This window comes from Brassica napus, chromosome A7 (genome assembly GCF_020379485.1).
Source record: "Brassica napus cultivar Da-Ae chromosome A7, Da-Ae, whole genome shotgun sequence".
In the NCBI taxonomy this organism is placed as follows: Eukaryota; Viridiplantae; Streptophyta; class Magnoliopsida; order Brassicales; family Brassicaceae; genus Brassica; species Brassica napus.
This window is the reverse complement of record NC_063440.1, coordinates 5,329,784-5,401,872: the sequence shown is the minus strand read 5'-3', so window position 1 is coordinate 5,401,872 and position 72,089 is coordinate 5,329,784. Positions and strand designations below refer to the sequence as shown.

The following is a 72,089-nucleotide window of genomic DNA, read 5'->3' as shown; positions in this document are numbered from 1 at the left end:
TGGAGAGAAGATCACTTGTGATTGGAACTCCTTGTTTCATTTTCTTATCATCTATTTTATGAGTTTCTATTTATCTATTGATATGAATTGCTTTGCTATATTTGAGTAGTTCAACTGTTAGATCCAGGGTTCAGATAGGTTTGTGGGATTAGCCCCAAACTATAGATCTGCCTTGTTGTGATATTCATGATAGATTTGTATTCATTGCTTGTTTCAGCCTAGCTAACTAGAACTTGATCATAGGATTGCATATTCAAGCACCCTTGTTATCCCATCCTGACATCTATCTATCATATTAGGATTGCTAGAGAGGGCTAACCGCCAATTTAGAATCTTAGTAGAGAATTTTCATACTCGCGCATAGGCCTGGCTAGAACCCGTCGATCGATGTCCTCAACTGACAATCGATCGATGTTGGCAAAAGTGTATCGGTCGACGTCTTAATAGACTATCGATCGACACTCTCTTGTGTCTGCATCTAACCGGTGAGACACAAGATCTAGTCTGTTAACCAGTGGTACATGCGACAGCTGATCACTGAGTTAAGCGAATGAGCTCTAATATATCATGCATGCAACAGTTAGGCATCTATAGGAATTATAATCTCCAACACCTGAATAGTGGCCCTGCATCTAATATCATTTCCAACCTAAGTTACATTTATCATTTACTCGCTAGTTACTATTGCTATTTTATTTAAAACATTACAACCTTTAGAATTAATAAACACTAGATTTAATTGTTCCCTAGCTCCTTGTGGATTCGATTCCTAAGTACTACATCTGAACCTCTTTTGATGAGAGTAACACTCCTTAGGGTAATTTGAGTGGTATCAAATTTGGCGTCGTTGCCGGGGAGCTTTGATCGCTATTAGATTTAGTTTTATTTATTCTTATTCTTTTCTTTACCCCCTTTTCTAATAATCTTTCTTTTTCTTGTCTTTTCAGGTGCATGCCCAGCGGTACCAGAAGCAACAAGGAGAAAGACTTGCTGTTCTCAGACGATCCTGCTCATTTGGAACGCACCATCCGTAGAGGTCAACGTTCCACATCGCTCGACGCAACCACTTCGTCGTCGATCGATACGCACAACCAACCGTCGACCGACACCAGACCGTCATCGTCGATCGATCCCAATCGTTCGACAACGATCGATACTACACCGCGTACGTCGATCGATACCGTGTCGTCAAAAATGGTAAACATTATTATTCTAACTCAGGATGAGAACGGAAACCTGTATGACCAGGCCGGTCATCTGCGTAATGCAACAGGTCAGAAAATAGATGCTCAGGGAACTGTAATCCCTGATGCTGATGCTACAGGAGCTGCTCAACCTGTAGATGAGGACGCTCGATCGAAACCACTGGCCGACTACAATCGCCCAGATGAGTACTATTCCAACAGATCAGCGATTCGACTTCCGGAGATCCAGAAGCAGAATTTCGAGCTGAAGCCTCAATACTACACTCTCGTGTCGCAGATACCCTACTCTGGGTTACCGCACGAGCATCCTATGGACCATTTGGAACGGTTCGAGGATCTAATCGCTGCCATTCGGATGGAAGGAGTCCCCGAAGATTACCTGCTGTGCAAGCTCTTCAGATACACGCTGAATGGAGAAGCGATGCACTGGCTTAGGCAGCAACCCACATGATCTTTAACATCCTGGAGCGACATCAAGAATGCTTTCTTACGAAACTTCTTCGATGAGGCGCGCGCTGAAGAACTTCGGAACAAAATTTCCACATTCTCGCAGAAGGCTGGAGAGTCCTTCAAAGATGCGTGGATTAGATTTAGGTTTTTCCAGCGAGACTGTCCACACCACGGATTTAATGAAGTGCAGCTGCTAAGCACTTTCTTCCGAGGTCTCGCCTTACAGTATCAAATGGCTCTTGATACGGCGAGTGAAGGAAACTTCACTACTCGGAATCCGTTGGAAGCTGTGAGACTTATCGAAAACCTTGCTAACAGCAGCAGCACCAAAAACACTGACTCTGAACGGAAGAAGTCTGTAGCCTCTATCGGGAAGGAACAGATGGACGAAGTAAGAGCTAAGTTAGATGTGGTGCACGAGCTTCTTAGGAAGCAAGTCTGTTCAGCTGAAGGAGAAGTAGCAGATACAGAAGGAGAAGAAGATGTGAACTACATCGGAGGAACCGGATTCCAGAAATTTGGAAACCAGGGCGGAAACAGAAACTTCTTTGGAAATGGCCAAAGAAGTAACCAAAGTTCACAATTTCAAAAACCCTTCAACAACAGCAAGAGCTACTCGAACTCTTACTATCAAAATCCACCACCCCAGACTCAGGAAAGCAAGATCGAAGAAATGCTTGATCGAGTACTGTTGGGACAACAACAAATCGCCGTGGATTTCAACGGTAAGATAGACTCTGCCTACAACAATCTGAACACCAAAATCGAGACCTTAGGGACTCAGGTGAGAAAACTTGAAACCCAAGTAATTCAGACGGGCGAGACTATAAAGAGGCAAGAAGCTTTCGCTAGAGAGGCAGGAGCCGACAAGGGGAAACACCACGTAAATGCCATCATAGATGATGTCTGGCAAGTGGTGAGAAATTAAAACCTTGAGGAAGGAGATTTCAAAATCGAAAGCTCCATGAGTCTCGGCGGATCCCAATGGTGTCGACCGATGTCGATGAACTCGCATCGATCGACAGACCATGATGAAGATCGATGGACGGATTACTCCAATCATCGATCGACGTCGTCTGCCAATTCGACTGAATGCAATGCGGTTCGAATTCTAACTCATGAAGAATTCGCAGCTAAGCATCCTCACCCACCCTCCCCTTTCTATGAAAAAATCGATCGATCGGTTAACTCAACCATCGATCGACAAAGTGAGTCCGACGTCGATCGTCACAACACACCTCCCATCGATCGACAGGCACCTCTGACATACCGAGTGCGGTTACCCTCAATCGATAATGATTACATCAATGCACTCAGACCACCACCTAAACCATTAGCAAACCCACCCGAACCAAAACCCAACCCTTTAACTAGTTCAACAGAATCTGTTCAAGAAGAACAAGAATCTGAAGGGAGAAGGTTAAGGAAAAGAAAGGAGAAGATTCCTAAAAACCTTAAGAGGGAAGCTAACGATAAGGAGATGGATGGTTTCACTAAACGAGTCCTCAGAATCCCAATCGAAAAACCTTTTGATGAAGCTTACTTCACACACCGGTTGTGGATGTTCTTCAGAGAAACAAAGGTAACTGAGGAGGACATTAGGAGAATGTTTCATCAAGTCAGAGGAAAGATGAAACACAGGATCACATTGACGAAGAAGAGTGATCCTGGGAAGTTTGCAATACCATGCATAGTCAAGGGTGTTGAATTTCCCCATTCAATGTGTGACACAGGAGCATCGGTTAGTATCCTCCCTAGGATCATGGCAGACCAGCTTGGTTTGACCATCGAACCCTCAACAGAATCCTTCACCTTCGTGGATCTTTCAGAGAAACGATCCGGAGGCATCATAAGAGATCTGGAGGTACTGATTGGTAATGCCCTTGTCCCTGTAGATTTTCATGTCTTAGACATCGAGCTTAACTGGAACTCTTCACTTCTGCTTGGAAGATCCTTCCTAGCTACAGTAGGAGCTGTATGTGACATGAACAAAAACAAATTGTGTCTAACGCTCATAGACCCAAACATCCACTACGATCCCATCCGACCTAAGAGAAAGGTAATTAATTCTGTGGATTATGGGAAAGAACTTGGCTTCATTGGCGCATGCCATTGTGGAGCAGAGTATGAATCGGAGTACGAAACAGAGTACTCGGAATCGATCGACACCCCAACCTTTCCATCGATCGATTCCAATGTGTCAATGGTGACCGATGACCACAACAACACGTCACTCGACGTAATGCACCCACTTGACCATTTCGCTTCACCTAATCATTGTTACCAACATTTTGCCTTCCAACCTCCAACCAGGAGAGGACATGATGATTATTCCATAGGCAGTTGGGCAGACAGTGGTTTCCATGAAAGTTTTGCAGTTGACACTGTAATTACTTCACCTCATGAGGAACATACCGAGGAATACGATGAGGATTACTGGAAAGAACGTGCAATAGAAATGTCTTTGCAGGATGAAAGACTTGAAATACACAAGTTCACCAACACGTTTCCAACATCGTTCGACGCTGTGCACTCCACATCGGTCGATACCCACCCTCGTCCAGCAAAACAACCGCTCACATCGATCGACACACCGAAAGGAACATCGATCGATATTCGCGCCGCAGCGAAAATTCAGGAGCAGGAGAATATTCCCTCCCTAACTAGGTTTACAGATACCTATATAAATCGTTTTGCACCTCCGAAACCACCTACACACATCAGAGCAAACACACAAGCAAATAAGATGAACACTCTTCCTTCTACATCAACAGAAAAATCCATGAAGAGCAATCATCTCAAGAACACAAGTTCTGCAGAAATTACTCTGCCATCGATCGATGTAACTGTATCTACATCGATCGATACTACTCTAAACCCTAATCTCTCTATTTCTAAAATGAATAATTATGCAAACATTGATTACGGTTTTCTAACACCTGATGAATTTGGTATTTTCAGGGATCCAGATGGCAACGCACGTGCAATGGATGGAAGGATTTTACAAGTGTCCAGAGAGGACATAGCAGACATCCTTCAAGTAGCCAATGGACCTGACAACCTGTTCTCACAGCAACGTGGCACTCCAGACGTCATTCTAACAGATCCTAACAACCACGCAGGAGTCGCCACAACAGAGATCAACCCAGATCTATCACGCCAACCAAAAGGGCAAGCATCGATCGACGGTACAACGGAGACATCGATCGACAGGGTAACACCAACGTCGATCGATATGGATGATCCGACGTCGATCGACAGACGCTATGAATGTGGGAGCCGCGCTTTCGACATGTATGGAGCCAGAAAGTTCACTTGGGAACAAAGGGACGAATATGGAGTCTACAGAGATGAGCGTGGACACGCACGAAGCGCAGCTGGTGAGATGATACCTGTCACAAAGGACAACATCAGGAAAATACTGGAAAGAGCATCTCTTTTTGAAGAGAGCCACATCTGTCTTCCAGAACATGCCACTTCCTTCACACTCACAAGACTGGCACCAGAACTCTACACCAAAGAAGAAATCGATGAAATGGTGTTTGGTATTTGTGGAGCTCAGGAGAAACTGGGAGAGGAGCTCAAAACACTGGTAGATGAAACACATCAGCCTTTGGATAGAGGCTACAATGAGCTTTTCAGATGTATGGCAGAAATGAGGACAGAAATTGAAAGTTTACGTCAGCAACTTGAGAAGGAAGCTACGACCTCAGCATCGATCGACGCACCACGTGCAACATCGATCGACGTCAGTCTTCCTACAGCTCAGATCCTTGCAGAACCGCGATGTTCAACACAACACAGGGATGAATGGGAAGTCTCATACATCGACACGAGGATAAACGACGTTTACTGCCCTCTCAACAACAACGTGGACTGGCTAAGCACTAAAATCGAGCTACTACAGCAAGATCTGGACACCATTCGCAAGAAGGACCAACATCCAGCCACATCGATCGACATGTGCACCTTCACATCGCTCGACGCCAAAGTCTCAGCAATGAATGAGAGGCTGAGGACTTACGAGGATATGCATGACCGTTTTATATCACCAGTCATGATAGATTTAAACAAATTGTCTAGTCAATTACTTGATGCCCAAAAGGATATTGAGAACATTACTAATCAAAGTTTTTTGCAGGAAAAATCAGCATCGATCGACAGGCTAAGAGGACCCTGGATCGATGGCAAGAAACCTGTGGAGTTACTTCCTTACACAGCAGCAGAGGTTGACAAGATCACATCCAAGATCTACACTGCTCTAGACACCATGGAGGAACGACTTGACAAACGCTGCGATGACATCTACTTTCCATTCGACAACAAAATCAGTGGACTAGACAACCACGCAGAATGGCTACAGAAAGAAGTCAAAGCCATTCAGAGGCAACTCGCAGCTCAACATCAGATATCAGCATCGATCGACAGGACAAAAGCAAAATCGATCGACGGCAACTCACCGAGATCGACCAACAAACACATAATCGCATCGATCGACGCCGAGTCTATACCAATCGGCGAGCAGCTGATACACAAGACAGTAGAGTCAATGCAAAAGGAACTGACAGATCTTTCAGCATACGCCTATGACAACATAGGCTGGCACCAGGTCAGCATTGACAACATTCAAGAAAGGCTACAGAACATCTCCAATGTACTTGGGAAGATGGATGACAAATGGACAAGAAATGATGAGGCCACAAGAAGTTTCATTGCATCTTGGTCCAGAATGCGCAGAGATGACGTGGATGCTTGCTTTCCAACAAGCAGCTGCTTCTCCACCCAATAGCCAATCACTACCACAGTCAAGCTAAATGACTATAACCAAGCGCTGAGTGGGAGGCAACCCACTATTAGGTATTTTACTTCGGTTTTATTAGCTAGCATTTATTTTTTTCGTTTTATCTCTTTCAGATTTAGGAGAACCAAGTAGGAGGACTTGAATATCGACCGACGACGAGACGTCGACATCGTTCGACATAGGCAACCACACGACGATCGATGTAACACTTACCCATCGATCGATATTTAATCTGGTCAGATGTATCTTACCTACTTGTTACATTTCGTACATCATACACATTTCATCATAACTCCGGCTGAGTTACACTGGGACAGTGTAATTTAAGTCTGGGGGGAGATTTACTGATATAATTTATTTTATTCTTACGTAAAAAGGAATTTCAAATAAATTATGCTTAGCTATCGAAAATAGAGACTATAATCTTATATTGATTTTAACATGAATATCTAACCAATCTTTAGCACCATTTTTTATTTACTGATTGCAGATAGCACTAAAGTTGCTAAAGCAGATCAACCTATCAACTACACATTTTCCTTGAACCGTATGAAGTAACCAAAGCTGATTTCCAACACTAAACCTGATATAACCGCTTGTCTTGGGGCTTGGTATACATGGGATCGGATTCTTCAGACAGGTCTGGAAGGTAACGCCTGGTTTATATTATTTATCACATTTTCTCTCTCTAGATTTTGACCCTAGATTAGTTCTATTTAAAAAAAAATATATATATATATATATATATATATATAAAAATAAGTAAGATCTATTGTTTAATTAGGATGAGTCTGAACAGGACTTGGTGGCTAAAACCATTAAGGCTTGATTTATAAAGACTCAAATAAAAGAGTTCGAAACGGGACTTGGAGGCGGTAGTCTTCAAGGCTCGCTTTCGCAAAGAACTCTTGGATATAGGTCAAAAAGAAGTGAACAGAACTTGGTGGCAACCACCATTAAGTTTTGATTCATGGAAGTCTGCCCAATCTTGGTCACTGATCCTGCAATGGAAGCAGACTTTGACTCGAGAGAGAAATTTAGAGAGAGAAAAACTAGGAACTAACTTTTACCTGCAGCTCCAGATACCTGTCTGAAATCCTTGCATCCTGTGATCGATACTCCCAAGGTAAAGCATTCACTTTATATTTATGCTAAGAAATGAAATCAGTAGAGGGGATGTCAGACGTGAATTGATGAGTTGTGTTATGTTAGAAATGGTTGCTAAGCTAGGATATTGCATAGTGTGCTTTTGTGATTAGGACTTTTTAAATGTGGTTGCAAAATTGTTGAGGAAAGATTTCTATGTTTTTAAAATCTTAAGTTCCCAAATATTTTCAAACCTCTTTCAGAGAGACTGCATGTATGTTTTGCTTGAGGACAAGCAAAAGGGTAAGTCTGAGGGAGTTGATATACCTTGGATTTGAACCATTTTTATCCATGGTATATTATTATTTTACTATATATATATCTATGTTTTCTACTCTTCTAGGTATGTTTTCAGGTTCAGGTGCATTTTGGAGTAAAGCTATGACTTTGGAGCATTTTGGAGAATAAATGACATTTCACCCGAGCTGACCACTTAGAGGTCGACGAGAGGAAGAATAATCGATCGATGCGCATCAGTGCTGACGATCGATATCAGGAAATGCCTCGACAGATGATGATTAATATCGATCGATGTACACAAGTACCATCGATCGATGTCGAGACAACAGACGCGAAATTTTGGATTCAGCAGACTTAAAGACCAAGGCCAAGCCAAATTACCAAAATACCCTGACGAGTTTTTAACCTAGTAGAATATATACTGCCTAAGTGTTTGACGGCAGGGAGAGCTTTTCTTTTCTAGACCTAGTTTTGTTACAAGTTTCATTTGGAGAGAAGATCACTTGTGATTGGAACTCCTTGTTTCATTTTCTTATCATCTATTCTATGAGTTTCTATTTATCTATTGATATGAATTGCTTTTGCTATGTCTGAGTAGTTCAACTGTTAGATCCAGGGTTCGGATAGGTTTGTGGGATTAGCCCCAAACTATAGATCTGCCTTGTTGTGATATTCATGATAGATTTGTATTCATTGCTTGTTTTAGCCTAGCTAACTAGAACTTGATCATAGGATTGCATATTCAAGCACCCTTGTTATCCCATCCTGACATCTATCTATCATATTAGGATTGCTAGAGAGGGCTAACCGCCAATTTAGAATCTTAGTAGGGCATTTCATATTCGCGCATAGGCCTGGCTAGAACCCGTCGATCGATGTCCTCAACTGACAATCGATCGATGTTGGCAAAAGTGTATCGGTCGACGTCTTAATAGACTATAGATCGACACTCTCTTGTGTCTGTATCTAACTGGTGAGTCACAAGATCTATTCTGTTAACCAGTGGTACATGCGACAGCTGATCACTGAGTTAAGCGAATGAGCTCTAATATATCATGCATGCAACAGTTAGGCATCTATAGGAATTATAATCTCCAACACCTGAATAGTGGCCATGCATCTAATATCATTTCCAACCTAAGTTACATTTATCATTTACTCGCTAGTTACTATTGCTATTTTATTTAAAACATTACAACCTTTAGAATTAATAAACACTAGATTTAATTGTTCCCTTGCTCCTTGTGGATTTGATCCCTAAGTACTACATCTGAACCTCTTTTGATGAGAGTAACACTCCTTAGGGTAATTTGAGTGGTATCAAAGTGGTCCAAGAGTTTGAGGATATCTTTGCACCACTAAAGGAATTACCTCCACCTCGGAGTAATCCCTTTATCATTACTTTGGAGCCTGAAGCAAAACCTATAGCTAAGGCACCATATCGGATGGCACCTGCGGAGTTGGCCGAGCTAAAGAAACAATTGGAAGATCTATTGGAAAAGGGATTCATCCGGTCAAGCGAAGACCTTGGGGAGCTCCTGTGCTATTTGTGAAGAAGAAGGACGGAAGTATGAGGCTGTGTATCGATTATCGTGGTATCAACAACATCACGATAAAAGATAAGTATCCTCTTCCGAGGATAGACGAGTTATTAAACCAACTAAAGGGAGCTAGTTGGTTTTCGAAGATTGATTTGGCATCAGGGTATCATCAAATTCCTATTGCCAAGTCAGACATTATGAAGACGGCGTTTTGGACGAGGTATGGGCAGTACCAGTTTGTAGTTATGCCCTTTGGTCTCACAAACGCACCTGCGGCTTTCATGCGCTTGATGAATGAAGTGTTTCACGACTACCTTGATAAGTTCGTGATCATTTTCATTGACGACATTCTGGTGTATTCGAGAAGTAAGGAGGAGCACAACGAGCATCTGAGACTTGTTATGGAGATGTTACGGAATCAGAAGCTATTTGCCAAGTTCAGCAAGTGCTCGTTTTGGAAGAAAGAGATAGGATTTCTGGGTCACATAGTATCAGGAGAGGGCGTGGCTGCTGATCCAAAAAAGGTCCAAGCCATACGAGAATGGCCTCGACCTACCACTGTGACAGAAGTGAGGAGTTTTCTTGGACTTGCGGGCTATTATCGGAAGTTTGTTAAGGACTTTTCCTCCATTGCAAAGCCTTTAACTAAACTTACCGGTAAAGGAGTTCCTTTCTTATGGGTGGAAGAAACCGAGAAGGCATTCAAGAAGTTGAAGGAAGCTCTCACGACCGCGCCTGTGTTAGCTTTGCCCGAGCAAGGTAAACCTTACACGGTTTACACAGATGCTTCACGAGTTGGGTTAGGTTGTGTTCTTATGCAAGATGGGCGAGTCATCGCGTATGCCTCGCAACAACTACGGAAGCATGAGGATAATTACAGTACACATGACTTGTAGTTAGCGGCTGTGGTGTTCGCTTTGCGAATTTGGAGATCCTACTTGTATGGAAAAGAAGTGGAGGTATACACGGACCATCAAAGTCTTAAATACCTCTTCACTCAGCCAGATCTCAACCTGCGCCAGCGTTGGTGGATGGAGTTTGTGGCAGACTACGACATACGGATTCGCTACCATCCTGGTAAAGAGAATGTTGTTGTGGACGCCTTAAGTCGAAGAAAGTTGGACTCAGATTTAGAAAAAGAAGTGGAGCTGTTGAACCAGGAGTTGAAACAAGTGAAGTTGGTCGTTTTGGAAGGGCAGACAAGCGAGCCATTGGGACTTCAAGCGGTGAATCAGGCCAGCTTGATTCAGAGAATTCGAGAAGAACAACTAAAGGATGAAAAGTTATTGAAAATCGCTGAGGAACTCAGAGGACAAGGCTGGCCAAATAGTGCGGGATACTAGATGGCGGAGGACGGAACCTTGCTAATTAATGGGAGAATCACGGTTCCTAAAGGACAAGGGCTGAGAGATGAGATACTAAGGATTGCACATCATTCTTTACTTAGTATCCATCCTGGAAGTTCGAAGATGTACCGAGACGTGAGAAGATACTATCATTGGCCAGGCATGAAGAGATCAGTAGCGCAATGGGTTGCTCAGTGTGCAACTTGTCAACAACTCAAGGTCGAGCATCAAGTACCAGGAGGATTGTTACAAAGTCTTCCGATACCTCAATGGAAATGGGACTCGATTTCCATGGATTTCATTACCGGATTACCCACTGCTCCAGGTAGATCGAACAACTCGATATGGGTGATTGTGGATAGGTTAACCAAGGTTACACACTTGTTTCCTATGCGGGACACTGATAAAGTTGAAGTGTTGGCCGAGCTATACATCGACCAAATCGTGAAGTTACATGGTGTACCCTCAGACATCGTCTCAGATCGCGATCCAAGGTTCACAGCATCATTCTGGGAAGCATTGCAAGAAGCCTTGGGAACTAAACTGTACAGAAGCACGGTGTTCCACCCAGAAACAGATGGCCAAACAGAGAGAACCATTCGGACCATCGAGGACATTCTTCGGATGTGTATTCTCGATTGGGCAGGAACTTGGGAGAAGCATTTACCGTTGGTTGAGTTCTCGTATAACAACAGTCATCATTCGAGCATAGGAATGTCACCTTATGAAGCTTTATACGGAAGGCCATGCAAGACGCCTATGTGTTGGACGGAAGTGGGCGAAAGAAGAATGTTTGGGTCACCTATTGTTCAGGAGAACATGATTAAGCTGGAGACGATTCAGGCCAACATGAAGAAGGCTCAAGACCGTCAGAAGAAGTACGCAGACCAGTCAAGAAGAGAGGTAACTTTCGAGATAGGAGATTGGGTCTATTTGAAAGTTACTGCACAGAAAGGGAAGGACAAATTTGGCAAGGTCGGGAAACTTGCGATCAGGTTCATTGGTCCATACAAGATCATCGGAAAAGTTGGTGAGGTAGCTTACCGATTGGATCAGCCAACAGATATGCATCTACATCCAGTATTCCATGTTTCCATGCTTCGGAAACATATACGGGATCCAAGTGCTGTTGAGCCCGAGAGAATCCGGAAGGACCAATCAGATTAGGAGAACGGCGTATTCGGAAGCTCAAAAATCGTGAGATTGCTCAAGTACAAGTATTCTGGGGAAGACAAAACAGGATTCATGTTACTTGGGAGGATGAAGCGAGATTTAAAACCGATCACCCGGAGTTTTTCCGAGAGGACGTTGTAATGGAAGAAGGAGGCCCCTCAGAGCCTTAGAATTTGAGGACGAATTCTGTGAACGGGGGGAGAATGTAGAAACCCTTAACAAAAAAAAAAAAAAAACAAAAAAAGAATGGTCGAGTATCCTTTGGGTGGTCGAGTCGCGGACGATCAGATTGTTCTTGTCTAAACCATGAGTCAAGTATGCCACTAGACAATGGTCAGACAATGTAGTAGATTGATTCAAATGATGTTTGAAGCAAGACACTTTAGGAAGCACAACAGGAAGACCGAAAATTGGGCGAAAACCCTAAATTTCGGTATTACGAAATTTTTCGAAGAAGCCGAAAGCTCGGTAAATATTTTTCCTCAAGATCAGAGTCCTATTATGGTTTATTAAAAATACTCAGGCCATCAGAACGGGAGTCGAAAAATATTTGGGATTGATCGCGGGACGAAAATTCCCCGGAAAGGCCGAAATCGGCCAAATCGATCGAGAAGCTCGAGGTGGCTTGATGTGTATGTGTTTAGGACGTGGTGTCAGGCTCTTGACAGTGTGTGTGTCAAGGGAAGCAGGAGGTGTTGCAATACATGCCACCTGTACATGCAAGTAGTCATGTGGAGTACGAGGTGGAACGGCCAAGCACGAGGTGTTGCGATGCATGCGACCGAAGCATGCGGCCAGCCATGTGTGAGATGGGGTGTCGATCTGCATGCACTTCAGTCATGCAACAGGCCATCTGGACGTGGGTGTGTCATCCTGCATGAGACTGAGGCATGCAGGCAGCCATGTGGAGCACGAGGTGGAACGGCCAAGCACGAGGTATCGCGATGCATGCGACCGGGCCATGCGGCCAGACATGTGGAGGACGTGGTGTCAGCTTGCATGTGAGCAGGCCATGCATCCAGACAGGTAGATGGTGTGGTGTCACCTTGCATGTGAGCAGGCCATACTGAAGGACAAGTGGAGCACGAGGTGCCGCCGCGCATGCTTCCGGAGCCATGCGAAGCGACACACGGGCTGCCACACGGCTTGCTCCTGATTGGTTGCTGATTCCTATAAATAGACCACGACCCCCTCTCATTTCACCCATCCAGAACACATCAAACCTACTTCAAAACATAAAGAGAAAGCAAAGAAAGAAAATTCGAGTTTCGATAGTTTTCGAGCGATTTAGGCAGTTTTCGAGAACAGTTACTCTGCCGATTTTGAGTCAGCACTTGGAGAAGGTTCTGTTCAAGTGAAGAGAGATCAGTTCTAGTGGAGACCAGTTCAAGTGGAGATCAGTCCAGGCGTGGGTCTACTTGTGAAGGTCGGGGAAGGGTTCGGAACGCAGAAGTCGGGTTTGGGGTCAAGGCCACGGTCAACTAAAAACTGTGAGTTATAATCAATTGATTGCTGAGTTGTTTTTATGCAGGGTCCCGTTACTTAGAAGTTGGATCATGGCAGGAGGCCAGGTCTAACTGAGTAACGGTTTGAGTAGTTAATAATTGAGGTTATGTTGATTAAGTTGATAGCATGCTTAGTTATTGCTTGAGAACCGTAGTAGCATGCTAATGGTTAAGTTGATTGGTTAGTCAGCGAATGCTTAGATGATATCGCTAAGTTGTGGATAGTTAGGTATTCTGGAATTAGTCTTTATGCTAGATTCTAGAATATGATTGATTGTGTTAATTTGCGATTAATACTAGGAACTTTGTGTTATTTTACCGGGTTTAGTATTAATCATATATTGGCCATAGAGCATTTGTGTAACCCACAATGCTAGGCATGTTTGAAGTTGAATGTGTTTATCGTGTGGTAATTAATACTAGGAACCTTGTGTTATTTTTACCGGGTTTAGTATTAATCATATATTGGCCGATAGCATTTGTGTAACCCACAATGCTAGGCATATTGGGGTGAGTTAGTGTTCCTTCAGACCTCGTACCCGGCGGGTTCAAGGAAAACCCTTATTCGCTGGATCGGGAAGACTCAGATAGACGGGGTCATGGCCTATGGCTGAGTGATTACACGACGGTGTAATGTGGCAGTGACCCGAAGGACTGTGGGCTGTCGCGCGGTGACCCAAAGGACAGGGGGCCGCGGTCGGTTGAAAGTTCCTTCTTCTGGCCTTTGTGGTAGGAAGATAGGATATTGCCGATAGTGAAGGAGGAACATAACGTCACCAGGGCCCGAGTTTAATATATATATATATATTATATCGTGTTTTGGGTTGTTAAACCCTGGTTTAAATCGAGTTTGAGTTTGGTGATGAGCTAGTAATTAGCATAATGCTAGTTATCTTGCTATCTTTTACCGCTGCGTATTTCAGATATTGCTTATTGTTATTGAATTGTGTTGTTAGGTGAACCTCTCGCTTTAGATTGTTTGGGGTGGGATAGCGAGGGGTTGTATTTGTTAGTTGGGGATTGTAACTCGCTGAGTAATGCTGGATTACTCACTCCTCACTCGTTGTTGTTTTCAGGTGACCAGTAGTGAGCTTGTAGAAGGCGCGGGAGGCTAGGCTGGCTGGTGTAGATTTGCATCTTTTTGCTTAAGACGCTTTTAGACTATAAGTATGTACTTTCGCTTTCTTTGCATGCCACCACTTGTATAATATTTTGTGTATTGTAAACCAGATATTATATAAAATAAATAAAGTGAATGTTTGTGCAAATGCCTTGTTGTTCTGATATTAGCTTGTCCGAGCTAACACAACGTCAGATTAGAGTACGGGTTGAGAAGCCTTAGGCTTTGGTCTGACGGGACGTGTTAGTGGGTGGCCTGGCCTAGTTACGAATTGCACTTTTTGTAACTTTGGCTGGATTGCCCGTTAACCCGTCTTGTAGCGCTCCTGAACCTTGGTAGACGGTCGGGCCGTCGGTCATGTTCTTGTTTGATTGTTGGCCGGTGGTTCGACCTATGCCTAGAACGGTTCGGGGGTGTTACAGATACACCTTCGCCAACGTCGATCGATAGTCAGTTGAGGAAATCGATCGACGGGTTCTAGCCAGGCCTATGCGCGAGTATGATATACCCTATTAAGATACTAAATTGGCGGTTAGCCCTCTCTAGCAGTCCTAATATGATAGATAGATGTCAGGATGGGATAACAAGGGTGCTTGAGTATGCAATCCTATGATCAAGTTCTAGTTAGCAAGGCTAAAACAAGCAACGAATACAAATCTATCATGAATATCACAACAAGGCAGATCTATAGTTTGGGGCAAATCCCACAAACCTATCTGAATCCTGGATCTAATAATTGAACTACTCAGACATAGCAAATCAATTCATAATGTTGGGGTCAAAATCGGTAACGACGAAATCAATGTCTGAAAGTCCGTAAAAATCGTCATGAACATTTTTACGAAAAATAATCCTCGTAAAGATATCTTTACGAAGAGCCTTGCGGTAAAATCTTGTTCAAATCTCAATCGAACCACTAAATACGATTGTCCGAAGGCAACAGACATGTATCCAAATCGGCCGCGGACAAGCTCGAGTATGGCAATCGGACCGCAGACAAGCCAAGCTCGATCGATACGCGGCGACCAAGCATGCACACAGCTCGGTCGCTACGTAGCGACCAAGCGTCCGTCCCACTCGGTCACTACGTAGCGACCGAGCTCTTCCGAAATGTCGATACGACACCAGTCCATGCATTCTCGTCTATCCTTCAACGCTATTTCCCGAAGACCGTAGCGAACTCAGTTCATGTTTTCCGCCATTCTAAATCATCGATCAAACTTTGCGGTAAAAACCGCGGAAAGTCTGTTCTTTATGAAAAGAAGTCGCAATAGACGTTTCGAGTCGGAATACGTCCCAAAGGGACCTAAGACACGACTCAAGGCCCATCTTACGATTTCTTAACCAAAAACCTGTAAACCGTAGGACGGTTTATGCTTGGTTCACAAGAGAAGATAAATGTCAAGTTTCCGCGGATAAATACGGAATTTTGAAGATAATTACGAAGATCGGAAAAAATGGAATATCTCCATTTTATGCTATGACGGCTTAAGGGCAGAAGAGTAATAGCGTAAACCGACATTGGAGCGAGTATATAAGGAGTCCTAGGCGAGAGGTATGGAGAGAGAGACAATTTTTAGACTCGGAATTCTTTGCACTTAGAAACTTTAGGCTTTATTCTCGACAAGTTCGGTTTCTATGTCTGGCACTCAATTACTAGACGAACTCGCCCAGGCAGTTCGATCTCTTGTCCAGCTCAATCAATTGAACTACGTTCGGCTTGATCCTCGAAAGTGGTGCGTAGGCAGCCTTTAACAAGGTTCAATCCGAAATCAATCAAAAACCTTTTCTGTATATTTTTCGTCTTTTGTTATCGAGCTGCGACTCAATTAGGTTTGAGCTATTAGGCCGCTAGAACTAAGTAACTCGATGACAGCCTTTGCAGCCAAAGCTTTTATGACCTCGTGTAATGATCGCAACGCTCTTACGCGGACTCGAAATAAGATCTACTGTTTTTTCTAAACTCGTTTGTTATCTTTTCATGATTTTCGCATATATTTGGTCACTTGTCGTTGGCTCTCGCAGAGATCCGGGACCTCTGGGATATTAGGGTTTTCCTAGTTTCCCAATTTAAACGGAAATCGACAGTGCGAATTTCGGTTCTCACAGTTTGGCGCTAGAAGGAGGGGGGGTTACGGATTACTCTTACTCATGGCCACAAAACGCTTGATCGAAACAATGTCTGGATATATGAAAGACAAACTCGCAGCACTGACTGCTCCTATGGTTAACGCTTACGCAAACGCCGTACTGTTCAGCAAAATCGAAAACTTAGTCGCGACCTTCCGCGACATGAAGAGCACTAAAACAAGCTCGTGATTTCTCTTTGTAAACATAAAGGGAAACGATAAATCTTATCAAACCCCGTAAGTTTGGCTCATTACCGAACAAAAGAAATCTCGATGCGTAAGGGTTTTTACCAAAACACGTTTTCCGAAAACATTTCGGAAAGATAAAACTTGTTCTCCCAAAAACCGTTGAAAAACCCCTAGGTTAAACGCGGAAAAAAGAAACACAACAAAACGATTACACAGCTCGGTCGCTACGTAGCGACCGAGCACGCACACTGCTCGGTCGCTACGTAGCGACCGAGAACGCACACGCTGCTCGGTCGCTACGTAGCGACCGAGCACACACACGGCTCGGTCGCTACGTAGCGACCGAGCACGCACACGCTGCTCGGTCGCTACGTAGCGACCGAGCACACACACTGCTCGGTCGCTACGTAGCGAGCGAGCACGCACACTGCTCGGTCGCTACGTAGAGACCGAGCAGAGCACACACACTGCTCGGTCGCTACGTAGCGACCGAGCACACACACTGCTCGGTCGCTCGTAGCGACCGAGCACGCACACCACTCGGTCGCTACGTAGCGACCGAGCTCAAGCCAACTCTCCACTCGCTACATTGCGACCTGTAAGGCCTCAGAAAGATCCTCCTTTGGGTTCTCTTTTGAATCCTCATCGAAACACTTTTCGTTTCGTCTCAATCGGAATTTCCGTTGAGATTTTACGACGAAAACAAGTAGGACTCTTCTTGGCTTGTTTCCACTCGCTACGTAGCGACCTGTCAGACCGTCAGTCGCTACGTAGCAACCTGTAAGGCCTCAGAAAGGTCCTCCTTTGGGTTCTCTTTTGAATCCTCATCAAAACGCTTTTCATTTCATCTCAATCGGAGTTTCCGTTGAGATTTTACGACGAAAACAAGTAGGACTCTTCTTGGCTTGCTTCCACTCGCTACGTAGCTACCTGTCAGACCGTCAGTCGCTACTTAGCGACCTGTAAGGCCTCAGAAAGGTCCTCCTTTGGGTTCTCTTTTTAATCCTCATCGAAACGCTTTTCGTTTCGTCTCAATCGGAGTTTTCGTTGAGATTTTACGACGAAAACAAGTAGGACTCTTCTTGGCTTGCTTCCACACGCTACGTAGCGACCTGTAAGGCCTCAGAAAGGTCATCCTTTGGGTTCTCTTTTGAATCCTCATCGAAACGCTTTTCGTTTCGTCTCAATCGGAGTTTCCGTTGAGATTTTACGACAAAAACAAGTAGGACTCTTCTTGGCTTGCTTCCACTCGCTACGTAGCGACCTGTCAGACCCCAGCTCGCTACATTGCGACCTTTCAGGCTTCAAAAAGCTCCTCTTTTGTGTTCTCTTTTGAATCCCGATCGAAACGCTTTTCGTTTCGTCTCAATCTGAGTTTCCGTTGAGATTTTACGACGAAAACAAGTAGGACTCTTCTTGGTTTGCTTCCACTCGCTACGTAGCGACCTGTCAGACCCCCAGCTCGCTACATTGCGACCTTTCAGGCTTCAAAAAGTTACTCCTTTGTGTTCTCTTTTGAATCCTGATCGAAACGCTTTTCGTTTCGTCTCAATCGGAGTTTCCGTCGAGATTTTACGACAAAAACAAATAAGACTCGTCTAAACTCCTTCGTTTGCTCCTACTCGCCCTTACCTCCAGCTTTGTAATTCTCCTTCAAGTCTCGATCGAAACATCTCTTGTTTCTATCGGAGTTACCACTGAAACTTTACGAAAAAAAAAAAAAACCGCAAAGACTTGTTTTCTCGCATGGATTCAGATTAATCGTATAAAACGGCAACGGTTAACTTAACATCTTAGCCGCCTTAACTAAACGATTACGTTGAACCTTTTTACAAAACTCGACGTCTTATCTAAGGAGAAGATAACAGTCAAGTTCAGAAGATAAATGTCAAGTTTCAAAGGATAAACACCAATATCAGAAATGGCGAACATACACGAGAAGAGGAAAGGGAAATGAGCAAGCAAAACTGAGAAGACAAAACTGCATCTTCGAGAGAAATAAGGTATTTCCGACTTGAAATTTTTGAAATCAGATTTGGAATTCTCGTAGGAAATTACTTTGAGGCTGCCATAGAACTTTAGGGAACGTAAAACCTAGGCAGATAGTGTAGCGAACTAAGTTTTAAGCGATTTTTCCTGTCTCGATATATTGTTCCATAATTGTTCATCCAGATCTTGCAAACCGATCTAAACTCTCCGAAAGTCGAGAAACGATCGCCACGCATATCAAGCTCGCTTCCTAAAGAGTGAAAAAAGTTAGAGACATGAACGTCATCTTAAAACCGATTCATTTCTGGCAATTTTCTCGGAACCGACATATCCCAAGTCGTCAACGTGGAAACAACCAAATCACAGTTCAAGCGTCGTCTATAAATCGTCCTGAATTATCGATCATTCCAAACATCAGAAGAAGAAACGTACACAACCCTTCAAAGTATCGGTTCAACCGTTTTCTATCGTAAAAAAAGGGGGGGGGAGTAGGTACGTATACTATACTTGTATACTACCAAATTTCAAAAACTTCTGCAAATCGTCAAGAATAGGCAAACGACAATCTTAATATTCGTCTAAACGCTAGCAACATATCCAGATGATCATGAACATAATCTCAAAAACTATACATCATTTCTTGTCGCAATCATGCGTACAGAAAACTTGTACCAATATCAAACTGAAACTCGACGATTAGCCAAAGTATTGAAGCCTTTTCCGGCTTCAGAAAGCCAGTTTCGTTTTAAAATTTTTTACGAGAAATCTTCAATCACCAAAACATTTCTTTCAGTTTCCGTTGTACCAAGCAAGTCACGGAAAAGCATCGAAAACATTTGCGACGAAGAAAACTCGAGAATAAATGTAGCATCGTACACATTAAAAGGAGCACTTCCCTCCCGATGTTTAGCTAGATCCACCTCTGGTTGACCAATTCGTTCAAGAAACGAATGTGTCATGAGAATCCTCTCAAAAAACCTATGAAAAACGTTATACGACTAGATCGTATTGAAATAAACTTCGGTAACACTCCATGAGTAACTCCAAGCAACTTTCGCCTAAGATCAAAATCACAGCATAAACGTTTCTCGTAAAAACCGCAGAAACAACTCTACTTTGACATATGTATACATATCACTGATTTACAACCTTCGTAAAACTGGTTATATGATAGGGAAGTTTACTAAAATGACATAAATTAGTTGTGTTATTACTAGAATGACTCATATATTTTGAAAATTATTAGAATATTTTTCTGGTCGAAATTACCCTTGTCTTTAGTTATAACAAAAAAAAATTATTACCAAAGTGCCCTTAACATTTAATCGACGGCAGATTTATTTTCAAAAAAATAAATCTGTCGAATAATAAGTCTGTTTATAAAATCTGTTTAGAAAAAAAAATCTACCGTTAAGGTGGTGTCAGACTTTCTTAGAAACGTCAGATTTGTTTTCACGGTAGAGTTAATTGTCCGATTTGAATAGAAAACATATTTTTAAGAATATGTCTGTCCAATGATAGCAGATTTGTTATAAGTGGTAGATTTTTGTGGTCAACTTATTTTTTTATGTACCGACTTATTTTCTTATGTTCAATTTATTTTCTTATGGCAGAGTTATATATCCGACTTAAAATTGTTGGTAGACTTTTTGTTTATGTGGTGGCAGATTTTTTAATTTATGTTGTGACAGATTTATCAACCGAAATCTGGGTTTATGTAAACCAGATTCAAAATAATGTTTGATTAAACCTGGTTTATATTAATTTCAAATCTGGTTTATTTCTGTGGAGACTCCGCAACACTTCATGAGCAACTATCCAAAAGAAACCAGGGGGAAAGTGAACTGAGAGCTCAATACAATCATCATCAGACCTATGTTGAGACATCCTAAACCTCATAAAAGGTTCCCATTTTGATTTTACTTAAATATTCCAAGAACTGCCAATGATGTAGCTGATAAACTAGCTAAAAAGGGTAGAATGAAAAACTCTGTCTATGTAATAAAGTGGAACTCTTGTATGTTTTAACTTATGGAATGAATCAAGTAAAATATTGACAGAAAAAGATCAACAAGTAAAATATATTTTTTATATAGAGAATTCCTTGCGTTTCTATTGTGTCTTGGTTCCTATCGTATTTAGTTCTTACAATTTCATATTTGGTTAATAACCACATATAGACATTGCGTCACTTCCCACTTTATTTAGTGATATCATATGCCCATAAAATTTTAATATCATTCTGAGAAAAAAAAAACAAAACAATGGAGGTGTTTCAAGCAAGAAACTGAACTGTGCATGAAAGATCTTTATAACCTACAAAAATTTGTCTGAAATCACAAAACAAAGGTTTTTCAGAAGTAAAATGTTCAGTAAATGGCCAAATCTTCAAGCCTGCTTCCTCTCCTTGGGACCAGACTTGGCGACTCTGAGGCCTTTTCTGATCACGCTGAGCCTAGCAAGTGTTGTCATCTTCAAATCAGGTTTAATACCTGGTTGGCAACAGTTTTGGCCATCATAGGGAACTCCTTGAGGACAGACTTGTTAACATAGAGCTTAAGCTTGCTTTGTTTCTTTGTCTTGGTGGTTTCAAGTACCACACCTTTCTCCTTGTCAGCTACCTGAATGGTTGTCACCGTCTTCCTGTTCCCCAAACCCGAAATCAAAGCAAAAAGATCCAACCGTTAATCACATGTAAACCAACAAAATTCAAAGCAAAAAATCCAAACTTTAGACTGTGCACTACCTAAACGCAGTAACTTGTGTCCGTAAACAACATTCTATCCAACGGATTAACAAGAATTTAGAGGAAAAAAAAAGAATTGTGTCATTACCAGAGTGCTTGTAAGAGTTGAGTTTGCAGAGGTTGTTGCTCTCTTTGCTAAATTAAACCTTGGCAATGAGTAAATGGCAATTATTAAACACAATCCTTCACAAATCTCACGTTTTTTAAATTTAACAGATTTGAAAGTCGAAGGTTAGATGAAATTGGAAATCAGGGTTCCAAAATTTCAACGTGCAATTAATTAATCTATGATAATAACAACTCTAATAGCATAGATTAAAGACTCACAGATTAGAGTAACTTGCAACTGAAGCCGGATGTGACTGTGGCGAAATCGATTTCGAGTTTGTCGAGTAAGAAAGAGATGAAGGTGAATTATCGTGGAGGATGCCGGAGACAAATTCGAATTACGGTAGAGGTGACGGAGACAAAGCCGGTTGTGAGGGAAAAGGGACCATCGGAGATGGAGGTGACGGAGACGACGAAGAGAGCGTTTGGTGAAAGAAACCCGACAAAGTGTTTGCGTTTTTTTTTGTTCCTTTCATAATATTAAAATGTATTTATTTTTTCTAATTAGGGTTTATTTTACTGATGGCAAAACCGTAAGTTTGCATGTTTCAAAAGTTAGTGTAGTAATTTCAAAATTATATGAGTTAGTCTAGTCATTTTATGATTAATTAGAGTCATTTTAAGTAATTTCTCTATATGATATGATAAATTATCGTATAGCCCACAGTCGGAAAGCATATGATAAATTCTTCGTAACGAAACAAAGTCCTAACAATCAAACGGTTAACAGAAAATCTAAACTTTTCGACAATCGACCAAGTTCGATCCATTCCACAATTCACTTTAAGCCCGCTATGTTTTACCCATAATATGCGGCGTGTAAGGAAAAATTTGTAAGAAAGCTTCTAGAGCTATACGAAACATCCTCAAAAATGCACGAAATTGATCTCGGAAGGCCAACACTTCACAAAGCACTATGAAACAAAATGGCTTCTTCCCATAGACAAATTTACGCGACACCTCAGTCATAATTCCTCAATCGCAAATAAAACTATTAGCATCCAAACATGAACAACAATTTTGGCCGCGAACATTCATAGTCAAACCAGAATGTTTCTCAAACGCATGGCTAAGACTAAACCCTTGCAACATCGCGAAATATCTTCAAGCCCGCGAACATTTCAAGCACGAAACGTGGCATACGAAAGAATAACAAATCTTCAGCATCGCGAGACGTCGCAGACGCCTGAAGATTAGTTCTTCGACGAAATTTCCTTCCTCGATAAAAACACCTTCATGGAAGACCAGACAGTCATACGCACTAACATCTTCTCAAAAAATATTCTTCGCGAAGACACAAAATGGTAATTTTTACCATTAAGTTTGTTGCTGATCACAACAAACTCTTAACGTCATAACAGACTTAGCCATCTCGTAGAGATGACTCTCGTACATCCGACAAAAGAATAATAGCGCTATAAAAGAAACCCAAAATTTTTGGTCAGCACTTCCAGGAGGCTTGTCCTTGGAGAGATGCTCGGTGCCAACCATACAAGTCGTATAAGCCGAGAACCTATCGCAGACTTTAAATCGGTATGGAATCAGGATGAAAATGAAACGGGATACGTAAGTCGAATTAGTCATCGCACCCTCTAAAACCAGGAGTAAACCTAGGTCTTGCCCTAAACCCAGCGCACTGGTCTCTAACATCTCTAGGCATAGTATCAAACACCCTGATACGAGATCCCAAAATTTGTCTCTTTGCCAATATTCGAGAATCTTCAGAAATCCCGCAAGTTTACACACTGCGGAAAACTCTCGAAACAGATTACGGATATAGCAGTTCACACAGAGTTAGATTACGAGATGACAACTCGTAGTCTTCCTTCTACACCCATACAAAATGCCATCGGCAGCAACACTCCTAATAACCAATACATATAAACTAGACCGTAATGGTCTCGCTGGAAAACTAGTCATAAGAATCTTAACTCCAAGACGAACTACGAAAGGCTTGATCCCTTCAACAAGGGTACGTAGGCAGCCGTCATAAGGCGCAGCCCCAATCTTATCGCGTTCTACTTTTAGAAGAGCGAGAAGACCACTTTTCACTGACCTTTTCAACCATTAATTCTGCCTAACTCACCTTACTTTCCTAACTTGCCAAGCCATTCGCTAGAACCTCACGCTAGAAGCTCATGGTTCTAACGAGCTGGGGGGCTAACTGTTGGGGTCAAAATCGGTAACGACGAAATCAATGTCTGAAAGTCCGTAAAAATCGTCATGAACATTTTTACGAAAAATAATCCTCGTAAAGATATCAATACGAAGAGCCTTGCGGTAAAATCTTGTTCAAATCTCAATCGAACCACTAAATACGATTCTCCGAAGGCAACGAACATGTATCCAAATCGGCAGCGGACAAGCTCGAGTATGGCAATCGGACCGCAGACAAGCCAAGCTCGATCGATACGCGGCGACCAAGCATGCACACAGCTCGGTGGCTACGTAGCGACCGAGCGTCCGTCCCACTCGGTCGCTACGTAGCGACCGAGCTCTTCCGAAATGTCGATACGACACCAGTCCATGCATTCTCGTCTATCCTTCAAAGCTATTTCCCGAAGACCGTAGCGAACTCAGTTCATGTTTTCCGCCATTCTAAATCATCGATCAAACTTTGCGGTAAAAACCGCGAAAAGTCTGTTCTTTATCAAAAGAAGTCGCAATAGACGTTTCGAGTCGGAATACGGCCCGAAGGGACCTAAGACACAACTCGAGGCCCATCTTACGATTTCTTAACCAAATGCCTGTAAACAGTAGGACGGTTTATGCTTGGTTCGCAAGGGAAGATAAATGTCAAGTTTCCGCGGATAAATACGGAATTTTGAAGATAATTACGAAGATCGGGAAAAATGGAATATCTCCATTTTATGCCATGACGGCTTAAGAGCAGAAGAGTAAAAGCGTAAACCGACATTGGAGCGAGTATATAAAGAGTCCTAGGCGAGAGGCATGGAGAGAGAGACAATTTTTAGACTCGGAATTCTTTGCACTTAGAAACTTTAGGCTTTATTCTCGACAAGTTCGGTTTCTATGTCTGGCACTCAATTACTAGACGAACTCGCCCAGGCAGTTCGATCTCTTGTCCAGCTCTATAAATTGAACTACGTTCGGCTTGATCCTCGACAGGGGTATGTAGGCAGCCTTTAACAAGGTTCAATCCGAAATCAATCAAAAACCTTTTCTGTATCTTTTTCATCTTTTGTTATCGAGCTGCGACTCAACTAGGTTTGAGCTATTAGGCCACTAGAACTAAGTAACTCGCTGACAGCCTTTGCAGCCAAAGCTTTTATGACCTCTTGTAATGATCGCAACGCTCTTACGCGGACTCGAAATAAGATCTACTGTTTTCTCTAAACTCGTTTGTTATCTTTTCATGATTTTCGCATATATTTAGTCACTTGTCGTTGGCTCTCACAGAGATCCGGGACCTCTGGAAAATTAGGGTTTTCCTAGTTTCCCAATTTAAACAGAAATCGACATTGCGAATTTCGGTTCTCACACATAACAATAAAGAAATAGAAACTCATAGTATAGATGAAAAGAAATGAAAACAAGGAGTTCCAATCACAAGTGATCTTCTCTCCAAAACTCTCTTCTCTCTCTCTCAAAATGAAACTTGTAACAAAAACTAGGTCTTAAAAGCTCTCCTCTGCCGTCAAAACACTTAGGCAATATATAATCTACTAGGTTAAAAACTCGTCAGTGCATTTTGGTAATTTGGCTTGGCCTTGGGTTTTAAGTCTGCTGAATCCAAATGTCGTGTGTCTGATGTCTCGACATCGATCGATGGTACTTGTGTACATCGATCGATATTAATCTTCATCTGTCGAGGCATCTCTTGGTATCGACCGACAGCACTGATGCGCATCGATCGATTGATCATCCTCTCGTCGACCTCTACGTGGTCAGCTCGGGTGAAATGTCCTTTAAGCTCCAAAATGCTCCAAAGTCATAGCTTTACTCCGAAATGCACCTGAACCTGAAAACATACCTAGAAGAGTAGAAAACATAGATATATATATAGTAAAATACTAATATACCATGGATAAAAATGGGTCAAATCCAAGGTATATCAACTCCCCCAGACTTGCCCTTTTGCTTGTTCTCAAGCAAAAAATACAGGCAGTCTCTCTGAAAGAGGTTTGAAAATATTTAGGGATTTAAGATTTTAAAAACATAGAAATCTTTTCTCAACAATTTTGCAACCACATTTAAAAGGTCCTAATCACAAAAGCACACTATGCAATATCTTAACTTAGCAACCATTTCCAACATAACACAACTCATCAATTCACGTCTGACATCCCCTCTACTGATTTCATTTCTTAGCATAAATATAAAGTGAATGCTTTACCTTGGGAGTATCGATCACATGATGCAAAGATTTCAGACAGGTATCTGGAGCTGCAGGTAAAAGTTAGTTCCTAGTTTTTCTCTCTCTAAATTTCTCTCTTGAGTCAAAGTCTGCTTCCATTGCAGGATCAGTGACCAAGATTGGACAAGCGTCCATGAATCAAAACTTAATGGTGGTTACCACCAAGTTCTGTTCACTTCTTTTTGACCTATATCCAAGAGTTATTTGCGAAAGCGAGCCTTGAAGATTGCCGCCTCCAAGTCCCGTTTCGAACTCTTTTTTTTGAGTCTTTATGAATCAAGCCTTAATGGTTTTAGCCACCAAGTCCTGTTCAGACTCATCCTAATTAAACAATAGATCTTATTTACTTATTTTTTTATTTTTATTATATTGTTTTTTTTTTACTCACTAACTAATCTAGGGTCGAAATCTAGAGAGAGAAAATGTGATAAATAATCTAAACCAGGCGTTGCCTTCCAGACCTGTCTGAAGAATCCGATCCCATGTATACCAAGCCCCAAGACAAGCGGTTATGTCAGGTTTAGTGTTGGAAATCAGCTTTGGTTACTTCATACGGTTCAAGGCAAGTGTGTAGTTGACAGGTTGATCTGCTTTAGCATCTTTAGTGCTATCTGCAATCAGTGAATCTAAAATGGTGCTAAAGATTGGTTAGATATTCATGTTTAAATCAATATAGGATTATAGTCCCTATTTTCAATAGCTAAGCATAAAATAAATTGTATCAGTAAATCTCCCCCCAGACTTAAATTACACAGTCCCAGTGTAACTCAGCCGGAGTTATGATGAAAAGTTTATGATGTACGAAATGTAACAAGTAAGGAAGATACATCTGACCAGATTAGATATCGATCGATGTGTAAGTGTTATATCGATCGTCGTGTGGTTGCCTATGTCGAAAGATGCGAACGTCTCGTCGTCGGTCGATATTCAGGTCCTCCTACTTGGGTCTCCTAAATCTGAAAGAAATAAAACGAAAGAAATTAAATGCTAGCTAATAAAACCAAAGTAAAATACCTAATAGTGGGTTGCCTCCCACTCAGCGCTTGGTTATAGTCATTTAGCTTGACTGTGGTAGTGATTGGCTATTGGGTGGAGAAGCAGCTGCTTGTTTGAAAGCAGGCATCCACGTCTTCTCTGCGCATTCTGGACCAAGATGCAATGAAACTTCTTGTGGCCTCATCATTTCTTGTCCATTTGTCATCCATCTTCTAAAGTACATTGGAGATGTTCTGTAGCCTTTCTTGAATGTTGTCAATGCTGACCTGGTGCCAGCCTATGCTGTCATAGGCGTATGCTGAAAGATCTGTCAGTTCCTTTTGCATTGACTCTACTGACTTGTGTATCAGCTGGTCGCCGATTGGTATAGACTCGGCGTCGATCGATGCGATTATGTGTTCGTTGGTCGATCTCGGCGAGTTGCCGTCGATCGATTTTGCTTTTGTCCTGTCGATCGATGCTGATATCTGATGTTGAGCTGCGAGTTGCCTCTGAATGGCTTTGACTTCTTTCTGTAGCCATTCTGCATGGTTGTCTAGTCCACTGATTTTGTTGTCGAATGGAAAGTAGATGTCATCGTAGCGTTTGTCAAGTCGTTCCTCCATGGTGTCTAGAGCAGTGTAGATCTTGGATGTGATCTTGTCAACTTCTGCTGCTGTGTAAGGAAGTAACTCCACAGGTTTCTTGCCATCGATCCAGGGTCCTCTTAGCCTGTCGATCGATGCTGATTTTGCCTGCAAAAAACTTTGATTAGTAATGTTCTCAATATCCTTGATATACCTTGGATTTGACTCATTTTTATCCATGGTATATTAGTATTTTACTATATATATATCTATGTTTTCTACTCTTCTAGGTATGTTTTCAGGTTCAGGTGCATTTCGGAGTAAAGTTATGACTTTGGAGCATTTTGGAGCTTAAAAGACATTTCACCCGAGCTGACCACTTAGAGGTCGACGAGAGGAAGAATAATCGATCGATGCGCATCAGTGCTGACGATTTATATCAGAAAATTCCTCGACAGATGAAGATTAATATCGATCGATGTACACAAGTACCATCGATCGATGTCGAGACACCAGACGCGACATTTTGGATTCAGCAGACTTAAAAACCAAGGCCAAGCCAAATTACCAAAATGCCCTGACTAGTTTTTAACCTAGTAAAATATATACTGCAAGTGTTTTTGACGGCAGAGAGGGCTTTTCTTTTCTAGACCTAGTTTTGTTACAAGTTTCATTTGGAGAGAAGATCACTTGTGATTGGAACTCCTTGTTTCATTTTCTTATCATCTATTCTATGAGTTTCTATTTATCTATTGATATGAATTGCTTTGCTATGTCTGAGTAGTTCAACTGTTAGATCCAGGGTTCAGATAGGTTTGTGGGATTAGCCCCAAACTATAGATCTGCCTTGTTGTGATATTCATGATAGATTTGTATTCATTGCTTGTCCTAAACTGACAATCGATCGATGTTGGCAAAGGTGTATCGGTCGACGTCTTAATAGACTATCGATCGACACTCTCTTGTGTCTGCATCTAACCAGTGAGACACAAGATCTAGTCTGTTAACCAGTGGTACATGCGACAGCTGATCACTGAGTTAAGCGAATGAGCTCTAATATATCATGCATGCAACAGTTGGGCATCTATAGGAATTATAATCTCTGATATACCTTGGATTTGACCCATTTTATCCATGGTATATTATTATTTTACTATATATATATCTATGTTTTCTACTCTTCTAGGTATGTTTTCAGGTTCAGGTGCATTTCGGAGTAAAGCTATGACTTTGGAGCATTTTGGAGCATAAAGGACATTTCGCCCGAGCTGACCACTTAGAGGTCGACGAGAGGAAGAATAATCGATCGATACGCATCAGTGCTGACGATCGATATCAGGAAATGCCTCAACAGATGAAGATTAATATCGATCAATGTACACAAGTACCGTCGATCGATGTCGAGACACCAGACGCGACATTTTCGATTCAGCAGACTTAAAAACCAAGGCCAAGCCAAATTACCAAAATACCCTGACGAGTTTTTAACCTAGTAGAATATATACTGCCTAAGTGTTTGACGGCAGGGAGAGCTTTTCTTTTCTAGACCTAGTTTTGTTACAAGTTTCATTTGGGAGAGAAGATCACTTGTGATTGGAACTCCTTGTTTCATTTTCTTATCATCTATTCTATGAGTTTCTGTTTATCCATTGATATGAATTGCTTTGCTATGTCTGAGTAGTTCAACTGTTAGATCCAGGGTTCAGATAGGTTTGTGGGATTAGCCCCAAACTATAGATCTGCCTTGTTGTGATATTCATGATAGATTTGTATTCATTGCTTGTTTTAGCCTAGCTAACTAAAACATGATCATAGGATTGCATATTCAAGCACCCTTGTTATCCCATCCTGACATCTATCTATCATATTAGGATTGCTAGAGAGGGCTAACCGCCAATTTAGGATCTTAGTAGAGCATTTTCATACTCGCGCATAGGCCTGGCTAGAACCCGTCGATCGATATCCTCAACTGACAATCGATCGATGTTGGCAAAGGTGTATCGGGGGACGTCTTAATAGACTATCGATCGACACTCTCTTGTGTCAGCATCTAACCGGTGAGACACAAGATCTAGTCCGTTAACCAGTGGTACATGCGACAGCTGATCACTGAGTTAAGCGAATGAGCTCTAAATATCATGCATGCAACAGTTAGGCATATATAGTAATTATAATCTCCAACACCTGAATAGTGGCCATGCATCTAATATCATTTCAAACCTAAGTTACATTTATCATTTAGTCGCTAGTTACTATTGCTATTTTATTAAAAACATTACAACCTTTAGAATTAATAAACACTAGATTTAATTGTTCCCTAGCTCCTTGTGGATTCGATCCCTAAGTACTACAACAGAACCTCTTTTGATGAGAGTAACACTCCTTAGGGTAATTTGAGTGGTATCAAATTTGGCGCCGTTGCCGGGGAGCTTTGATCACCATTAAATTTAGTTTTATTAGTTCTTATTCTCTTCTTTACCCCCTTTTCTAATAATCTTTCTTTTTCTTGTCTTTTCAGGTGCATGCCCAGCGGTACCAGAAGCAACAAGGAGAAAGACTTGCTGTTCTCAGACGATCCTGCTCATTTGGAACGCACCATCCGTAGAGGTCAACGTTCCACATCGCTCGACGCAAGCACTTCGACGCCGATCGATACGCACAACCAACCGTCGATCGACACCAGACCGTCATCGTCGATCGATCCCAGTCATTCGACAACGATCGATACTACACCGCGTACGTCGATCGATAACGTGTCGTCAAAAATGGTAAACATTATTATTCTAACTCAGGATGAGAACGGAAACCTGTATGACCAGGACGGTCATCTGCGTAATGCAACAGGTCAGAAAATAGATGCTCAGGGAACTGTAATCCCTGATGCTGATGCTACAGGAGCTGCTCAACCTGTAGATGAGGACGCTCGATCGAAACCACTGGCCGACTACAATCGCCCAGATGAGTACTATTCCAACAGATCAGCGATTCGACTTCCAGAGATCCAGAAGCAGAATTTCGAGCTGAACCCTCAATACTACACTCTCGTGTCGAATACCCTACTCTGGTTTACCGCACGAGCATCCTATGGACCATTTGGAACGGTTCGAGGATCTAATCGCTGCCATTCGGATGGAAGGAGTCCCGAAGATTACCTGCTGTGCAAGCTCTTCAGATACACGCTGAATGGAGAAGCGATGCACTGGCTTAGGCAGCAACCCACAGGATCTTTAACATCCTGGAGCGACATCAAGAATGCTTTCTTACGAAACTTCTTCGATGAGGCGCGCGCTGAAGAACTTCGGAACAAAATTTCCACATTCTCGCAGAAGGCTGGAGAGTCCTTCAAAGATGCGTGGATTAGATTTAGGTTTTTCCAGCGAGACTGTCCACACCACGGATTTAATGAAGTGCAGCTGCTAAGCACTTTCTTCCGAGGTCTCGCCTTACAGTATCAAATGGCTCTTGATACGGCGAGTGAAGGAAACTTCACTACTCGGAATCCGTTGGAAGCTGTGAGACTTATCGAAAACCTTGCTAACAGCAGCAGCACCAAAAACACTGACTCTGAACGGAAGAAGTCTGTAGCCTCTATCGGGAAGGAACAGATGGACGAAGTAAGAGCTAAGTTAGATGTGGTGCACGAACTTCTTAGGAAGCAAGTCTGTTCAGCTGAAGGAGAAGTAGCAGATACTGAAGGAGAAGAAGATGTGAACTACATCGGAGGTACCGGATTCCAAAAATTTGGAAACCAGGGCGGAAACAGTAACTTCTTTGGAAATGGCCAAAGAAGTAACCAAAGTTCACAATTTCAAAAACCCTTCAACAACAGCAAGAGCTACTCGAACTCTTACTATCAAAATCCACCACCCCAAACTCAGGAAAGCAAGATCGAAGAAATGCTTGATTGAGTACTGTTGGGACAACAACAAATCACCGTGGATTTCAACGGTAAGATAGACTCTGCCTACAACAATCTGAACACCAAAATCGAGACCTTAGGGACTCAGGTGAGAAAACTTGAAACCCAAGTAATTCAGACGGGCGAGACTATTAAGAGGCAAGGAGCTTTTGCTAGAGAAGCAGGAGCCGACAAAGGGAAACACCACGTAAATGCCATCATAGATGATGAATTCTGGCAAGTGGTGAGAAATGAAAACCTTGAGGACGGAGATTTCGAAATCAAAAGAGATTTCTCCAGACATCGATCGACGTCGACTGCCGATTCGACTGAATGCAATGCGGTTCGAATTCTAACTCATGAAGAATTCGCAGCTAAGCATCCTCACCCACCCTCCCCTTTCTATGAAAAAATCAATCGATCGGTTAACTCAACCATCGATCGACAGAGTGAGTCCGACGTCAATCGTCACAACACACCTCCCATCGATCGATAGGCACCTCTGACATACCGAGTGCAGTTACCCTCAATCGATAATGATTACATCAATGCACTCAGACCACCACCTAAACCATTAGCAAACCCACCCGAACCAACACCCAACCCTTTAAATAGTTCAACAGAACCTGTTCAAAAAGAACAAGAATCTGAAGGGAGAAGGTTAAGGAAAAGGAAGGAGAAGATTCCTAAAAACCTTAAGAGAGAAGCTAACGATAAGGAGATGGATGGTTTCACTAAACGAGTCCTCAGAATCCCAATCGGAAAACCTTTTGATGAAGCTTACTTCACACACCGGTTGTGGATGTTCTTCAGAGAAACAAAGGTAACTGAGGAGGACATTAGGAGAATGTTTCATCAAGTCAGAGGAAAGATGAAACACATGATCACATTGACGAAGAAGAGTGATCCTGGGAAGTTTGCAATACCATGCATAGTCAAGGGTGTTGAATTTCCCCATTCAATGTGTGACACAGGAGCATCGGTTAGTATCCTCCCTAGGATCATGGCGGACCAGCTTGGTTTGACCATCGAACCCTCAACAGAATCCTTCACCTTCGTGGATCTTTCAGAGAAACGATCCGGAGGCATCATAAGAGATCTGGAGGTACTGATTGGTAATGCCCTTGTCCCTGTAGATTTTCATGTCTTAGACATCGAGCTTAACTGGAACTCTTCACTTCTGCTTGGAAGATCCTTCCTAGCTACAGTAGGAGCTGTATGTGACATGAACAAAAACAAATTGTGTCTAACGCTCATAGACCCAAACATCCACTACGATCCCATCCGACCTAAGAGAAAGGTAATTAATTCTGTGGATTATGGGAAAGAACTTGGCTTCATTGGCGCATGCCATTGTGGAGCAGAGTATGAATCGGAGTACGAAACAGAGTACTCGGAATCGATCGACACCCCAACCTTTCCATCGATCGATTCCAATGTGTCAATGGTGACCGATGACCACAACAACACGTCACTCGACGTAATGCACCCACTTGACCATTTCGCTTCACCTAATCATTGTTACCAACATTTTGCCTTCCAACCTCCAACCAGGAGAGGACATGATGATTATTCCATAGGCAGTTGGGCAGACAGTGGTTTCCATGAAAGTTTTGCAGTTGACACTGTAATTACTTCACCTCATGAGGAACATACCGAGGAATACGATGAGGATTACTGGAAAGAACGTGCAATAGAAATGTCTTTGCAGGATGAAAGACTTGAAACACACAATTTCACCAACACGTTTCCAACATCGTTCGACGCTGTGCACTCCACATCAGTCGATACCCACCCTCGTCCAGCAAAACAACCGCTCACATCGATCGACACACCGAAAGGAACATTGATCGATATTCGCACCGCAGCGAAAATTCAGGAGCAGGAGAATATTCCCTCCCTAACTAGGCTTACAGATACCTATATAAATCGTTTTACACCTCTGAAACCACCTACACACATCAGAGCAAACACACAAGCAAATAAGATGAACACTCTTCCTTCTACATCAACAGAAAAATCCATGAAGAGCAATCATCTCAAGACCACAAGTTCTGCAGAAATTACTCTGCCATCGATCGATGTAACTGTATCTACATCGATCGATACTACTCTAAATCCTAATCTTTCTATTTCTAAATTGAATAATTATGCAAACATTGATTACGGTTTTCTAACACCTGATGAATTTGGTATTTTATGGCAACGCACGTGCAATGGATGGAAGGATTTTACAAGTGTCCAGAGAGGACATAGCAGACATCCTTCAAGTAGCCAATGGACCTGACAACCTATTCTCACAGCAACGTGGCACTCCAGACGTCATTCAAACAGATCCTAACAACCACGCAGGAGTCGCCACAACAGAGATCAACCCAGATCTATCACGCCAACCAAATGGGCAAGCATCGATCGACGGTACAATGGAGACATCGATCAACAAGGTAACACCAACGTCGATCGATATGGATGAACCGACGTCGATCGACAGACGGTATGAATGTGGGAACCGTGCTTTCGACATGTATGGAGCCAGAAAGTTCACTTGGGAACAAAGGGACGAATATGGAGTCTACATTGATGAGCGTGGACACGCACGAGGCGTAGCTGGTGAGAGGATACCTGTCACAAAGGACAACATCAGGAAGATACTGGAAAGAGCATCTCTTTTTGAAGAGAGCCACATCTGTCTTCCAGAACATGCCACTTCCTTCACACTCACAAGACTGGCACCAGAACTCTACACCAAAGATGAAATCGATGAGATGGTGTTTGGTATTTGTGGAGCTCAGGAGAAACTGGGAGAGGAGCTCAAAACATTGGTGGATGACACACATCAGCCTTTGGATAGAGGCTACAATGAGCTTTTCAGATGTATGGCAGAAATGAGGACAGAAATTGATAGTTTACGTCAGCAACTTGAGAAGGAAGCTACGACCTCAGCATCGATTGACGCACCATGTGCAACATTGATCGACGTCAGTCTTCCTACAGCTCAGACCCTTGCAAAACCGCGTTGCTCAGCACAACACAGGGATGAATGGGAAGTCTCATACATCGACACAAGGATAAACGACGTTTACTGCCCTCTCAACAACAACGTGGACTGGCTAAGCACTAAAATCGAGCTACTACAGCAAGATCTGGACACCATTCGCAAGAAGGACCAACATCCAGCCACATCGATCGACATGTGCACCTTCACATCGCTCGACGCCAAAGTCTCAGCAATGAATGAGAGGCTGAGGACTTACGAGGATATGCATGACCGTTTTATATCACCAGTCATGATAGATTTAAACAAATTGTCTAGTCAATTACTTGATGCCCAAAAGGATATTGAGAACATTACTAATCAAAGTTTTTTGCAGGAAAAATCAGCATCGATCGACAGGCTAAGAGGACCCTGGATCGATGGCAAGAAACCTGTGGAGTTACTTCCTTACACAGCAGCAGAAGTTGACAAGATCACATCCAAGATCTACACTGCTCTAGACAACATGGAGGAACGACTTGACAAACGCTGCGATGACATCTACTTTCCATTCGACAACAAAATCAGTGGACTAGACAACCACGCAGAATGGCTACAGAAAGAAGTCAAAGCCATTCAGAGGCAACTCGCAGCTCAACATCAGATATCAGCATCGATCGACAGGACAAAGGCAAAATCGATCGACGGCAACTCACCGAGATCGACCAACGAACACATAATCGCATCGATCGACGCCGAGTCTACAACAATCGGCGAGCAGCTGATACACAAGACAGTGGAGTCAATGCAAAAGGAACTGACAGATCTTTCAGCATACGCCTATGACAACATAGGCTGGCACCAGGTCAGCATTGACAACATTCAAGAAAGGCTACAGAACATCTCCAATGTACTTGGGAAGATGGATGACAAATGGACAAGAAATGATGAGGCCACAAGAAGTTTCATTGCATCTTGGTCCAGAATGCGCAGAGATGACGTGGATGCTTGCTTTCCAACAAGCAGCTGCTTCTCCACCCAATAGCCAATCACTACCACAGTCAAGCTAAATGACTATAACCAAGCGCTGAGTGGGAGGCAACCCACTATTAGGTATTTTACTTTGGTTTTATTAGCTAGCATTTAATTTCTTTCGTTTTATTTCTTTCAGATTTAGGAGACCCAAGTAGGAGGACCTGAATATCGACCGACGACGAGACGTCGACATCGTTCGACATAGGCAACCACACGACGATCGATGTAACACTTACCCATCGATCGATATCTAACCGGTCAGATGTATCTTACCTACTTGTTACATTTCGTACATCATACACTTTTCATCATAACTCCGGCTGAGTTACACTGGGACAGTGTAATTTAAGTCTGGGGGGAGATTTACTGATATAATTTATTTTATTCTTACGTAAAAAGGAATTTCAAATAAATTATGCTTAGCTATCGAAAATAGGGACTATAATCTTATATTGATTTAAACATGAATATCTAACCAATCTTTAGCACCATTTTAGATTTACTGATTGCAGATAGCACTAAAGATGCTAAAGCAGATCAACCTATCAACTACACACTTGCCTTGAACCGTATGAAGTAACCAAAGCTGATTTCCAACACTAAACCTGACATAACCGCTTGTCTTGGGGCTTGGTATACATGGGATCGGATTCTTCAGATAGGTCTGGAAGGTAACGCCTGGTTTAGATTATTTATCACATTTTCTCTCTCTAGATTTCGACTCTAGATTAGTTATATTTGAAAAAATATAATAATAATAATAATAATAATAATAATAATAAATAAAAAAAATATAAGAAAGATCTATTGTTTAATTAGGATGAGTCTGAACAGGACTTGGTGGCTAAAACCATTAAGGCTTGATTCATAAAGACTCAAATAAAAGAGTTCGAAACGGGACTTGGAGGCGGCAATCTTCAAGGCTCGCTTTCGCAAAGAACTCTTGGATATAGGTCAAAAAGAAGTGAACAGAACTTGGTGGCAACCACCATTAAGTTTTGATTCATGGAAGCCTGTCCAATCTTGGTCACTGATCCTGCAATGGAAGCAGACTTTGACTCAAGAGAGAAATTTAGAGAGAGAGAAACTAGGAACTAACTTTTACCTGCAGCTCCAGATACCTGTCTGAAATCCTTGCATCCTGTGATCGATACTCCCAAGGTAAAGCATTCACTTTATATTTATGCTAAGAAATGAAATCAGTAGAGGGGATGTCAGACGTGAATTGATGAGTTGTGTTATGTTAGAAATGGTTGCTAAGCTAGGATATTGCATAGTGTGCTTTTGTGATTAGGACTTTTTAAATGTGGTTGCAAAATTGTTGAGGAAAGATTTCTATGTTTTTAAAATCTTAAGTTCCCAAATATTTTCAAACCTCTTTCAGAGAGACTGCCTGTATGTTTTGCTTGAGGACAAGCAAAAGGGTAAGTCTGGGGGAGTTGATATACCTTGGATTTGACCCATTTTTATCCATGGTATATTATTATTTTACTATATATATATCTATGTTTTCTACTCTTCTAGGTATGTTTTCAGGTTCAGGTGCATTTCGGAGTAAAGCTATGACTTTGGAGCATTTTGGAGCATAAAGGACATTTCACCCGAGCTGACCACTTAGAGGTCGACGAGAGGAAGAATAATCGATCGATGCGCATCAGTGCTGACGATCGATATCAGGAAATGCCTCGACAGATGAAGATTAATATCGATCGATGTACACAAGTACCGTCGATCGATGTCGAGACACCAGACGCGACATTTTGGATTCAGCAGACTTAAAAACCAAGGCCAAGCCAAATTACCAAAATGCCCTGACGAGTTTTTAACCTAGTAGAATATATACTGCCTAAGTGTTTGACGGCAGAGAGAGCTTTTCTTTTCTAGACCTAGTTTTGTTACAAGTTTCATTTGGAGAGAAGATCACTTGTGATTGGAACTCCTTGTTTCATTTTCTTATCATCTATTCTATGAGTTTCTATTTATCTATTGATATGAATTGCTTTGCTATGTCTGAGTAGTTCAACTGTTAGATCCAGGGTTCAGATAGGTTTGTGGGATTAGCCCCAAACTATAGATCTGCCTTGTTGTGATATTCATGATAGATTTGTATTCATTGCTTGTTTTAGCCTAGCTAACTAGAACTTGATCATAGGATTGCATATTCAAGCACCCTTGTTATCCCATCCTGACATCTATCTATCATATTAGGATTGCTAGAGAGGGCTAACCGCCAATTTAGAATCTTAGTAGAGCATTTTCATACTCGCGCATAGGCCTGGCTAGAACCCGTCGATCGATGTCCTCAACTGACAATCGATCGATGTTGGCAAAAGTGTATCGGTCGACGTCTTAATAGACTATCGATCGACACTCTCTTGTGTCTGCATCTAACCGGTGAGACACAAGATCTAGTCAGTTAACCAGTGGTACATGCGACAGCTGATCACTGAGTTAAGCGAATGAGCTCTAATATATCATGCATGCAACAGTTAGGCATCTATAGGAATCAAAATCTCCAACACTTGAATAGTGGCCCTGCATCTAATATCATTTCCAACCTAAGTTACATTTATCATTTACTCGCTAGTTACTATTGCTATTTTATTTAAAACATTACAACCTTTAGAATTTATAAGCACTAGATTTAATTGTTCCCTAGCTCCTTGTGGATTTGATCCCTAAGTACTACATCTGAACCTCTTTTGATGAGAGTAACACTCCATAGGGTAATTTGAGTTGTATCAATCTCCAACACCTGAATAGTGGCCCTGCATCTAATATCATTTCCAACCTAAGTTACATTTATCATTTACTCGCTAGTTACAATTGCTATTTCATTTAAAACATTACAACCTTTAGAATTAATAAACACTAGATTTAATTGTTCCCTAGCTCCTTGTGGATTCGATCCCTAAGTACTACATCTAAACCTCTTTTGATGAGAGTAACACTCCTTAGGGTAATTTGAGTGGTATCAAATTTGGCGCCGTTACCGGGGAGCTTTGATCGCCATTAGATTTAGTTTTATTAATTCTTTTTCTTTTCTTTACCCTCTTTTTCTAATAATTTTTCTTTTTCTTTTTTTTTTCAGGTGCATGTCCAGCGGTACCAGAAGCAATAAGGAGAAAGACTTGCTGTTCTCAGACGATCCTGCTCATTTGGAACGCACCATCCGTAGAGGTCAACGTTCCACATCGCTCGACGCAAGCACTTCGTCGTCGATCGATACGCACAATCAACCGTCGACCGACACCAGACCGTCATCGTTGATCGATCCCAATCGTTCGACAACGATCGATACTACACCGCGTACGTCGATTGATACCGTGTCGTCAAAAATGGTAAACATTATTATTCTAACTCAGGATGAGAACGAAAACCTGTATGACCAGGCCGGTCATCTGCGTAATGCAACAGGTCAGAAAATAGATGCTCAGGGAACTGTAATCCCCGATGCTGATGCTACAGGAGCTGCTCAACCTGTAGATGAGGACGGTCGATCGAAACCACTGGCAGACTACAATCGCCCAGATGAGTACTATTCCAACAGATCAGCGATTCGACTTCCGGAGATCCAGAAGCAGAATTTCAAGCTGAAGCCTCAATACTACACTCTCGTGTCGCAGATACCCTACTCTGGGTTACCGCAGGAGCATCCTATGGACCATTTGGAACGGTTCGAGGATCTAATCGCTGCCATTCGGATGGAAGGAGTCTCCGAAGATTACCCGCTGTGCAAGTTCTTCAGATACACGCTGAATGGAGAAGCGATGCACTGGCTTAGGCAGCAACCCACATGATCTTTAACAACCTGGAGCGACATCAAGAATGCTTTCTTACGAAACTTCTTCGATGAAGCGCGCGCTGAAGAACTTCGGAACAAAATTTCCACATTCTCGCAGAAGGCTGGAGAGTCCTTCAAAGATGCGTGGATTAGATTTAGGTTTTTCCAGCGAGACTGTCCACACCACGGATTTAATGAAGTGCAGCTGCTAAGCACTTTCTTCCGAGGTCTCGCCTTACAGTATCAAATGGCTCTTGATACGGCGAGTGAAGGAAACTTCACTACTCGGAATCCGTTGGAAGCTGTGAGACTTATCGAAAACCTTGCTAACAGCAGCAGCACCAAAAACACTGACTCTGAACGGAAGAAGTCTGTAGCCTCTATCGGGAAGGAACAGATGGACGAAGTAAGAGCTAAGTTAGATGTGGTGCACGAGCTTCTTAGGAAGCAAGTCTGTTCAGCTGAAGGAGAAGTAGCAGATACAGAAGGAGAAGAAGATGTGAACTATATTGGAGGTACCGGATTCCAGAAATTTGGAAACCAGGGCGGAAACAGAAACTTCTTTGGAAATGGCCAAAGAAGTAATCAAAATTCACAATTTCAAAAACCCTTCAACAACAGCAAGAGCTACTCGAACTCTTACTACCAAAATCCACCACCCCAGACTCAGGAAAGCAAGATCGAAGAGATGCTTGATCGAGTACTGTTGGGACAACAACAAATCACCGTGGATTTCAACGGTAAGATAGACTCTGCCTACAACAATCTGAACACCAAAATCGAGACCTTAGGGACTCAGGTGAGAAAACTTGAAACCCAAGTAATTCAGACGGGCGAGACTATAAAGAGGCAAGAAGCTTTGCTAGAGAGGCAGGAGCCGACAAAGGAAAACACCACGTAAATGCCATCATAGATGATGATTTCTGGCAAGTGGTGAGAAATGAAAAGCTTGAGGAAGGAGATTTCGAAAATCGAAAGCTCCATGAGTCTCGGCGGATCCCAATGGTGTCGACCGATGTCGATGAACACGCATCGATCGACAGACCATGATGAAGATCGATGGACGGATTGCTCCAGACATCGATCGACGATGTCTGCCAATTCGACTGAATGCAATGCGGTTCGAATTCTAACTCATGAAGAATTCGCAGCTAAGCATCCTCACCCACCCTCCCCTTTCTATGATAAAATCGATCGATCGGTTGAGCCAACCATCGATCGACAGAGTGAGTCCGACGTCGATCGTCACAACACACCTCCCATCGATCGACAGGCACCTCTGACATACCGAGTGCGGTTACCCTCAATCGATAATGATTACATCAATGCACTCAGACCACCACCTAAACCATTAGCAAACCCACCCGAACCAAAACCCAACCCTTTAAATAGTTCACCAGAATCTGTTCAAGAAGAACAAGAATCTGAAGGGAGAAGGTTAAGGAAAAGAAAGGAGAAGATTCCTAAAAACCTTAAGAGGGAAGCTAACGATAAGGAGATCGATGGTTTCACTAAACGAGTCCTCAGAATCCCAATCGAAAAACCTTTTGATGAAGCTTACTTCACACACCGGTTGTGGATGTTCTTCAGAGAAACAAAGGTAACTGAGGAGGACATTAGGAGAATGTTTCATCAAGTCAGAGGAAAGATGAAACACAGGATCACATTGACGAAGAAGAGTGATCCTGGGAAGTTCACAATACCATGCGCAGTCAAGGGTGTTGAATTTTCCCATTCAATGTGTGACACAGGAGCATCAGTTAATATCCTCCCTAGGATCATGGCAGACCAGCTTGGTTTGACAATCGAACCCTCAACAGAATCCTTCACCTTCGTGGATCTTTCAGAGAAACGATCAGGAGGCATCATAAGAGATCTGGAGGTACAGATTGGTAATGCCCTTGTCCCTGTAGATTTTCATGTCTTAGACATCGAGCTTAACTGGAACTCTTCACTTCTGCTTGGAAGAACTTTCCTAGCTACAGTAGGAGCTGTATGTGACATGAACAAAAACAAATTGTGTCTAACGCTCATAGACCCAAACATCCACTACGACCCCATCCGACCTAAGAGAAAGGTCATTAATTCTGTGGATTATGGGAAAGAACTTGGCTTCATTGGCGCATGCCATTGTGGAGCAGAGTATGAATCGGAGTACGAAACAGAGTACGCGGAATCGATCGACACCCCAACCTTTCCATCGATCGATTCCAATGTGTCAATGGTGACCGATGACCACAACAACACGTCACTCGACGTAATGCACCCACTTGACCATTTCGCTTCACCAAATCATTGTTACCAACATTTTGCCTTCCAACCTCCAAGCAAGAGAGGAAATGATGATTATTCCATAGGCAGTTGGGCAGACAGTGGTTTCCCTGAAAGTTTTGCAGTTGACACTGTAATTACTTCACCCAATGAGGAACATACCGAGGAATACGATGAGGATTACTGGAAAGAACGTGCAATAGAAATGTCTTTGTAGGATGAAAAACTTGAAACACACAAGTTCACCAACACGTTTCCAACATCGTTCGACGCTGTGCACTCCGTATCGGTCGATACCCACCCTCGTCCAGCAAAACAACCGCTTACATCGATCGACACCCACAAAGGAACATCGATCGATATTCGCACCGCAGCGAAAATCCAAGAGCAGGAGAATATTCCCTCCCCAACTAGGTTTATAGATACCTATATAAATCGTTTTGCACCTCTGGAACCACCTACACACATCAGAGCAAAAACACAAACAAAAAAGATGAACACTCTTCCTTCTACATCAACAGAAAAATCCACGAAGAGCAATCATCTCAAGAACACAAGTTCTGCAGAAATTACACTGCCATCGATCGATGTAACTGTATCTACATCGATCGATACTACTCTAAATCCTAATCTTTCTATTTCTAAATTGAATAATTATGCAAACATTGATTACGGTTTTCTAACACCTGATGAATTTGGTATTTTCAGGGACACGGATGGCAACGCACGTGCAATGGATGGAAGGATTTTACAAGTGTCCAGAGAGGACATAGCAGACATCCTTCAAGTAGCCAATGGACCTGACAACCTATTCTCACAGCAACGTGGCACTCCAGACGTCATTCAAACAGATCCTAACAACCACGCAGGAGTCGCGACAACAGAGATCAACCCAGATCTATCATGCCAACCAAATGGGCAAGCATCGATCGACGGTACAATGGAGACATCGATCGACAGGGTAACACCAACGTCGATCGATATGGATGAACCGACGTTGATCGACAGACGGTATGAATGTGGGAACCGTGCTTTCGACATGTATGGAGCCAGAAAGTTCACTTGGGAACAAAGGGACGAATACGGAGTCTACATTGATGAGCGTGGATACGCACGAGGCGTAGCTGGTGAGATGATACCTGTCACAAAGGACAACATCAGGAAGATACTGGAAAGAGCATCTCTTTTGAAGAGAGCCACATCTATCTTCCAGAACATGCCACTTCCTTCACACTCACAAGACTGGCACCAGAACTCTACACCAAAGATGAAATCGATGAGATGGTGTTTGGTATTTGTGGAGCTCAGGAGAAACTGGGAGAGGAGCTCAAAACATTGGTGGATGACACACATCAGCCTTTGGATAGAGGCTACAATGAGCTTTTCAGATGTATGGCAGAAATGAGGACAGAAATTGAAAGTTTACGTCAGCTACTTGTGAAGGAAGCCACGACTTCAGCATCGATCGACGCACCACGTGCAACATCGATCGACGCCAGTCTGCCTACAGCTCAGATCCCTGCTGAACCGCAATGTTCTACACAACACAGGGATGAATGGGAAGTCTCATACATCGACACGAGGATAAACGACGTTTACTGCCCTCTCAACAACAACGTGGACTGGCTAAGTACTAAAATCGAGCTATTACAGCAAGATCTAGACACCATCCGCAAGAAGGACCAACATCCAGCCACATCGATCGACATGTGCACCTTCACATCGCTCGACGCCAAAGTCTCAGCAATGAATGAGAGGCTGAGGACTTACGAGGATATGCATGACCGTTTTATATCACCAGCCATGATAGATTTAAACAAATTGTCTAGTCAATTACTTGATGCCCATGAGGATTGATACCACTCAGATTACCCTAAGGCGTGTTACTCTCATCAAAAGAGGTTCAGATGTAGTACTTAGGGATCGAATCCACAAGGAGCTAAGGAACAATTAAATCTAGTGCTTATTAATTCTAAAGGTTGTAATGTTTTAAATGAAATAGCAATAGTAACTAGCGAGTAAATGATAAATGTAACTTAGGTTGGAAATAATATTAGATGCAGGGCCACTATTCAGGTGTTGGAGATTATAATTCCTATAGATGCCTAACTGTTGCATGCATGATATATTAGAGCTCATTCGCTTAACTCAGTGATCAGCTGTCGCATGTACCACTGGTTAACAGACTAGATCTTGTGTCTCACCGGTTAGATGCAGACACAAGAGAGTGTCTGTACGTCGACCTCTATGTTTTCTACTCTTCTAGGTATGTTTTCAGGTTCAGGTGCATTTCGGAGTAAAGCTATGACTTTGGAGCATTTTGGAGCTTAAAAGACATTTCACCCGAGCTGACCACTTACAGGTCGACGAGAGGAAGAATAATCGATCGATGCGCATCAGTGCTGACGATCGATATCAGGAAATGCCTCGACAGATGAAGATTAATATCGATCGATGTACACAAGTACCATCGATCGATGTCGAGACACCAGACGCGACATTTTGGATTCAGCAGACTTAAAAACCAAGGCCAAGCCAAATTACCAAAATGCCCTGACGAGTTTTTAACCTAGTAGAATATATATTGCAAGTGTTTTTGACGGCAGAGAGGGCTTTTCTTTTCTAGACCTAATTTTGTTACAAGTTTCATTTGGAGAGAAGATCACTTGTGATTGGAACTCCTAGTTTCATTTTCTTATCATCTATTCTATGAGTTTCTATTTATCTATTGATATGAATTGCTTTGCTATGTCTGAGTAGTTCAACTGTTAGATCCAGGGTTCAGATAGGTTTGTGGGATTAGCCCCAATCTATAGATCTGCCTTTTTGTGATATTCATGATAGATTTGTATTCATTGCTTGTTTTAGCCTAGCTAACTAGAACTTGATCATAGGATTGCATATTCAAGCACCCTTGTTATCCCATCTTGACATCTATCTATCATATTAGGATTGCTAGAGAGGGTTAACCGCCAATTTAGAATCTTAGTAGAGCATTTTCATACTCGCGCATAGGCCTGGCTAGAACCCGTCGATCGATGTCCTCAACTAACAATCGATCGATGTTGGCAAAGGTGTATCGGTCGACGTCTTAATAGACTATCGATCGACACTCTCTTGTGTCTGCATCTAACCGGTGAGACACAAGATCTAGTCTGTTAACCAGTGGTACATGCGACAGCTGATCACTGAGTTAAGCGAATGAGCTCTAATATATCATGCATGCAACAGTTAGGCATCTATAGGAATTATAATCTCCAACACCTGAATAGTGGCCCTGCATCTAATATCATTTCCAACCTAAGTTACATTTATCATTTACTCGCTAGTTACTATTGCTATTTCATTTAAAACATTACAACCTTTAGAATTAATAAGCACTAGATTTAATTGTTCCTTAGCTCCTTGTGGATTCGATCCCTAAGTACTACATCTGAACCTCTTTTGATGAGAGTAACACTCCTTAGGGTAATTTGAGTGGTATCAATCCTTTTGAGCATGAAGTAATTGACTAGACAATTTGTTTAAATCTATCATGACTGGTGATATAAAACGGTCATGCATATCCTCGTAAGTCCTCAGCCTCTCATTCATTGCTGAGACTTTGGCGTCGAGCGATGTGAATGTGCACATGTCGATCGATGTGGCTGGTTGTTGGTCCTTCTTGCGAATGGTGTCCAGATCTTGCTATAGTAGCTCGATTTTAGTGCTTAGCCAGTCCACGTTGTTGTTGAGAGGGCAGTAAACGTCGTTGATCCTTGTGTCGATGTATGAGACTTCCCATTCATCCCTGTGTTGTGTTGAACAGCGCGGTTCTGCAGGGATCTGAGCTGTAGGAAGACTGACGTTGATCGATGTTGCACGTGGTGCCTCGATCGATGCTGAGGTCGTAGCTTCCTTCTCAAGTTGCTGACGTAAACTCTCAATTTCTGTCCTCATTTCTGCTATACATCTGAAAAGCTCATTGTAGCCTCTATCCAAAGGCTGATGTGTATCTTCTACCAATGTTTTGAGCTCCTCTCCCAATTTCTCCTGAGCTCCACACATACCAAACACCATCTCATCGATTTCATCTTTGGTGTAGAGTTCTGGTGCCAGTCTTGTGAGTGTGAAGGAAGTGGCATGTTCTGGAAGACAGATGTGGCTCTCTTCAAAAAGAGATGCTCTTTCCAGTATTTTCCTGATGTTATCCTTTGTGACATGTATCATCTCACCAGCTGCGCCTCGTGCGTGTCCACGCCCATCTCTGTAGACTCCATATCCGTCCCTTTGTTCCCAAGTGAAGTTTATGGCTCCATACATGTCGAAAGCGCGGTTCCCACATTCATACCGTCTGTCGATCGACGTTGGTTCATCCATATCGATCGACGTTGGTGTTACCCTATCGATCGATGTCTCCGTCGTACCGTCGATCGATGATTGCTCTTTTGGTTGGCGTGATAGATCTGGGTTGGTCTCTGCTGTGGTGACTCCTGCGTGGTTGTTAGGATCTGTTTGAATGACGTCTGGAGTTCCACGTTGCTGTGAGAATAGGTTGTCAGGTCCATTGCCTACTTGAAGGATGTCTGCTATGTCCTCTCTGGACACTTGTAAAATCCTTCCATCCATTGCACGTGCGTTGTCATATGTGTCCCTGAAAATACCAAATTCATCAGGTGTTAGAAAATCGTAATCAATGTTTGTATAATCATTCAATTTAGAAATAGAAAGATTAGGATTTAGAGTAGTATCGATCGATGTAGATACAGTTACATCGATCGATGTCAGTGTAATTTCTGCAGAACTTGTGTTCTTGAGATGATTGCTCTTCATGGATTTTTCTGTTGATGTAGAAGGAAGAGTGTTCATCTTATTTGCTTGTGTGTTTGCTCTAATGTGTGTAGGTGGTTTCGGAGGTGCAAAACGATTTATATAGGTGTCTATAAACCTAGTTAGGGAAGGAATATTCTCCTGCTCCTGGATTTTCGCTGCGGCGCGAATATTGATCGATGTTCCTTTGTGGGTGTCGATCGATGTGAGCGGTTGTTTTGCTGGACGAGGGTGGGTATCGACCGATGTGGAGTGCACAGCATCGAACGATGTTGGAAACGTGTTGGTGAACTTATGTGTTTCAAGTCTTTCATCCTGCAAAGATATTTCTATTGCACGTTCTTTCCAGTAATCCTCATCGTATTCCTCGGTATGTTCCTCATTAGGTGAAGTAATTACAGTGTTAACTGCAAAACTTTCATGGAAACCACTGTTTGCCCAGCTGCCTAGGGAATAATCATCATGTCCTCTCCTGGTTGGAGGTTGGAAGGCAAAATGTTGGTAACAATGATTTGGTGAAGCGAAATGGTCAAGTGGGTGCATTACGTCGAGTGACGTGTTGTTGTGGTCATCGGTCACCATTGACACATTGGAATCGATCGATGAAAATGTTGGGGTGTCGATCGATTCTGAGTACTCTGTTTCGTACTCCGATTCATACTCTGCTCCACAATGGCATGCGCCAATGAAGCCAAGTTCTTTCCCATAATCCACAGAATTAATGACCTTTCTCTTAGGTCGGATGGGGTCGTAGTGGATGTTTGGGTCTATGAGCGTTAGACACAATTTGTTTTTGTTCATGTCACATACAGCTCCTACTGTAGCTAGGAAAGTTCTTCCAAGCAGAAGTGAAGAGTTCCAGTTAAGCTCGATGTCTAAGACATGAAAATCTACACGGACAAGGGCATTACCAATATGTACCTCCAGATCTCTTATGATGCCTCCTGATCGTTTCTCTGAAAGATCCACGAAGGTGAAGGATTCTGTTGAGGGTTCGATGGTCAAACCAAGCTGGTATGCCATGATCCGAGGGAGGATACTAACTGATGCTCCTGTGTCACACATGGAATGAGGAAATTCAACACCCTTGACTACGCATGGTATTGCAAACTTCCCAGGATCACTCTTCTTTGTCAATGTGATCATGTGTTTCATCTTCTCTCTGACTTGATGAAACATTCTCCTAATGTCCTCCTCAGTTACCTTTGTTTCTCTGAAGAACATCCACAACCGGTGTGTGAAGTAAGCTTCATCAAAAGGTTTTTCGATTGGGATTCTGAGGACTCGTTTAGTGAAACCATCCATCTCCTTATCGTTAGCTTCCCTCTTAAGGTTTTTAGGAATCTTCTCCTTTCTTTTCCTTGACCTTCTCCCTTCAGATTCTTGTTCTTCTTGAACAGATTCTGGTGAACTAGTTAAAGGGTTGGGTTTTGGTTCGGGTGGGTTTGCTAATGGTTTAGGTGGTGGTCTGAGTGCATTGATGTAAAAATTATCGATTGAGGGTAACCGCACTCGGTATGTCAGAGGTGCATGTCGATCGATGGGAGGTGTGTTGTGACGATCGACGTCGGGCTCACTCTGTCGATCGATGGTTGGCCCAACCGATCGATCGATTTTATCATAGAAAGGGGAGGGTGGGTGAGGATGCTTAGCTGCGAATTCTTCATGAGTTAGAATTTGAACCGCATTGCATTCAGTCGAATTGGCAGACGACGTCGATCGATGACTGGAGTAATCCATACATCGATCTTCATCATGGTCTGTCGATCGATGCGAGTTCATCGACATCGGTCGACACCATTGGGATCCGCCGAGACTCATGGAGCTTTCGATTTCGAAATCTCCTTCCTCAAGCTTTTCATTTCTCACCACTTGCCAGAATTCATCATCTATGATGGCATTTACGTGGTGTTTCCCCTTGTCGGCTCCTGCCTCTCTAGCGAAAGCTTCTTGCCTCTTTATAGTCTCGCCCGTTTGAATTACTTGGGTTTCAAGTTTTCTCACCTGAGTCCCTAAGGTCTCGATTTTGGTGTTCAGATTGTTGTAGGCAGAGTCTATCTTACCGTTGAAATCCACGGTGATTTGTTGTTGTCCCAACAGTACTCGATCAAGCATCTCTTCGATCTTGCTTTCCTGAGTCTGGGGTGGTGGCTTTTGGTAGTAAGAGTTTGAGTAGCTCTTGCTGTTGTTGAAGGGTTTTTTGAAATTGTGAATTTCCAAAGAAGTTTCTGTTTCCGCCCTGGTTTCCAAATTTTTGGAATCCAGTACCTCCGATGTAATTCACATCTTCTTCTCCTTCCGTATCTGCTACTTCTCCTTCAGCTGAACAGACTTGCTTCCTAAGAAGCTCGTGCACCACATCTAACTTAGCTCTTACTTCGTCCATCTGTTCCTTCCCGATAGAGGCTACAGACTTCTTCCGTTCAGAGTCAGTGTTTTTGGCGATGCTGCTGTTAGAAAGGTTTTCAATAAGTCTCACAGCTTCCAACGGATTCCGAGTAGTGAAGTTTCCTTCACTCGCCGTATCAAGAGCCATTTGATACTATAAAGCGAGACCTCAGAAGAAAGTGCTTAGCGGCTGCACTTCATTAAATCCGTGGTGTGGACAGTCTCGCTGGAAACACCTAAATCTAATCCACACATCTTTGAAGGACTCTCCAGCCTTCTGCGAGAATGTGGAAATTTTGTTCCAAAGTTCTTCAGTGCGCGCCTCATCGAAGAAGTTTCGTAAGAAAGCATTCTTCATGTCGCTCCAGGATGTTAAAGATCATGTGGGTTGCTGCCTAAGCTAGTGCATCGCTTCTCCATTCAGCGTGTATCTGAAGAGTTTGCACAGCAGGTAATCTTCGGGGACTCCTTCCATCCGAATAGCAGCTATTAGATCCTTGAACTGTTCCAAATGGTCCATAGGATGCTCGTGCGGTAACCCAGAGTAGGGTATCTGCGACACGAGAGTGTAGTATTGAGGCTTCAGCTCGAAATTCTGCTTCTGGATCTCCGGAAGTCGAATAGCTGATTTATTGGAATAGTACTCATCTGGGCGATTGTAGTCGGCCAGTGGTTTCGATCGAGCGTCCTCCTTTAGCATCATGATACCACTCAAATTACCCTAAGGAGTGTTACTCTCATCAAAAGAGGTTCAGATGTAGTACTTAGGGATAGAATCCACAAGGAGCTAGGGAACAATTAAATATAGTGTTTATTAATTCTAAAGGTTGTAATGTTTTAAATAAAATAGCAATAGTAACTAGCGAGTAAATGATAAATGTAACTTAGGTTGGAAATGATATTAGATGCAGGGCCACTATTCAGGTGTTGGAGATTATAATTCCTATAGATGCCTAACTGTTGCATGCATGATATATTAGAGCTCATTCGCTTAACTCAGTGATCAGCTGTCGCATGTACCACTGGTTAACAGACTAGATCTTGTGTCTCACCGGTTAGATGCATACACAAGAGAGTGTCGATCGATAGTCTATTAAGACGTCGACCAATACACTTTTGCCAACATCGATCGATTGTCAGTGGAGGACATTGATCGACGGGTTCGAGCCAGGCCTATGCGCGAGTATGAAATGCCCTACTAAGATTCTAAATTGGCGGTTAGCCCTCTCTAGCAATCCTAATATGATAGATAGATGTCAGGATGGGATAACAAGGGTACTTGAATATGCAATCCTATGATCAAGTTCTAGTTAGCTAGGCTAAAACAAGCAATGAATACAAATCTATCATGAATATCACAACAAGGCAGATATATAGTTTGGGGCTAATCCCACAAACCTATCTGAACCCTGGATCTAACAGTTGAACTACTCAGACATAGCAAAGCAATTCATATCAATAGATAAATAGAAACTCATAGAATAGATGATAAGAAAATGAAACAAGGAGTTCCAATCACAAGTGATCTTCTCTCCAAATGAAACTTGTAACAAAACTAGGTCTAGAAAAGAAAAAAGCTCTCTCTGCCGTTAAACACTTAGGCAGTATATATTCTACTAGGTTAAAAACTCGTCAGGGCATTTTGGTAATTTGGCTTGGCCTTGGTCTTTAAGTCTGCTGAATCTAAAATGTCGCGTCTGGTGTCTCGACATCGATCGACGGTACTTGTGTACATCGATCGATATTAATCTTCATCTGTCGAGGCATTTCCTGATATCGATCGTCAGCACTGATGCGCATCGATCGATTATTCTTCCTCTCGTCGACCTCTAAGTGGTCAGCTCGGGTGAAATGTCTTTTATGCTCCAAAATGCTCCAAAGTCATAGCTTTACTCCGAAAAGCACCTGAACCTGAAAACATACCTAGAAGAGTAGAAAACATAGATATATATATAGTAAAATACTAATATACCATGGATAAAAATGGGTCAAATCGAAGGTATATCAGACATCGATCGACGGGTTCTAGCCAGGCCTATGTGCGAGTATGATATGCCCAATTAAGATACTAAATTGGCGGTTAGCCCTCTCTAGAAGTCCTAATATGATAGATAGATGTCAGGATGGGATAACAAGGGTGCTTGAGTATGCAATCCTATGATCAAATTCTAGTTAACTAGGCTAAAACAAACAATGAATACAAATCTATCATGAATATCACAACAAGGCATATCTATAGTTTGAGGCTAATCCCACAAACCTATCTGAACCCTAGATCTAATAATTGAACTACTCAGACATAGCAAAGCAATTCATAACAATAAAAAAATAGAAACTCATAGTATAGATGAAAAGAAATGAAAACAAGGAGTTCCAATCACAAGTGATCTTCTCTCCAAAACTCTCTTCTCTCTCTCTCAAAATGAAACATGTAACAAAAACTAGGTCTTAAAAGCTCTCCTGCCGTCAAAACACTTAGGCAGTATATAATCTACTAGGTTAAAAACTCGTCAGGGCATTTTGGTAATTTGGCTTGGCCTTGGGTTTTAAGTCTGCTGAATCCAAATGTCGCGTGTCTGATGTCTCGACATCGATCGATGGTACTTGTGTACATCGATCGATATTAATCTTCATCTGTCGAGGCATCTCTTGGTATTGACCGACAGCACTGATGCGCATCGATCGATTGATCATCCTCTCGTCGACCTCTACGTGGTCAGCTCGGGTGAAATGTCCTTTAAGCTCCAAAATGCTCCAAAGTCATAGCTTTACTCCGAAATGCACCTGAACCTGAAAAAGTACCTAGAAGAGTATAAAACATAGATATATATATATATAGTAAAATACCTATATACCATGGATGAAAATGGGTCAAATCCAAGGTATATCAGTGGGAGTGTTTTTCGTATGATCCATTAGTTCAATCTGGCACTATTGGCAAAACAATTATGGAGGCTAGTTCAATTTCCTGACTCTTTGGTTGCCCGGGTCTTGAGGGGAAGATACTATAGATTGAGTTCACCACTTAGAGTAAACTCAGCTAGAAGCCCATCGTATGTGTGGACTAGCATTTCTGCTGCAAGGAAGTTATTATTGGGAATCAGACATAGGATACATTCAGGTTATGAAGTCAAGGTGTAGGGGGATCCGTGAATTCCAACGACCCATGCGAGATTAGCTATCCATGTAGCGCCAGTTATGCATCATAATCTGAGAGTTAGCGACCGGTATTGAAGGATTTGGATGTTGGTCTATTGGAGAACTATGTCAATATTGATAATCTGGTATATTTGGAAGACTAGGAATGACAAACTTTTCAGGGGGATACACAGAGATCCTTTGGAGCTAGTTTGACATGCAGAAAGTGAATGTCAAACCTGGTTTGATGCGAACGAAGTGGTACAACCTGTGGTACAAGATAACAATATTGAGGAACCCCAAGTCATAAGCTTGGGTAATATTTTTGCTTGTTAGATGGATCTTGGACATCCTCTGCTCACTTTAGTGGATGTGGATGGTCTGGATGGATAGTGGTGGGAACATTCAACTTATAGGGACAAGAAATTTCACTCGATGCGAATCAGCCTTGCATTAAGAAGTAAAAGCACTGCAATGGGCAATGGAGAGCATGCTTAAACATTCAACATGCCAGAGATTTGGGACAGACTGTAAAGAGCTGATTGCAATGATAAAGGAGCCTCATGCCTGGCCAAGTTTTGCGACAGAATTGGAAAGAATAGAGACGCTACAGATATGGTTCCAAGATTTCAACATCATTTATGTTCCACGAGCACGCAATCAGATTTTAGAATTTTTAGCTAAAACTACTAGATCCTTCCATAGAGAGTTACAATTTATTGATTGTTCTATTCTGGTGTAGTTACCTAGACCACCTAAAGTTTAAGTAATAAAATAGTCTTTTGACGTACAATAAAAACATACATAAATTATAGGGAATTTGCATCCTATAACCATAAAAAAAAACCCACTATCTAACTAAAAACACTTTCTTTCTTCTTATTTCTCTTCCTATCTCTCTCTAACCTCTTACTAAAAATCTAATTATTATTATTTTTTGGTTATTTGGCAAATAGACCCTAAATTATATGCATACCAATTGCAAATATTTGGAGGATAAAATACTTATTTTACCAAAGTTTGGAGGGTTTACAGAATGCAAGGCAAGAAGAGCTGAGTAAGCCACCTGATTAAACGAGGTACAAGGGAGAAAGATATGGAGGCATCTCCCCGGTTGCCCCTAAACGTGACTTGCAAAATCTCCTATGGGCTCTATCAACCGCCTATGCCCCTCATTCATTAATGAGACATGAAATGTCGTAATCATCCTTCAGTGGGTGAAATAAAAAAAATAGAAAAATCGAAAATTGACGGAATCGGGTTGAGAGGGTTCTGGTCCGGGACAAATTGGTTTGGGTTATGGCGGGTTTATAGATTGGGCGGTTTGGTTATATGATTCTGATTCAATGTCAATTAAAAAGATAAAAATAAAAATAAAACAAAATATATGAAATTAAAGTGAGAAATAAATTATCCATTCCCCCATTCGTCGTCCTCCCCAAAAAGCTCGATCGATTCCAGCTCGTCCAATTCAATTCGCAGCTCCCGAGAAATCTCGCAGCTCCCCAGAAAGCTCGATCGTTGGATTCTCCGGCGAATGCAGGTTAGTTGTTCTCCTCTCCAAGCTGCATTGGATAAAAATTGTTTTTAGGGTGTGTAATTGGAAATGTGAATTAATTAAAGCATATGGTTGGTTCATTGATTTGAGTTGCCTCTATGGAATTGAGTTGAGTTGAGGTTCTTGAGCTTATAGTACCCGAAACCTCAATTTGATATGTAGTTGAAACATAACTTGGTAAAACTAGTAGAACTGATAATTGAAGTATAATACGTATAACTGTAGATAATTAGATAACACTAGTATAACTCACTTGAATTTGTTGTTTTTGCAGGATACAATGACGAAACACGTGAGCATACATTTCAAATTCAAAGATCGAGTCTATAGTGTAACCATGAAGACAACAGTGGATGATATAACTTTGGCAATGCTAGAAGAAAGGTTGTATAAAAAGCTGTCGTTAAATAAAAGGAATGTAAAACTGGTGCTGAGGTACATGCCGATGGTGGTTGGATGTGAGGCAGAGCTAACTATTTGTGATGATGAGGATTTGTTTGTTTACCTAATAACAATTGATAAAGACAACCGTAGAAGTCTTTTGTTAGTGGAGGAGACGAGTGTATCGGATCAGTTAGAGGTGGTGTCAAGAGTGTGCAAAAGTTCTGTTGGTATGAATTACCAAGCGTTGCAGGGAAATGATGATGAAGTCGGACCTAAAGCCATGATTCTGTACGTAGAAAACGGGGAGGCAGATCAACAGAAGAAGCAGATAGAGGTAGAGAATGATGACGAAAGAAGACATGATGATTTTATGGATATAGACGCTGAGACAGAAACCGCAGCTGAGACGGAAACTGCAGCTGAGACAGAAACCGCAGCTGAGACGGAAACTGCAGCTGAGACGGAAACTGCAGCTGAGACTGAAACTGCAGCTGAGACAGAAACCGCTGCTGAGAAGGACACCACAGCTAATATGGATGGCAGTGGTAATATGTATGTTGAGCAGATACCTTTAGTAAAATGTAGTCAAGTTATAGAGGAATGGGGAGATGCTATGGGTCTGTACCTTCTGCAGGAATTTCCAAACAAGAGATCACTTCAAGAGGTGGTGGATAGAGCTGCATTTGGTTGCAGCTTTCATTATGTTATTAAAAAATCTGATCGTAAACGGTTGGTGTTAAAATGTTGTGACGCAAACTGTAAATGGGGATTGCGAGCTGCGAGGATTCGAGAGACGGAATTTTTTTCTATTAGGAGGTACTGGGGTGTGCATACATGCTCTCGGACTAATCAAAGTAATAGCTGCAACAGCAAGAGGAAAGGATCTGTAGTTGCAACTTTTTTGAATGAGGAATATCCTGGAAAACTGATGACTCCTGTTCCGAGAGATATCATAGACTTAATTAAGTTAAAACTGGGTGTATCGGTATCTTACTCCACAGCCTTGAGAGGGAAAAATCTAGCTATGCGTGAGTTGCGTGGTAATTCAGAAGACAGCTACAAGATGTTGCCTAGCTACTTGTACATGTTAGAGCAGGCTAATTCCGGAACAACAACAGAGTTGAAGTTGGATGAGGCAGGTAAGTTCAAGTACCTTTTCATAGCTTTAGGAGCTTGCATTGAAGGGTTTAAGGCCATGAGGAAAGTGATTCTTGTGGATGCTACATTTTTGAAGAACGGATATGGTGGGGTACTAGTATTTGCTAAAGCTCAAGATCCTAATCGTCACCATTATCCCCTCGCGTTTGCGGTACTTGACGGTGAGAATAATGCTAGTTGGACTTGGTTTTTCGAGATGCTCAAAACTGTTATACCGGACTCTTCTGAAATAGTTTTTATGAGCGATAGAAATCAGAGCCTCATCACTGCTGTAGCTAATGTGTATCCACAATCTCACCATGGCCATTGTATATGGCATCTAGCTCAGAATGTGAGAAACCATGCTTGTAACACCATCAAAGCCGTAGTGCCATGGAGATTTATGGAGTTGGCTAGGTATTACACAGTGCCTGAGTTCGAGGCTGCTTATGCATCTTTTAAGGTGAGATATCCTTCAGCCTGCAAGTATTTGGAGGAGAACACTAACAGAGCAACATGGGCTAGGGTCTACTTTCCAGGTTGTAGATACAACTTGGACACTAGCAACAGTGTGGAGTCGATGAATAGCGCGTTTAGGGACGCAAGGAGGTATGCCTTGATACCATTGTTGGATACAATCATCAAAAAAATATCTGACTGGTTTAATGAACATCGGAAGGACGCCGTGTCTGGATCAATTGATACCAAACTGGTTCCTCTGGTTGAGATCCATTTGCACAACTTATGGGCCAAAGCTGAGAAAACGCCAGTGCATGAGCTGAATAGTTATGATCTTGAGTACGAGGTTACCGACACTGACAATGGGAAGGTTTATTTGGTGAATTTGATAGCGAAGTCGTGTAGCTGCAAGGTATTTGATTATGAAAAGTATCCTTGTCTTCACGGACTTGCTGCTTACTTATATTTCCTTGAGGTTCCTGCTGCTAATGGTCGTCGACGTGAGGTCAACATAGAGTATCATCAGTTGTGCTCAAAGTATTACTGGACAGAACTTTGGGCAATGGCTTATTACAGGACCATTTATTCTGTGCCGGACAAGTCTGAATGGATTGTACCAGATCACATCAAAGAGCTCCAGATCATACCTCCAAAAAAGCTGACAAGGAAGGGAAGGAAAAAGGTTAATAGGAATCCATCAGTTGGAGAACGGCGTAAAAGGACACAAAACGTAAGGCGAGCGAGGATAAATTTTGGTTTTAATTGGCTGTTTTTTGGAATGCATTCTAATCCTCCAAGTGAAACAAACTAAATCTTGGAATGTTTCTTTTGCTATGTTGCTTTTGCTATGTTGCTTTTGGTATGTTGAACTTGGAATGTTGTTGTTGTTAATTTTAATCGGGTTTGGACAACTACTGAGAAACTTGGTATAACTAAGTATAATTTTTCCTGAATATACCCGAATTTGGTCCTTTATATATCCAATAAATGATAAAAATACTCCATCTTCCCTCTCTCTCTTCTCTCACTTCTCTCTCTCGAGACTCTTCTACTTACTTTCTGAGGACAAAATATCGAAGATGCAAGGAGATGGTTCGGGTTCGTCAAGGAGAAGGGAAAATTCTGCAAGAAAATTGTGTTTATGTCGCTTATATGCCGAAATAAGACAAGCTTGGACAAACAAGAACCCGGGGCGACGATTTTATGGTTGTCCGCGTTATAAGGTATCCCAGCTGATGATAGAAATTGTGATCCAAGATTGAAAAATAAAGAAATTATTTACAATGGAATTTTTGGCAGGAGAAAAATGGATGCAACTACTTCAAATGGTTTGATGTAGAGGATGGTACAGAATGGCAAAAAATGGCTTTGATTGAAGCCCGGGATGAGATCCAAGAGAAGAGTAGGGTGATCGAGCAGTTAAACCAAACCATTGCAGAACTCACAATTAGTTTGGAGAGGATCCAACAAGAAGAGGAAATTGTTAGAGACTTTCAAAATCTCTATGTTTAATGGTGTGAGAAAGTTTTATTCTAAGTTTACTTACTTATGTTTCCCTGTATTGGAACCTATGTATTTTCTAAGTCTGTGCACTGTCGAACTTATGTTGCAACTATGGAAAACCACGGAAAACTAGTAAAACAAGGTGTTACTATGATCGTAAATAACAGATATTTACTTGGCATCATCCCCTCTAATCCAACACAAAATTGTTAATGCACAAACACATTCACTTGACTACTCCCCTAATTCATCAACTGAAACTCCTCCTGAAATTATATTAGTGAAATTAACTAAACTAATTCATCGTCATCACATTTTCTATTATGCATTGTATAGTCTTTCCAAGTTCATTTTCTTAATAAGAGCAGCTTACAAAGGACTATTCTACAATTCTCGTGCTTTCGAAAATATTCTTGCATTTATCAATTAAACTTGCATGATAATGAGGGAAAATAACAAGTAAAACCTTCTTCACAAATTTAAATTATACGTAAAACTAAAAAATGTTGAAATCACAAAAAATAGAACTATGAAAAAATTTGGTAACACCTGAAACTTCAGTATAACTATGAGCAAATATTTTGGGGGGGGGGGGGGAACTAAAAAAAATTTGCGCCTAATCGATAATATTCCAAAAATCTCAATTATTTCGGTCAAAAAGTAGACTCCCTCTCTGCTCTCCGTCTCGTCTACTGTGCTCTGTCTCACTTTAGTCAATTATTTCAATTATTTCTCTCTCTCTCTCCCCTCTCTCTCTTTACTCTCTTCTCATCTCGTTGATATCTACCTCCCTCCCTCCCTCATCTTATCTACTCCACTCCTCCTCCTCCTCACACTCCTCACACTCTTCCCTCCCTCATCTTATCTATTTCAAAATTCCCTCTACTGACCATGACTCACCCGTACCAAGAGATGAAGGACATGACGAAACACAAGAAACACTACGACATGTTAGGCTACATTTGCGATGCCCAGTATGGAATTCCTACCCGTTGCCCATGTGGTGGTGAAATCAAGACCGATGTTTCTCCAAATCCTAAGTATCGCCACGATTTCGATACCTTGCATGGGAGTAGGTACTTCACCTGCAAGAATTATGAGGTAATTTCCTTCTTTGTAGAAATATGTTAAACTTAGTTATACTCTGGGTAAAACTGATTTAATTAAACTTAGTGAAACTTAGTTATACTCTGGGTAAAACTGTGTTAATCCTACTGAGTGAAACCTAGTTATACTATGGGTAAAACTGCGTTATACTATGCGTGAAACTGTGTAGGACGATGGGATGCACTTTCGTCAGCCATGGGCTTTTGGTGTTGAGGATGAAGTGAGGCGCCTAAGGATGGAGGTGAATGATATGGCTGAAGAGATTGCTAAGCTTAAGAGGATTATTACCTCTACCTCTCGTCCATGAGATTCTCAAATCTCAAGTTCTTAGTATGGATGTGCTAAAAATAAGAACTTTGCTTTGTATTCCCTATCTATTTCCAGTTTCGGTTACAAGTCTTTTTTTTGTTCTATTAAGACTTGTATAAGTACTACTAGGTTTGTTCTGTTAAGTCTTTGAATCTTATCTAATGTTAGACTTATTATGTGGTTATGTTAAGAACTTTGTTTGTCTTGAGTGTTGGCTTAGTGGATTTCATTTCAATTGGTAATATGTCATAGAATTATCATTCACCTAAAACGAGACAAATCTAATAACAACATTACAACACTAATATCACATAACAACTTAGTCATAACATAGTTAAAGTTGTAAATCCACATCACAAACAAGATAAAGATTCAGACTTCGTTTGTCTTTAACAAAAAAAAAAACGATTAACATAAAACATCCAGAGACTTTGTTTCACTCCACTCGACTTCACTTGGTTTTCTGTTTTTTGCCTTTCCCCACAGACTTCTGGGTTTTCTTCTTTTGCCTTTCCCTTGTGATTCTGCTTCTTCAACCTCTACTACTTTGCCTTGTGCTTCCTTCACAAACTCCTCAAGCGGGGCTAATCTCCCATCCAGCTGGTCAACTTTCTTGTCAATTTTCCTCATCAGTTTCATTGTTTTTTTCAGCATATTCATAACATCTCCCAGCTGAATCGACTGCTCACCTACCTGTACTCCATCCCCTGTTGCATCTTCAATCGGTTCTGGCTGTTTTCACGCCCAGCTACATCTTCGTCGAACATGTCTTTAAAAAAAACCTTCTGCCCTGCATCCAGACACTTCTCCCAACTGTCCACAGCTATATCAGATTGATCAACATCGTCTTCATCTTCCATAATCTCATCCAAGAGGCTTTCTTCTCGTGGAGTTTTGGTGGGGATGATGCTGTCAATAACCTGTCACACACATAAATAATTTTAAAACTTAGCAATTTCTATCTAAAAAGAAAATAAGTACTACCTTACTTCTACCACAGTTTCACTTTATTCCTACCCTAGTTCCCATTCTAGTACTACCTTACTTCTACCACAGTTTCACTTTATTCCTACCCTAGTTCCACCATAGTTCACAGGAAGACTTACAGTTGTGTTACCCAGTTCCTTGTTTATCACAGAAAGTGACACCCCTGTCATTCCATTTCGTTTAAAGTAGGACTTGCACATCCTCGGACAGTCGCGACCAGCTCCAACCACAGGCTCTCTGAACGCTATTCCTAGCTTCGGAATTGCCTCGAATGCAAGAAGCTGTTACACACAACATTTTTGCATTAGTAAACAACAATGTTGTCAGACTGGTTTAATGGGATTTTGCATACCTCTAATGGAACACAAAAACCTGGTAGCGGCCATAATGTTTTCTCTTTCACCACCCCTCCAAAAGGCTTCATTGTGTGAGAGATCTCCTTCAGCATGTAATCATAGGAAAATCTCCCCCACAGAAAGGACTTGCAGTACTCAAGATCATCCACTGCTCTCTGGAACACCTCCAATACATCATTAGCCTTGTGTTCAACCTTCGTTTGCGCACAAACAACCGAAGCTAAGAAGAATAGAACCGCCATCTTCAGTCTGTCTTTGTGGGGTCCCATGTTCACTGGCTTCTTCTTAACATCCTCTAACCTTCTCGGTTCTCCTTCCTTGAAATGACGATCAACGAACCTCGTCCCACCAAGCTCTTTGTAGCCGAGAGGATAGTTCTGGCAGAATAGCCCAGATATCAAACCATGTTCCCTCAGCCCGTAACGGATTGGAACCCCATTCACAATAAACCACACTTCTCTCAGCTTCTCGCTACCAGCAGTACGCAACAATAACATCCACATTCCCTGAACCCTGTGGTTAGTCTCTATCTTCATGTGGAAAATGTGTCTGAATTGAGGATGCTCCTTGAACCAGCTCATCTCCGCGTTAGACAGCTTGGGTTTCAGATTTTTTAGCGTCTTAATCGCGCTAGCTATCATACACCTTGTCCCTAGCTTTATTTTTTTTCTGTACTCGGTTGGCTTGAAGAACATGCTGGTTGGTTTGATTGCCTCGGTTGCCACATTTCCATTCAAACCCTGCAAGTTATACCAAAGTTTTCACTATGTTATACCAAAGTTATATCCAAGTCATACTAAAGTTATATCCAAGTTAGTTATATCTAAATTATATCCAAGTTATATCCAAGTTATATCCGTTTACACAATTTCAGTTTACCTCTACCAAAACTAACATGTTTTTCCTATACTTCCCCTAATATTACTAGCAGTAACACACTCAATTGAAAATTTGTTACATTTGTTACCTCGGGTTCAGGTGGATTCCCGGGTTCAGGTGGATTCTCATTGTCGTCTCCATTTGCTAACTCTTCTCGGTCATTTTCTTCTTCAGAACCTTCATTCTCATTCTCATTATCCTTTCCTTCTCCGTCTCCATTTCCTTCTTCAGGACCTTCAGTCTCTTCCTTCTCTTCCTTCTCATCTGCTTCTTCTTGTTCTTCTTCAGCATCTTCATTCTCCTGGCTAGAACCATCGGAGCAGTAGTCATGATCATTCTCTTCCTCTCCAGAACCGGCTTTCTGATTCTCTTCATCTCCAGAAGAAGGGGTTTCCTCATTCTCTTCTTCTTCAGATTTAGTCCCAATCGCCGGAGTTGCTGGAGGAGCTGGAGGAGATTGGCCAGCAGGACCTTTGTTCACTGTCGCCGGAGCAGTTTCTAAAGCCACATCACTCGGCTCCGTTATCTCTGCCGTACTCTCCCTCGCGTCTTCACTCGTCTTCTCTGTCGAGACATCTGTCGTCTTCTCCGTCGAGACATCCGTCGTCTTCTCCGTCGAGACATCCGTCGTCACCTGCGTCGAGACATCCGTCGTGTTCTCCCTCGAGTCAACAATCTCCGTCGTCTTTGCCGTTCCCGTCGATTCAACATTCTCCGTCGTCGTCTTCTCAATATTATCGGAGGCCGTCTTTACAAACTTCACTTTCCGAACCTCTTTCTTCGTTGGATTATCCTTCCTCTTACCCCCTCCTCTCGTTTCGACCACCATATCGTAATCGTTGTTGGCTCCTCTGAACTCACCGATTGATTTTCAAAACTAGGGTTTCTTCTCGTTTATGTGGAGTGAAAAGAGGGGGAGAAATGAGTCGAATTAATTGAGGGAAATTGAGAGGGTTTGATAAAATCGACATATTTGGTTTGGTTTCGAAGGATTGGTTTGGTTTTGAGGGATTGGTTTGGTTTCGAGGGATTGGTTAAACGGTTAAACGATTTGGTTCAATTGAATTGACCATACATCCGGATCGGGTCATTACGGATGGGTTATACCCTGATACAACTTGTAAATACTTCATTTATTTCAGAGTATTTTTTGTCATTTTCGCCTTTTTTTATTTTAAAAATAAATGTTTATCTTTCTGTTTATATGGGTGTCTTTGTGAGATTGTCTTTTTACATTTAGGGCTCGAGAGGAGATGCCTCAAAGATATGACATCAGAGTTTGGAGGGTATTTGAACATTTGATCCTAATTTCAGGCTAGAGTTTGCTTCTTCGCCTTGCTTAGCTTTCGCCATCAGTCTGAGGAAGAAAATTCTCAGTCTTTGACAAATCAATACCCATTTCTTCTCCACAGGAATGGGGTCCACGATCAGCACCCCCAGAATCCAGTTTTGGGTTTATCTCAAAACTGGTCAAAGGCCGAATACGCGTAGAGGGAAGACCCTTTTTTTCTCTAATAATTACTTCTTCTTCTTCGTCAACGGTGGAAGTAATTAGCCGATTCGCTCGCAGTCCTCTCATGGGTTTTGCTTTTGGTAAAATGGAACAACAACAAGGGCCATCGCTCCGTAGCTTAACTTCCCTGATTCTACTCTTCGTTTTGCTTCTCAGGGCCGCCGGAAACCCAGAAGGTTCTTCCTCTCTTGAATTGAATTAGCGTAAAGCTTATGACTTTTTTCACATAATAACTTGTTATGATGCATACAACAGGGGATGCCTTATATGAGCTGAAAAAGAGTTTAGTTGATGATCCTAACAGTGTACTCCAAAGCTGGGATGCTACTCTTGTCTCTCCATGTACTTGGTTTCATATTACTTGCAATAGCGAGAATAGTGTTATTCGTGTGTAAGTAGTAATCCTGTTGCTCGTTTCTACGTTAAATGATTCAAACCCCTTTGGTAATCTACTGCTTCATGTTTTCTCTCAGTGACTTGGGGAATGCAAATCTATCTGGACAACTCGTGCCACAGCTTCGTCATCTTCCAAGCTTGCAGTACTTGTACGTCATCTTTAAACACCTAGAACCGGTGGCATTATAAAATTATGATACTGCTGCGACACGTTCACAAAATAGAGGCTCCACCACTCTCATGTATCTAAGCTCTGAATATTATTATTATTATAATGTTCCAAATTACAGGGTATCTTGTTTGGTACATACTGCATTATGTTTTCTGTAAGATGGATTATTTGGTAAAGTAGTTTCAGAGGTTTCCAATCTAAGGATTCTTCTGTCGCCTAAAATATAAACTAAGCAAAGCTGAATGACAGGGAGCTTTATAGCAATAACATTACTGGGGAAATACCTGAAGAGCTTGGAGACTTGGCGGAACTGGTGAGCTTGGATCTTTACATGAACAAAATAAGCGGACCAATCCCGTCGTCTCTTGGCAAACTAGAGAAACTCAAGTTCCTGTATGTACCTGTAAAATCTTTCTTTATGCCGCTTCATTTATTTTATCGACTGAAAGACTGGCGATCTCATCTAATCACAAGTAGACTTAGGCTATTTTTTTTCAAATGTGCATTGCCCTTTAAGTCTTATGCAGTTGGATAGATTTCAAAAGAGTACTAGCTTATGTTTGTCATCTTGAACTCTTTACTGATATGGTATCCCTACTCTATGTGATTAGGCGTCTTAATAACAACAAGTTATCTGGAGAAATTCCAAGGTCTTTGACTAATGTGTCACTGCAAGTTCTGTGAGTGTAATTTGGTCTCTCTGGAATTGTTCTGTGCATCTTTGTTGGTGTATTTTTGTGTTGTGAAAAGAAAAGAAAAAAAAAAAGAAACATATCATTCTAAAATGCAGGGATATCGCAAACAATGGACTCAGTGGAGATATTCCTGTTAATGGTTCCTTCACACTGTTCACTCCTATTAGGTTTTCCTTCTTGTCCCTAATTTCATTGTCCATGGGCTGGTTACAGTGAGTTACTGAATTGTCTGAAAATCATCTGCAGTTTTGCCAATAATAGTTTAAGGCCGCTTCCTGATCCTCCATCTACTTCTAACTCTCCTCCTCAACCACCACCAGGTTTCCATTTGGTTGATATTTCATGTTTATGTGATTTTTTTCTTAAAGAAATAAATTTTGTTATGTAGTTGACATGTCACATATCTTTACTAGGTTTAATAATCTGCAAATGAGGAACGCCTCTCTTTTCTATGATTGATATTAGTTTCCAGTTACTAGAGTTTAATTTGACAGCTTGATAGTAGCAAAAGAAGTTCACGGATATTGCTGAAAAGTATTCAAAAGTTCGAATAACTGTGGACTTGCTAGTTGGTTTAGAAAAGAAGGGTTGATAAACGCTGTTGAATATTTGTGGGTAACACAGGACATGAAAATATATTATCTCTTTCACATTTGTTGAGACGTTAGTCATGGTTGATGGAATCAACGGTTTCCTCATAGAAACTATTCAATGCGTCAGGTAACTGCGAATGAGTTTGTATTAAGAAAACTTTGTGTTTATTTTATACCCTCAGGGAAGAAAACCACTACAGCAATAGCAATTGGAGCTGCTGCAGGTGCAGCAATTCTTTGTGCTGGTCCAGCCATAGCGCTTGCTTGGTGGCTGAGAAGTAAAGCACAGGACCGCTTTGTTGATGTACCTGGTTTGTCAACTATCTTCATCTCTTTTTCCGATTGAAGCTTCCTTGGCTAACTTAAATTCTGTTTTGGTGAACTATATTTTGCAGGTGAAGAAGACCCAGAGGTTCACTTAGGACAACTCAGAAGGTTTTCCTTGCGTGAACTGCTAGTTGCTACAGATAACTTTAGCAACAAAAATGTATTGGGTAGAGGCGGTTTTGGTAAAGTGTATAAAGGACGTTTGGCCAATGGCAAGCTAGTGGCTGTCAAAAGGCTAAAAGAAGAACGTACCATGGGTGGGGAACTTCAGTTCCAGACCGAAGTTGAGATGATTAGTTTGGCCGTTCATAGGAACTTGCTTCGGCTTCATGGATTTTGCATGACACCTACTGAAAGATTGCTCGTTTATCCCTACATGTGTAATGGAAGTGTTGCTTCTTGTTTGAGAGGTAACTTACTCTCTCCCTCTCTCTCTTGTAAGAATTGTTATTATTCCTTCGAGTTTTTCAATCGTAATATAGTTTTATTTTTGAATTGTATTGATTGGTAAGAAAATCTTTCATTTTTCCTTTGTTAGAAAGTCACGAAGGCAATCCAGCACTTGATTGGCCAAAAAGAAAGCATATTGCTCTGGGAGCAGCAAGGGGTCTTGCTTATTTACATGATCACTGCGACCAAAAAATCATTCACCGGGATGTGAAAGCTGCGAACATATTGTTAGATGAAAACTTTGAAGCTGTGGTTGGAGATTTTGGGCTCGCAAAGCTCATGAATTATAATGAGTCCCATGTGACAACTGCCGTACGCGGTACAATTGGCCATATAGCCCCTGAGTATCTTTCCACTGGAAAATCTTCTGAGAAAACTGATGTTTTTGGGTATGGTGTGATGCTTCTCGAGCTCATCACCGGACAAAAGGCGTTCGATCTTGCTCGGCTTGCAAATGATGATGATATCATGTTACTCGACTGGGTATATCTCATGGTTTTCTTTCATCTTCTTAGTACAAGATGATCATTTTTTACACTGATGAAGAATGTTTTCATTTCATGGGTGACTAGGTGAAAGAGGTTCTGAAAGAGAAGAAGTTGGAAAGTCTTGTGGATGCGGGGCTCGAAGGAAAGTACGTGGATAAAGAAGTGGAGCAGCTGATCCAAATGGCTCTGCTCTGCACTCAAAGTTCTTCGTTGGAACGTCCCAATATGTCAGAAGTGGTGAGAATGCTTGAAGGAGATGGTTTAGCTGAGAAATGGGAAGAATGGGAAAAGGAGGAGATGCTGACAGATGATTTTAACTATCCTCATGCTGACATTAACTGGCTCATTCCAGAATCCCTCTCCCACATCGAGAACGATTACCCATCAGGACCAAGATAACCTCTTCTTTTAGAAACGGCCAAGTGGGTTCTTTACTAAGTGTAGATATGAACAATATGTTTACAATTCAATGAAAAAAGCACCGACTGTTTTGTTTCTTAGCCAAAAAAAATCTCTAATAATATTATTTGATAAATCAAATTCGGTATATTTATTTTCACAATGGAAAACTTTTAAATACACAAAATTAATTTGCCTAGTTGCAATTAGTAATTTTTAGTCTTCTTTTTAATTAAAAACATTATTTCAATTTTTTAGAACTAAAAATAAATAAATATAGAGCATCTCAAAAAGAAAAATTTACCTTGAGAGACACATTCTGAGTTATTAATTACTCAAAGAGACACATTGTGTCTTTAGAACACTTTCTCTCGGAGAAATTACCGAGATAACCCGCAACCAATGAGATGTCATGTTCAGGTGATCATGTGTCTTTAGTTATATTTCTAACTATTTCTTTAAAACAAATAAACTATTTTAAAAAAGAAAGAAAACAAGAACATTATCTCTTCAAAATCCCTATATCGTGAAAACACAAACAAATCAAATCCTAATCCCTTTCTCCGACATGAGAGTCTGAGAAATTGAACCATAATCCATGTTTCTCAATCCCCTTTCTTCTCCTTGATCAAGAGGTAGAATCACAATCACTATACAAATCTCTCTTGCCCTGATTTCTCTCCTACGTAACAAGATCTCCGTAATGGCATCTTTGGTGAAGCGTCGGAGCCGTCACTTTGTTCAAGCTCTCTGTCTCCACCTCTAGCTTTTACTCGCCTGAGACTGCTCCGCCGGATTAGCCTCTCCAGCTCTTCTTCCTCGACCATTGGTGAGTCACACCATGAATCCAGAAACTCAAATCCATTCTCAATCATGTCTCTCTATTCCTAATTTTCATAGATATATCTAACAGATTCATATATGAAAAGTTAATTTCTTGTCTTATTGTGGTGGTGGATGCCGTAGTGGCGGATGTGGATACAGAGGTGAGGAGAAGGTGGTTGTGGATGCCGTGATGGTGGATGCTATGGTGATGGATGTGGATACGGAGGTGGAAGACGTGAGGAGGAGGTGGTGGTGGTGGATGTTGTGGCTGTGACTGATGTGGTGGTGGATGTGGATACGGAGGTGGAAGACGTGAGGAAGAGGAGGAGGTGGTGGATTATGTGGTGGTGTATGTGGACACGGAGGTGGAAGACGTGAGGAGGAGGAAGTGGTGGCGGATGTGGATACAGAGGTGGAAGATGTGAGGAGAATAAAGTGGTGGTAGATGCCAAGTTCGTGGATGTTGTGATGGTGGATGTGGATACGGAGGTGGAAGACGTGAGGAGAAGAGTGGTGGATGCTGTGGATAGAGGATGTGTGGATGTGATCGGCAGTGTGTGGATGTGGTGGCTGTTGACATGAGTGTGGGAGGGGGGAGAGGGGTCAAGTGCGCAATGGTCAGATAAAAGGTGGTAAGATGAGATATGAATAACAATAAAAATCCCACTTATGTCTTCCATGTTCTGGATATTTACAAGATTTGTATAAGATGATAAGGTTCAGGTATATTTTTGTTTCGTATTATACAATTAGATTTTGGTTCAGATACATTTTTGTTTAGAAACCAAAAGAAAAATCTATCAGTCAAAGGGTTAAAGCCGTGTGGCTCACATGACTTTACATTATAGAAGGTAAACATATTTGCAGCCGTTAGATCTTATGCCTGTAAATAAATCCAACGCCCCAAAAATTTCACTTTTACCCATATATATCTTTTTTTTCATTTTAACTTTTATCATTTATTGCAACTAAGAACAAACTTAGTTTCATTTTGCTCAACTTTTGTTTGCTTCCTTAAAATAAACATATTTGTCCTTACACAAAAAATATGGTTATTTATGTCCACAAAAAAACAGCTGTCATGAGAAAGTGTGTCAAAGAGAGAATGTGTCTCTTTACATAAACAAAAGACAAATTGTGTCTCTCAATGTAACTCTCTCGTTAAGTTCTTGTGAGTCTAATAATATAAGGGAAACTAATGAATTAAAGTTAATTAATGAATTAATTTGATTTTTTAAAAAACTTTTGGGGAGATAATTAATTCATGAAGTCATTATTCCTTCATGTTTAAAGCAAGACGTTAACCTTATTTTCATGTTGATTAGACGATTTTCGGTTTCCGAGCTGCGTTTTCTTTCTGTCTCCAGATACAATAAATAACTTATACTAATTGGGGATCTTTTTATATTTCAAAAATTTAATTTAATCTCCAGCTACATTTACCTATAAAAAAGATTCTTAAGTATTGGATTTACCGTTGAAGGTTTTAAGTATTTGTAAAAGAACATATGTCTCAAGAAAAAGTTATTTAGTGTGTCCACTTGAAAATTCAAGAAAGTACTTCAATTACATTATATTCACTTGATATTGAAAAGAGGAGCTTCAATATAACTGTAAAAAGTACTTTAATTACATAAATCAAATTTCCAATTTTAGGGTATATTTGAGGTTAAGCCCAGTTATGTAAAAGATAAGGCTGAGTTATATAAATGATAAGGCTGAGTTATAAAAACTACAAAATATAAAGTTGTCTGAGTTACAAACGTTATATAGCATAAGTCAAATAAAAAATACATGTTCACGAATAGTAAATCATTTGAACTGCATTAACATATCAAAGCCTTCATTGAGGTTCTCTGATGCCATATGAACATGTATACCCTGAATATTTTCATCGCATATCCCATCGAAAGTTAGACCAAGTGCTAGGAATTTGACAAACTTTAATGAATACATCCCACAGTCACCAGCTAGGATGCTAGGATATTTTGTGGGATGTATTTTCCTTTCCTCCTTTGGAACGCAAACAGCTTGTAGCTAGGTTTTCGGACATGGGCATGAACTAAATAATTCATTATTGCAAGGATCATTTGCGTAAAGGCCTAAATGCATCTAGCATTTTCTGTTCACTTTCGAGGGTTACCTGTCCAGTTATGGGATCGTAGCAATCAATTTTTTCCTTCAGAAGGTCCACGTGAAACGCTACCCAATGACCGCCTCCAGTTTGATGAACTCCGTACACGTGATCCACATCACCACATTTTGTTTGTTGATAAGTGATACCACTCAAATTACCATAAGGAGTGTTACTCTCATCAAAAGAGGTTCAGATGTAGTACTTAGGGATCGAATCCACAAGGAGCTAGGGAATAATTAAATCTATTGTTTATTAATTCTAAGAGTTGTAAATGTTTAAATGAAATAGCAATAGTAACAAGCGAAGTAACTAGTAAATGTAACTTGGTTGGAAATGATATTAGATGCAGGGCTACTATTCAGGTGTTGGAGATTATAATACCTATAGATGCCTATTTGTTGTATGCATGATATATTAGAGCTCAACCGCTTAACTCAGTGATCAGCTGTCGCATGTTTCACTGGTTAACAGGCTAGATCTCGTGTCTCAACGGTTAGTATGTCGACAATGAAAGAGTGTCGATCGATGGTCCTATTGGGACGTCGACCGATACACCTTTGCCAACGACGATCGATAGTCAGTTGAGGACATCGATCGACGGGTTCTAGCCAGACCTATGCGCGAGTATGATATGCCCTATTAAGATACTAAATTGGCGGTTAGCCCTCTCTAGCAGTCCTAATATGATAGATAGATGTCAGGATGGGATAACAAGTGTGCTTGAATATGCAATCCTATGATCAAGTTCTAGTTAGCAAGGCTAAAACAAGCAATGAATACAAATCTATCATGAATATCACAACAAGGCAGATCTATAGTTTGGGGCTAATCCCACAAACCTATCTGAACCCTGGATCTAATAATTGAACTACTCAGACATAGCAAAGCAATTCATAACAATGAAGAAATAGAAACTCATAGTATAGATGAAAATAAATGATAATAAGGAGTTCCAATCAAAAGTGATCTTCTCTCCAAAACTCTCTTTTCTCTCAAAGTAAAACTTGTAACCAAAAAAAAGTCTCCCTGCCGTCAAAACACTTAGGCAGTATATAATCTACTAGGTTAAAAACTCGTCAGGGTATTTTCGTAATTTGGCTTGGCCTTGGGTTTTAAGTCCGCTGAATCCAAAATGTCGCGTGTCTAATGTCTCGACATCGATCGATGGTACTTGTGTACATCGATCGATATTAATCTTCATTTGTCGAGGCATCTCCTGGTGTCGATCGTCAGCACTGATGTGCATCGATCGATTGTTCTTCCTCTCGTCGACCTCTATGTGGTCAGCTCGGGTGAATTGTCCTTTAAGCTCTAAAATGCTCCAAAATCATAGCTTTACTCCGAAATGCACCTAAACCTGAAAACATACCTAGGAGAGTAGAAAACATATATATATATATATATAAATATAGTAAAATACCTATATACCATGGATGAAAACGGGTCAAATCCAAGGTATATCAACTCCCCTAGACTTACCATTTTGCTTGTCCTCAAGCAAAACATATAGGCAGTCTCTCTGAAAGAGGTTTGAAAATATTAGAGACTTAAGATTTTAAAGCAAGAAATCTTTTCCTCAACAATTTTGCAACCACATTTAAAAGGTCCTAATCACAGAAGCACACTATACAATATCCTAGCTTAGCACCCATTTCTAACGTAACATAACTCATCAATTCACGTCTGACATCCCCTCTAATGACTTCATTTCTTAGCATAAATATAAAGTGAATGCTTTACCTTGGGAGTATCGATCATAGGATGCAAGAATTTCAGACAAGTATCTGGATCTGCAGGTAAAAGTTAGTTCCTAGTCTCTCTCTCTAATTTTCTCTCTTGAGTCAAAGTCTGCTTCCATTGCAGGATCAGTGACCAAGATTGGACAGGCTTCCATGAATCAAAACTTAATGGTGGTTGCCACCAAGCTCTGTTCACTTCTTTTTGACCTATATCCAAGAGTTCTTTGCGAAAGCGAGCCTTGAAGATTGCCGCCTCCAAGTCCCATTTCGAACTCTTTTATTGGAGTCTTTATGAATCAAGCCTTAATGGTTTTAGCCACCAAGTCCTGTTCAGACTTATCCTAAGTAAACAATAGATCTTTTTTTTTTGTAGACACTAACTATTCTAGGGTCGAAATTTAGAGAGAGAGAATGTGATAAATAATTTACACCAGGCGTTACCTTCCAGACTTTTCTGAAGAATCCGATCCCATGTATACCAAGCCCCAAGACAAGCGGTTATGTCAAGTTTAGTGTTGGAAATCAGCTTTGGTTGCTTCATACGTTTCAAGACAAGTGTGTAGTTGATAGGTTGATCTGCTTTAGCATCTATTGTGGTATCTGCAATCAGTAAATCTAAAATGGTGCTAGAGATTGGTTAGATATTCAAGTTTAAATCAATATAAGATTATAGTCCTTATTTTCAATAGCTAAGCATAATTTATTAAAATTCCTTTTATATAAGAATTAAATAAATTATATCAGTAAATCTTCCCCCAGATTTAAATTACACTGTCCCAGTGTAACTCAGCCGGAGTTATGATTGAATAATTCATGATGTACGAAATGTAACAAGTAAGGTAGATACATCTGACCGGATTAGATATCGATCGATGGGAATATGTTACATCGATCGTCGTGTGGTTGTCCATGTCGAGCGATGTCGACGTCTCGTTGGCGGTCGATATTCAGGTCCTCCTACTTGGGTCTCCTAAATCTGAAAGAAATAAAACGAAAGTAAATAAATGCTAGCTAATAAAACCAAACTAAAATACCTAATAGTGGGTTGCCTCCCACTCAGCGCTTGGTTATAGTCATTTAGCTTGACTGTGGTAGTGATTGGCTATTTGGTGGAGATACAGCTGCTTGTTGGAAAATAAGCATCCACGTCATCTCTACACATTCTGGACCAAGATGCAATGAAACTTCTTGTGGCCTCATCATTTCTTGTCCATTTGTCATCCATCTTCTCAAGTACATTGGAGATGTTTTGTAGCCTATCTTGAACGTTGTCAATGCTGACCTTGTGCCAGCCTATGTTGTCATAGGCGTATGCTGAAAGTTCTGTCAGTTCCTTTTGCATTGACTCTATCGTCTTGTGTATCAGCTGCTCGTCGGCTGGTGTGGACTCGGCGTCGATCGATGCGATCATGTGTGCGTCAGTCGATCTCGGCGACTTACCATTGAGCGATTTCGCTCGCTTCCTGTCGATCGATGCTGATATCTGGTGCTGAGCTGCGAGTTGCCTCTGAATGGCTTTGACTTCTTTCTGTAGCCATTCTGCGTGGCTGTCCACTGATTTTGTTGTCGAATGGAAAGTAGATGTCATCGCAGCATCTGTCAAGTCGTTCCTCCATGTTGTCTATAGCAGTGTAAATCTTGGATGTGATCTCATCAACCTCTGCTGCTGTGTAGGGAAGTAACTCCTCAGGATTCTTGCCATCGATCCAAGGCCCTCGTAGCCTGTCGATCGATGCTGATTTTGCCTGCAA

General features: G+C 41.5%; 2 protein-coding genes, 1 long non-coding RNA gene and 4 other non-coding genes across 8 annotated transcripts; 3 read left to right on the top strand and 4 right to left on the bottom strand.

The window, feature by feature from the left end:
• Window positions 1-1,726: 1,726 nt before the first annotated feature.
• LOC125576757 lies at window positions 1,727-1,832 on the bottom strand. The gene has a single exon (XR_007315183.1). It is a non-coding gene; the product is annotated as a small nucleolar RNA R71 (small nucleolar RNA).
• Window positions 1,833-21,052: 19,220 nt separating this feature from the next.
• Window positions 21,053-22,163, bottom strand: LOC125576209. Its single transcript, XR_007314603.1, has 3 exons — window positions 21,908-22,163; window positions 21,669-21,726; window positions 21,053-21,477 (listed from the first exon to the last, which is right to left on the bottom strand). It is a non-coding gene; the product is annotated as an uncharacterized LOC125576209 (long non-coding RNA).
• An 8,759-nt stretch (window positions 22,164-30,922) lies between these two features.
• Window positions 30,923-31,028, bottom strand: LOC125576756. The gene has a single exon (XR_007315182.1). It is a non-coding gene; the product is annotated as a small nucleolar RNA R71 (small nucleolar RNA).
• Window positions 31,029-39,405: 8,377 nt separating this feature from the next.
• On the bottom strand, window positions 39,406-39,511 carry LOC125576754. The gene has a single exon (XR_007315180.1). It is a non-coding gene; the product is annotated as a small nucleolar RNA R71 (small nucleolar RNA).
• A 9,479-nt stretch (window positions 39,512-48,990) lies between these two features.
• LOC125576763 lies at window positions 48,991-49,097 on the top strand. The gene has a single exon (XR_007315189.1). It is a non-coding gene; the product is annotated as a small nucleolar RNA R71 (small nucleolar RNA).
• Window positions 49,098-53,820: 4,723 nt separating this feature from the next.
• Window positions 53,821-56,975, top strand: LOC106360710 (protein FAR-RED ELONGATED HYPOCOTYL 3-like). Its single transcript, XM_048735453.1, has 2 exons — window positions 53,821-56,193; window positions 56,763-56,975. The coding sequence occupies exons 1-2, from the start codon at window positions 53,821-53,823 to the stop codon at window positions 56,973-56,975; spliced, it is 2,586 nt and encodes an 861-aa protein (XP_048591410.1).
• Window positions 56,976-61,842: 4,867 nt separating this feature from the next.
• LOC125576208 (somatic embryogenesis receptor kinase 4-like) lies at window positions 61,843-65,778 on the top strand. Of its 2 annotated transcripts, XM_048735635.1 has the most exons (12): window positions 61,843-61,890; window positions 62,017-62,293; window positions 62,373-62,508; window positions 62,591-62,662; window positions 62,935-63,078; window positions 63,297-63,365; window positions 63,476-63,547; window positions 63,627-63,700; window positions 64,156-64,284; window positions 64,369-64,710; window positions 64,839-65,233; window positions 65,323-65,778. In XM_048735635.1, exons 1-12 carry the CDS (start codon window positions 61,858-61,860, stop codon window positions 65,635-65,637), a joined length of 2,058 nt encoding a protein of 685 aa, XP_048591592.1. In that variant the 5' UTR covers window positions 61,843-61,857; the 3' UTR covers window positions 65,638-65,778. The 2 variants fall into 2 exon arrangements, with proteins under 2 accessions (XP_048591592.1, XP_048591593.1); XM_048735636.1 differs by lacking the exon at window positions 63,297-63,365.
• The last annotated feature ends 6,311 nt before the right edge of the window (window positions 65,779-72,089 follow it).

Bases quoted from the DNA above. Each gene is read 5' to 3' on its own strand.
- LOC106360710 (XM_048735453.1), top strand. From the start codon at position 53,821: ATGAAGACAACAGTGGATGATATAACTTTGGCAATGCTAGAAGAAAGG. The intron at 56,194-56,762 runs GTAAGGCGAGCG...AATTTTTGGCAG, and splicing joins GGCGTAAAAGGACACAAAAC to GAGAAAAATGGATGCAACTA.
- LOC125576208 (XM_048735635.1), top strand. From the start codon at position 61,858: ATGCCTCAAAGATATGACATCAGAGTTTGGAGG. The intron at 63,079-63,296 runs GTATGTACCTGT...CTATGTGATTAG, and splicing joins CTAGAGAAACTCAAGTTCCT to GCGTCTTAATAACAACAAGT. The intron at 64,285-64,368 runs GTTTGTCAACTA...TATATTTTGCAG, and splicing joins CCGCTTTGTTGATGTACCTG to GTGAAGAAGACCCAGAGGTT.